This window comes from Mytilus trossulus, chromosome 1 (assembly GCF_036588685.1).
Source record: "Mytilus trossulus isolate FHL-02 chromosome 1, PNRI_Mtr1.1.1.hap1, whole genome shotgun sequence".
Lineage (NCBI taxonomy): Eukaryota > Metazoa > Mollusca > Bivalvia > Mytilida > Mytilidae > Mytilus > Mytilus trossulus.
The window spans coordinates 36,787,289-36,858,644 of NC_086373.1; the positions used below are offsets into that span (position 1 = coordinate 36,787,289).

Sequence of the window (71,356 nt, forward strand, 5' to 3'; positions counted from 1 at the left end):
CAGCCCAATCCATCAGAAGCAAGCGTTAAGCCGATAGAGTACAAATATAAGCCTAGTGTCAAAATGTCTAATTTTTGGTTGCTAAGGACTATAAACAATAAAATTGACACATATTGTCATTGTTAAACACTTAATTTACCTAAGAAGTTGATTTTGAATCTAAATATCAATAGATTTGTGCATGAAAAGTCTTAATTATACAATTCTGAGCTTGGTAAGTATGCCATAAGGTAGCAATAAACAGTTAGGAAAAAATACTAAAATTTGCCCTCATGAATTTTACCATTCCCTTTTCATTGCTTTCTTGCAATATCAAGCTTACTGTTTGTGTCATATATGGGCATATGTATGTAATCAGAATCTTCCATAGATTTTATTTTCAGTATATAAAATGGTTAAATATAATTTCTTTTTGGTGTATCCATGGCAACAATCTACATTTATTTGTTATAAAATATTGCAAAAAGGGGGGGGAAAGATGTCTCATATTTCCCAAAAATTTGGCTAAAAGTAGAATTTCAATCGCTTGAAGAAATACCTTTTCTGAAAACTGTGTACATATATCATTCAGCAAATCCAATGAAAATCATATGTCTTTCATCTCATTTTTTGGTAAAATTGCGTCAAAAACTTCATGTAGAAAAAGAGTGTTTTGTAAACAGTACATTAATTTCTGGCCCGATGGCCGGTCTAGCTATGAAAATACGGACTGTCAAACAGAAAACAGCCCATAAAACATGTAAAAAATAATCTTGATGCTCTTATAAACCATCTTTGAAGGCTAAATAAGCACTCATCTGTCTAAAAATGAATTTTATTACACAATAACTTTCCTATTTGAAAAATCCACAGGGGGCCATAATGCGAAACTAAACTCCTAACTGTGTATTGCTACCTTAATAGTAAAATATTTTTTTCAAATTCTCCCTTTTAACTTATTTTCTGAGTTCTGCTAGCTAAACCCGAGTAAAATGGCCTTTTGTTTTTGAAAATTGGTTGAGTAATGAATAGTTTATGAAGGTTAGCAGTTGACACTGAAACGCGACAAAAACTGATTTTAAGAAAGGTGCCAAGTCAAAGTGTAAAATCTTGTCTCTACCTCAATTTTTAGCCAAATCTTAAAAACTGTACCTCTTTTGTCAGTTTTTTAATGTTGAATATCATAATAAGATCTCTGATGATGCACCATTGTACAAAATTTAGCAAATTTAAGCATAAAAATGTTAATCTTCATGCTTATTGCATACCAAAGACTTGATTCAAAAACTTGGTGATAGGGAATCAATTTCTTACATCTGATTTAACTATACATTTAATATATGCCAAAATGTAACATGAAATCTTGATAAAAACAATATATTGATATATTCGCAAGAAAAAAACCAACGCGTTCGATACTTGGGCTACTACATGCAGCCCAATCCATCAGAAGCAAGCGTTAAGCCGATAGAGTACAAATATAAGCCTAGTGTCAAAATGTCTAATTTTGGTTGCTAAGGACTATAAACAATAAAATTGACACATATTGTCATTGTTAAACACTTAATTTACTAAGAAGTTGATTTTGAATCTAAATATCAATAGATTTGTGGCATGAAAAGTCTTAAATTATACAATTCTGAGCTTGGTAAGTATGCCATAAGGTAGCAATAAACAGTTAGGAAAAAATACTAAAATTTGCCCTCATGAATTTTACCATTCCCTTTTCATTGCTTTCTTGCAATATCAAGCTTACTGTTTGTGTCATATATGGGCATATGTATGTAATCAGAATCTTCCATAGATTTTATTTTCAGTATATAAAATGGTTAAATATAATTTCTTTTTGGTGTATCCATGGCAACAATCTACATTTATTTGTTATAAAATATTGCAAAAAGGGGGGGAAAGATGTCTCATATTTCCCAAAAATTTGGCTAAAAGTAGAATTTCAATCGCTTGAAGAAATACCTTTTCTGAAACTGTGTACATATATCATTCAGCAAATCCAATGAAAATCATATGTCTTTCATCTCATTTTTTGGTAAAATTGCGTCAAAAACTTCATGTAGAAAAAGAGTGTTTGTAAACAGTACATTAATTTCTGGCCCGATGGCCGGTCTAGCTATGAAAATACGGACTGTCAAACAGAAAACAGCCCATAAAACATGTAAAAAATAATCTTGATGCTCTTATAAACCATCTTTGAAGGCTAAATAAGCACTCATCTGTCTAAAAATGAATTTTATTACACAATAACTTTCCTATTTGAAAAATCCACAGGGGCCATAATGCGAAACTAAACTCCTAACTGTGTATTGCTACCTTAATAGTAAATATTTTTTTCAAATTCTCCCTTTTAACTTATTTTCTGAGTTCTGCTAGCTAAACCGAGTAAAATGGCCTTTTGTTTTTGAAAATTGGTTGAGTAATGAATAGTTTATGAAGGTTAGCAGTTGACACTGAAACGCGACAAAAACTGATTTTAAGAAAGGTGCCAAGTCAAAGTGTAAAATCTTGTCTCTACCTCAATTTTTAGCCAAATCTTAAAAACTGTACCTCTTTTGTCAGTTTTTTAATGTTGAATATCATAATAAGATCTCTGATGATGCACCATTGTACAAAATTTAGCAAATTTAAGCATAAAAATGTTAATCTTCATGCTTATTGCATACCAAAGACTTGATTCAAAAACTTGGTGATAGGGAATCAATTTCTTACATCTGATTTAACTATACATTTAATATATGCCAAAATGTAACATGAAATCTTGATAAAAACAATATATTGATATATTCGCAAGAAAAAAACCAACGCGTTCGATACTTGGGCTACTACATGCAGCCCAATCCATCAGAAGCAAGCGTTAAGCCGATAGAGTACAAATATAAGCCTAGTGTCAAAATGTCTAATTTTGGTTGCTAAGGACTATAAACAATAAAATTGACACATATTGTCATTGTTAAACACTTAATTTACTAAGAAGTTGATTTTGAATCTAAATATCAATAGATTTGTGGCATGAAAAGTCTTAAATTATACAATTCTGAGCTTGGTAAGTATGCCATAAGGTAGCAATAAACAGTTAGGAAAAAATACTAAAATTTGCCCTCATGAATTTTACCATTCCCTTTTCATTGCTTTCTTGCAATATCAAGCTTACTGTTTGTGTCATATATGGGCATATGTATGTAATCAGAATCTTCCATAGATTTTATTTTCAGTATATAAAATGGTTAAATATAATTTCTTTTTGGTGTATCCATGGCAACAATCTACATTTATTTGTTATAAAATATTGCAAAAAGGGGGGGAAAGATGTCTCATATTTCCCAAAAATTTGGCTAAAAGTAGAATTTCAATCGCTTGAAGAAATACCTTTTCTGAAACTGTGTACATATATCATTCAGCAAATCCAATGAAAATCATATGTCTTTCATCTCATTTTTTGGTAAAATTGCGTCAAAAACTTCATGTAGAAAAAGAGTGTTTGTAAACAGTACATTAATTTCTGGCCCGATGGCCGGTCTAGCTATGAAAATACGGACTGTCAAACAGAAAACAGCCCATAAAACATGTAAAAAATAATCTTGATGCTCTTATAAACCATCTTTGAAGGCTAAATAAGCACTCATCTGTCTAAAAATGAATTTTATTACACAATAACTTTCCTATTTGAAAAATCCACAGGGGCCATAATGCGAAACTAAACTCCTAACTGTGTATTGCTACCTTAATAGTAAATATTTTTTTCAAATTCTCCCTTTTAACTTATTTTCTGAGTTCTGCTAGCTAAACCGAGTAAAATGGCCTTTTGTTTTTGAAAATTGGTTGAGTAATGAATAGTTTATGAAGGTTAGCAGTTGACACTGAAACGCGACAAAAACTGATTTTAAGAAAGGTGCCAAGTCAAAGTGTAAAATCTTGTCTCTACCTCAATTTTTAGCCAAATCTTAAAAACTGTACCTCTTTTGTCAGTTTTTTAATGTTGAATATCATAATAAGATCTCTGATGATGCACCATTGTACAAAATTTAGCAAATTTAAGCATAAAAATGTTAATCTTCATGCTTATTGCATACCAAAGACTTGATTCAAAAACTTGGTGATAGGGAATCAATTTCTTACATCTGATTTAACTATACATTTAATATATGCCAAAATGTAACATGAAATCTTGATAAAAACAATATATTGATATATTCGCAAGAAAAAAACCAACGCGTTCGATACTTGGGCTACTACATGCAGCCCAATCCATCAGAAGCAAGCGTTAAGCCGATAGAGTACAAATATAAGCCTAGTGTCAAAATGTCTAATTTTGGTTGCTAAGGACTATAAACAATAAAATTGACACATATTGTCATTGTTAAACACTTAATTTACTAAGAAGTTGATTTTGAATCTAAATATCAATAGATTTGTGGCATGAAAAGTCTTAAATTATACAATTCTGAGCTTGGTAAGTATGCCATAAGGTAGCAATAAACAGTTAGGAAAAAATACTAAAATTTGCCCTCATGAATTTTACCATTCCCTTTTCATTGCTTTCTTGCAATATCAAGCTTACTGTTTGTGTCATATATGGGCATATGTATGTAATCAGAATCTTCCATAGATTTTATTTTCAGTATATAAAATGGTTAAATATAATTTCTTTTTGGTGTATCCATGGCAACAATCTACATTTATTTGTTATAAAATATTGCAAAAAGGGGGGGAAAGATGTCTCATATTTCCCAAAAATTTGGCTAAAAGTAGAATTTCAATCGCTTGAAGAAATACCTTTTCTGAAACTGTGTACATATATCATTCAGCAAATCCAATGAAAATCATATGTCTTTCATCTCATTTTTTGGTAAAATTGCGTCAAAAACTTCATGTAGAAAAAGAGTGTTTGTAAACAGTACATTAATTTCTGGCCCGATGGCCGGTCTAGCTATGAAAATACGGACTGTCAAACAGAAAACAGCCCATAAAACATGTAAAAAATAATCTTGATGCTCTTATAAACCATCTTTGAAGGCTAAATAAGCACTCATCTGTCTAAAAATGAATTTTATTACACAATAACTTTCCTATTTGAAAAATCCACAGGGGCCATAATGCGAAACTAAACTCCTAACTGTGTATTGCTACCTTAATAGTAAATATTTTTTTCAAATTCTCCCTTTTAACTTATTTTCTGAGTTCTGCTAGCTAAACCGAGTAAAATGGCCTTTTGTTTTTGAAAATTGGTTGAGTAATGAATAGTTTATGAAGGTTAGCAGTTGACACTGAAACGCGACAAAAACTGATTTTAAGAAAGGTGCCAAGTCAAAGTGTAAAATCTTGTCTCTACCTCAATTTTTAGCCAAATCTTAAAAACTGTACCTCTTTTGTCAGTTTTTTAATGTTGAATATCATAATAAGATCTCTGATGATGCACCATTGTACAAAATTTAGCAAATTTAAGCATAAAAATGTTAATCTTCATGCTTATTGCATACCAAAGACTTGATTCAAAAACTTGGTGATAGGGAATCAATTTCTTACATCTGATTTAACTATACATTTAATATATGCCAAAATGTAACATGAAATCTTGATAAAAACAATATATTGATATATTCGCAAGAAAAAAACCAACGCGTTCGATACTTGGGCTACTACATGCAGCCCAATCCATCAGAAGCAAGCGTTAAGCCGATAGAGTACAAATATAAGCCTAGTGTCAAAATGTCTAATTTTGGTTGCTAAGGACTATAAACAATAAAATTGACACATATTGTCATTGTTAAACACTTAATTTACTAAGAAGTTGATTTTGAATCTAAATATCAATAGATTTGTGGCATGAAAAGTCTTAAATTATACAATTCTGAGCTTGGTAAGTATGCCATAAGGTAGCAATAAACAGTTAGGAAAAAATACTAAAATTTGCCCTCATGAATTTTACCATTCCCTTTTCATTGCTTTCTTGCAATATCAAGCTTACTGTTTGTGTCATATATGGGCATATGTATGTAATCAGAATCTTCCATAGATTTTATTTTCAGTATATAAAATGGTTAAATATAATTTCTTTTTGGTGTATCCATGGCAACAATCTACATTTATTTGTTATAAAATATTGCAAAAAGGGGGGGAAAGATGTCTCATATTTCCCAAAAATTTGGCTAAAAGTAGAATTTCAATCGCTTGAAGAAATACCTTTTCTGAAACTGTGTACATATATCATTCAGCAAATCCAATGAAAATCATATGTCTTTCATCTCATTTTTTGGTAAAATTGCGTCAAAAACTTCATGTAGAAAAAGAGTGTTTGTAAACAGTACATTAATTTCTGGCCCGATGGCCGGTCTAGCTATGAAAATACGGACTGTCAAACAGAAAACAGCCCATAAAACATGTAAAAAATAATCTTGATGCTCTTATAAACCATCTTTGAAGGCTAAATAAGCACTCATCTGTCTAAAAATGAATTTTATTACACAATAACTTTCCTATTTGAAAAATCCACAGGGGCCATAATGCGAAACTAAACTCCTAACTGTGTATTGCTACCTTAATAGTAAATATTTTTTTCAAATTCTCCCTTTTAACTTATTTTCTGAGTTCTGCTAGCTAAACCGAGTAAAATGGCCTTTTGTTTTTGAAAATTGGTTGAGTAATGAATAGTTTATGAAGGTTAGCAGTTGACACTGAAACGCGACAAAAACTGATTTTAAGAAAGGTGCCAAGTCAAAGTGTAAAATCTTGTCTCTACCTCAATTTTTAGCCAAATCTTAAAAACTGTACCTCTTTTGTCAGTTTTTTAATGTTGAATATCATAATAAGATCTCTGATGATGCACCATTGTACAAAATTTAGCAAATTTAAGCATAAAAATGTTAATCTTCATGCTTATTGCATACCAAAGACTTGATTCAAAAACTTGGTGATAGGGAATCAATTTCTTACATCTGATTTAACTATACATTTAATATATGCCAAAATGTAACATGAAATCTTGATAAAAACAATATATTGATATATTCGCAAGAAAAAAACCAACGCGTTCGATACTTGGGCTACTACATGCAGCCCAATCCATCAGAAGCAAGCGTTAAGCCGATAGAGTACAAATATAAGCCTAGTGTCAAAATGTCTAATTTTGGTTGCTAAGGACTATAAACAATAAAATTGACACATATTGTCATTGTTAAACACTTAATTTACTAAGAAGTTGATTTTGAATCTAAATATCAATAGATTTGTGGCATGAAAAGTCTTAAATTATACAATTCTGAGCTTGGTAAGTATGCCATAAGGTAGCAATAAACAGTTAGGAAAAAATACTAAAATTTGCCCTCATGAATTTTACCATTCCCTTTTCATTGCTTTCTTGCAATATCAAGCTTACTGTTTGTGTCATATATGGGCATATGTATGTAATCAGAATCTTCCATAGATTTTATTTTCAGTATATAAAATGGTTAAATATAATTTCTTTTTGGTGTATCCATGGCAACAATCTACATTTATTTGTTATAAAATATTGCAAAAAGGGGGGGAAAGATGTCTCATATTTCCCAAAAATTTGGCTAAAAGTAGAATTTCAATCGCTTGAAGAAATACCTTTTCTGAAACTGTGTACATATATCATTCAGCAAATCCAATGAAAATCATATGTCTTTCATCTCATTTTTTGGTAAAATTGCGTCAAAAACTTCATGTAGAAAAAGAGTGTTTGTAAACAGTACATTAATTTCTGGCCCGATGGCCGGTCTAGCTATGAAAATACGGACTGTCAAACAGAAAACAGCCCATAAAACATGTAAAAAATAATCTTGATGCTCTTATAAACCATCTTTGAAGGCTAAATAAGCACTCATCTGTCTAAAAATGAATTTTATTACACAATAACTTTCCTATTTGAAAAATCCACAGGGGCCATAATGCGAAACTAAACTCCTAACTGTGTATTGCTACCTTAATAGTAAATATTTTTTTCAAATTCTCCCTTTTAACTTATTTTCTGAGTTCTGCTAGCTAAACCGAGTAAAATGGCCTTTTGTTTTTGAAAATTGGTTGAGTAATGAATAGTTTATGAAGGTTAGCAGTTGACACTGAAACGCGACAAAAACTGATTTTAAGAAAGGTGCCAAGTCAAAGTGTAAAATCTTGTCTCTACCTCAATTTTTAGCCAAATCTTAAAAACTGTACCTCTTTTGTCAGTTTTTTAATGTTGAATATCATAATAAGATCTCTGATGATGCACCATTGTACAAAATTTAGCAAATTTAAGCATAAAAATGTTAATCTTCATGCTTATTGCATACCAAAGACTTGATTCAAAAACTTGGTGATAGGGAATCAATTTCTTACATCTGATTTAACTATACATTTAATATATGCCAAAATGTAACATGAAATCTTGATAAAAACAATATATTGATATATTCGCAAGAAAAAAACCAACGCGTTCGATACTTGGGCTACTACATGCAGCCCAATCCATCAGAAGCAAGCGTTAAGCCGATAGAGTACAAATATAAGCCTAGTGTCAAAATGTCTAATTTTGGTTGCTAAGGACTATAAACAATAAAATTGACACATATTGTCATTGTTAAACACTTAATTTACTAAGAAGTTGATTTTGAATCTAAATATCAATAGATTTGTGGCATGAAAAGTCTTAAATTATACAATTCTGAGCTTGGTAAGTATGCCATAAGGTAGCAATAAACAGTTAGGAAAAAATACTAAAATTTGCCCTCATGAATTTTACCATTCCCTTTTCATTGCTTTCTTGCAATATCAAGCTTACTGTTTGTGTCATATATGGGCATATGTATGTAATCAGAATCTTCCATAGATTTTATTTTCAGTATATAAAATGGTTAAATATAATTTCTTTTTGGTGTATCCATGGCAACAATCTACATTTATTTGTTATAAAATATTGCAAAAAGGGGGGGAAAGATGTCTCATATTTCCCAAAAATTTGGCTAAAAGTAGAATTTCAATCGCTTGAAGAAATACCTTTTCTGAAACTGTGTACATATATCATTCAGCAAATCCAATGAAAATCATATGTCTTTCATCTCATTTTTTGGTAAAATTGCGTCAAAAACTTCATGTAGAAAAAGAGTGTTTGTAAACAGTACATTAATTTCTGGCCCGATGGCCGGTCTAGCTATGAAAATACGGACTGTCAAACAGAAAACAGCCCATAAAACATGTAAAAAATAATCTTGATGCTCTTATAAACCATCTTTGAAGGCTAAATAAGCACTCATCTGTCTAAAAATGAATTTTATTACACAATAACTTTCCTATTTGAAAAATCCACAGGGGCCATAATGCGAAACTAAACTCCTAACTGTGTATTGCTACCTTAATAGTAAATATTTTTTTCAAATTCTCCCTTTTAACTTATTTTCTGAGTTCTGCTAGCTAAACCGAGTAAAATGGCCTTTTGTTTTTGAAAATTGGTTGAGTAATGAATAGTTTATGAAGGTTAGCAGTTGACACTGAAACGCGACAAAAACTGATTTTAAGAAAGGTGCCAAGTCAAAGTGTAAAATCTTGTCTCTACCTCAATTTTTAGCCAAATCTTAAAAACTGTACCTCTTTTGTCAGTTTTTTAATGTTGAATATCATAATAAGATCTCTGATGATGCACCATTGTACAAAATTTAGCAAATTTAAGCATAAAAATGTTAATCTTCATGCTTATTGCATACCAAAGACTTGATTCAAAAACTTGGTGATAGGGAATCAATTTCTTACATCTGATTTAACTATACATTTAATATATGCCAAAATGTAACATGAAATCTTGATAAAAACAATATATTGATATATTCGCAAGAAAAAAACCAACGCGTTCGATACTTGGGCTACTACATGCAGCCCAATCCATCAGAAGCAAGCGTTAAGCCGATAGAGTACAAATATAAGCCTAGTGTCAAAATGTCTAATTTTGGTTGCTAAGGACTATAAACAATAAAATTGACACATATTGTCATTGTTAAACACTTAATTTACTAAGAAGTTGATTTTGAATCTAAATATCAATAGATTTGTGGCATGAAAAGTCTTAAATTATACAATTCTGAGCTTGGTAAGTATGCCATAAGGTAGCAATAAACAGTTAGGAAAAAATACTAAAATTTGCCCTCATGAATTTTACCATTCCCTTTTCATTGCTTTCTTGCAATATCAAGCTTACTGTTTGTGTCATATATGGGCATATGTATGTAATCAGAATCTTCCATAGATTTTATTTTCAGTATATAAAATGGTTAAATATAATTTCTTTTTGGTGTATCCATGGCAACAATCTACATTTATTTGTTATAAAATATTGCAAAAAGGGGGGGAAAGATGTCTCATATTTCCCAAAAATTTGGCTAAAAGTAGAATTTCAATCGCTTGAAGAAATACCTTTTCTGAAACTGTGTACATATATCATTCAGCAAATCCAATGAAAATCATATGTCTTTCATCTCATTTTTTGGTAAAATTGCGTCAAAAACTTCATGTAGAAAAAGAGTGTTTGTAAACAGTACATTAATTTCTGGCCCGATGGCCGGTCTAGCTATGAAAATACGGACTGTCAAACAGAAAACAGCCCATAAAACATGTAAAAAATAATCTTGATGCTCTTATAAACCATCTTTGAAGGCTAAATAAGCACTCATCTGTCTAAAAATGAATTTTATTACACAATAACTTTCCTATTTGAAAAATCCACAGGGGCCATAATGCGAAACTAAACTCCTAACTGTGTATTGCTACCTTATGTCGTGACGTCATATATTGAATGACGTCGTTGTTTGGCATGTTACGTCATAGACGTTGAGCTGTCGTATTTTCCGGCATATGAAATGCAACCTTGAAAAACGGTCGGCAGCAAGAGGGATAAGGGCGTTTGAAATTTCCTTATTTTTTGTCAACAGGGCACATATTCGCCGTTTTTACATATCTATTTAAAACCAAATAACTGCAGCTTTAAACAATATTTATCAAATAAATTTCATTATACGACGAATAGCAGACATTTGAAAGGTGTAAACAACTGAACTTTAGGGCAATCAGTTAAAGACTTACTAAGGAATGCTTCTTTGAAATTGTTTTTGTCATTCAGGAAATTGGCTGAAAATCGTTGTCCATTTTTCGGTCCTTTGCCGGGCCTATTTTTGGCCCAAGAAAATGAAACGGTTGATAACTAATTCAAATTGGCACATAATGTTTAGAAGTGCATAGGGTCAAGAAATATAAATGAAAAACATTTAGATTGTTATCTGATGACGTCACACTTACGTCATAATATGTACTGTTTTCACAAAAACCATGAAAAATACAGAATTTATACAGTTTTCTGACTTTATTTCCGTAGTGGAAACATCCTGCGCAGCCGAGAAACAACAACATAATTTAACCAAAGCTTTATTACAACTATTGGCATAATCTCACCAAAAATAAAGTTGTTTCTTGGGTGCGCACATACTTTTTCGGTCTAAAATATACTTAAAATTTGATGAAAAAACAAGGAAAATCACGAAATTTAACAAAATATGCAAATTAGGTTATGATTTGTTGCCATGGTAACTTGTTCGATGTCAATTTTTTTGTGTTTTTGTTTGTACCTTATACCTTAGACAAGTTTTCAGTAATTTAAGAATATGTATGATAACTTTAAAATTTGCAGTAATTTTTGGGCCAAATAAGGGCCTTATTGCCCCTACTTCTTTAGTCTCATTTTCAAAAATAATCATATTTGTAATGAAAATATAATTTAACGGCATATTTCTTCCATTTCAATCATCCTTTGAAGTTTTTACACCTCAAAATCATAAAACAGCGAAATTGTGTCCACGGCGAATATGAGCGCCCCACTCTACAAAAATATAAAGAAATATCATTTGAAAAAAAGAAAGCGGACCTTTACACATATACTGAAAATCGTAACTATCGATCGTGTAATGTTTGACTCTTTAATTGTGTTTACATAATTTTAGTTCATTTATTTTGCAATGAAGTTTTAATTTAACACGAAGAATAAAAAAAAAATTATGAATCGAACTGATAGCGCTATACCTTGTGCGTGTATTTAGTTTACAAATCTGATTTAAAGCCTAGAATTCTGTTGGAAAATTTGAGAAATAATTTTGATTGTATTACCCTCATTATAGCTCTGATTCAGGTTCTAAGTCCGAGTTTGGCCTCATTTCATGCCTTTTTCGCTTTTATTAGATCTTAAATGTTTTATTACTAGGTATATATGATTTTAAAATACTAGGTGGTCTCTGGCATCACTGTAAAGATATATTTAATGTCGAAATGAGCATCTGATGCAGTGACATTTTTACCATTAATGTTTTGGTAAAGACTTTTATTTACTTTCTAGGACCTTCTGATGATTTAAATGACGACCAGAAAAGATGGCTTACAGTTGGAATTTGTTTACACACTGTTATATCTCCTGTGCTTAGAGGTTATCTTTTACCCGTTCTTGTAAAGCTTTATTACCGATTGACAATTACTGACAAGGTAGATAAGCAAACATATTCATCCTATCTGAAGACACACTCGTCGAAGAAGTTAAACTATGAAAATATAAACAACAATAAAGATATATTTGGAAAACACATATATAATTATGATTACCGAGTAAAAAATCCAGTTGATTTATCCAAGTTATTTCTATTAACATCCATGACTAAATACCAAGATATAGACGATTCATGTGATATGTCCGCTCTTCTTGGGATAATAATAAACATTGACAAATTTCCTGTTTCCGTGCGTACCCATTCTGAAAAGGTAAGTATCACTAACCTTTTCAAAAAGTGTAATATCAAAGTAATATTAACTTCATCAAAGAATGGTCGCATATATCATGTGGATTCTGTTTCTCTACACCACCTTGAAGGTCACTCGATAGAAAAACGAGCACGTTTGCGGACTGCGAGTCGGCTAAATGACTTAGGACATCATTACTCGAAAAATAAAATTGATATTATGCATTTATTGTGATTTACAAGAAATATAAAATTGTCTTTTTGTTACACATTAAATCAGTAGAAAGGAAAATACATACCGGAAATAAGATCCTAAAAGATACCAGGATTGAAATTTGATATTTACGCCTTATATTTACGCCAGACACTCGTTTCGTCTACGAAAAAAACCATCAGTGACGCTCGAAATTTTTTTTTAAAAGGCCAAAAAACGAAGTTGAAAAGCATTGAGGAAATACAACTAATACCGTCATCACGCATCAGCGTATAGCTCCGGCGTGTTTAAAATCATTTACGCTGTCAATACGCTAGTAATTTTGGATGCATTTAAACTGCCAATCATATTTGTAACGTGTGCAAAACTAGCTTTAAGCGTGTATAAATTGGGCGTACTAGAAGCGTTCATCCGGCGTATGTTGTATGTTTTTTATGCTGCATAAAAGATTCCTCGGGTTGTAGCGTTCATCAAGCGTATATACTTTCCTTTAGTGGCTAGAGGTATAGGGGGAGGGTTGATATCTCATAAACATGTTTATCCCCTCCGCAATTTTGAGCCTGTCCCAAGTCCGGAGCCTCTGGCCTTTGTTAGTCTTATATGCTTTTTAATTTTAGTTTCTTGTTTATAATTCGGAGTTTATTATGACGTCCATTATCACTGAACTAGTATACATATTTTTAAGGGGTCAGCTAAAGGACGAGTATGGGTGCGGGAGTTTTCTCTACATTGAAGACCCATTGGTGGCCTTGTCTGTTGCATGGTCTATGGTCCAGTTGTTGTCGCTTAGACACATTCTCCATTTCCTTTCTCAAGTTTTACCTTTGTATTTCGACGTACTTCAAACTTATGCAACGCGCTTTGAACGATTGCTAAGTGTTACTATGGCGTGCAACTAACGTATACAGACTTTGTCAATTTCCTCTGTACGTTTGGTGCACGCCGGTCTATACGCCAATGTGTGACGCCGGCATACGGTAACCTATTCCTGAGGTAGAAAAACCTAAGTATTTCAAAGAAAACGAATGGAATTCAACCAGCTGCATTGCAACACATGACACATTCATAAATGTTACAGACTTTGAACAGACAAAAAAAATAAGGCTGATTGATAACTTGGCGTAAATAATAAATTCATGCGAATTTGAGCGGCCAATCAGTCTATATAACGCTATACTGAAGTGACACATCCTTTAAATGAAATGCAAAGAAAAAAAACCCATAAAAGTGCTCTTTCTATAAGGATACTGTTGCACCGTATTGTAGTTTTTTGGTCACAAGTACATCTCATTTTTTTCAGTGTGAAAATAAAAACTCAGGGTAGTAAGACCATTGTCTTGGCTAAATAACTCTTAACTGACACGATTTTTTTAAATTGTCCAACCCATTAAATAAACTCATCATAGATACCAGGACCAAATTTAGTATACGCCAGACGCGCGGTTCGTCTACAAAAGACTCATCAGTGACGCTCGAATCCAAAAAAGTTAAAAAGGCCAAATAAAGTACGAAGTTGAAGAGCATTGAGGACCAAAATTCCTAAAAGTTTTGCCAAATACAGCTTAGGTAATCTATACCTGAGGTAGACTGTATTCCCCAAATTTTCATTAAAATGTGGTATAACTCAACTTATATAACAATTATGAATTATTTATCAATGACAATTATTTTTTTAACACCGAAGTACTATTTTGTGTCCTTTAAATCATATCTAAAAACGTTTTTTAGCCTTTTATCCAAAATATTGATATGCGTACAAGTATAAAAATCACATACTTGCGCGACGCCTTTTCGTTTTACTAAAAATTGCGCAGGCTATGCATTTTTTTTACTAGTGGAAAATGTTCTATGATAGATATCATTTTGTCAGACACTTTTCTTTTTTTGGATGTGGTTCTCATAATATGCCAAAAATCTGTATATTTAAGAGAGTTTAACATTAAATTGTGAGTTTTACTCTTAACAGACGTATAACCAACCCGATTAACAGACTGACCGCCGATATAGCCGCATACTCAATATAGATTAACCGACCAATCTCTCGGTTAGCCGAGTGTCGGCCGTGAGTATGTTAGTCCATATTCAACAGTGATCATTTCAGCTAATATGTTCACTGTGACATAAATATATAAGTTTATCGGTGGATATTTAAACTTGAAATTATTTATTTTGTATTACTAGTATTTCATTTAGCCCCAACATTTCAGAAAAGTATAATAATAAGAAAAAAGGGAAAGCATTCAAGGAGTCAAACTCAAAGACTGTATGGATATAAAAAAATCTGGCTTCTCATGAAAACACACAAACATTAATTATTACAATCAATTATTAGTAAATAAAATGCTAGTATACATGTTTAATAAATACAACACATAAAAAGACATGATTTTTTTATTTATTAATATACTTATTAGAATCATATCTTCTTGACAACCTATTTGTACGATTTGCACCATTTGATGAAAATAGTATGGCCATTTTGAGCAAGAAAGACTGATCACTTCAAATGAAGGATTATTATCATCTAAAATGGTTATGTAACGGCTTAATTTTTTAGAAAGACTGAAGATGCACAATTTTGCATATATATACGTTGATAATCGCCAACGGTTTCATTGAAAACTATAAGAAAAAAATATATATTCAATGTAGTTAGGTTAGTATATACGAGACAATGTCCCCTCATGCAGTCATGATTCAGTGATATTAGTCTGTATTTGTAATGTGTTTACGATGAACAATTTATGCAAAGCCCATTGCATATTGCATGGCCTTTTAACATCTAGGCATTCCATTTTCAACTTTTGTATTCCTAACTTTACCTTCTTTAACTAGAAATGTAACAACGATTCATTTAGGATATACTTTCAGGTACGATCAAGCATTAGGAATCCTTGGGCACACTGTGATTTTTCCGAGTGGGATAATGGAAGATTTTCTACTACATTTAGAGAGTTGGAAAGTTTAATCAACAGTCTTACGATTAAAGTATCTAAAAAAGGAACAATTTTAGACGAGCTTAGGAAATGGGAAACCAATGGACCAGGTATATCCAAATAAGTTAATTATAAGTCTCTATCTTATATTCAGACTGACACCCTTTTTGTAACGTTATACTGTATCTTGAAAGTAATATGAAACATCAGTTTGAAAAACAATGATGTATATGTGTTTTAAAAAACTAAATGGCTACTTTTATTATAAAATTTAAGTACATACACTTTTTTGTCAAGAAATTCTTTAATTTGTCTAAATGAAGAAGAAATTTACTCTGTTGAATTATTGGTTTCCAAGAAAGTATGACAAAATCAAAAATCTTTATTTTATTAAGTTTGTTATTTCATTTGGGCAAGCATAACATATCTTAGCTTTCAATTTTCAAATACATTGGTATCGAGCATCACTGAAGAGACATTGATTGCCGAAATACGCATCTCAGTGGTGTAGAAAAATGTGTACCTTTTATGATAGCTTATATTATTTCTACCACTGAGTCGATCGATGTCTCTGATGATGGACTGATAGCATCACGAACTCAGGAGTCGGTACATAGGTATTTTTGTGTTATTTAAATTTGCTGTTACAAAATCTTGGAAAATGTATTAATTTCGAAAATATACCTCCCTCATTCAAAGCTCTATTTCTTGGTCAGTTTTTGCTATACTTCGATGTACTTTTTGGTTTATAGCTCTTAATCTTCAATTGTTAATCTTTTACCGTTTATGTTATTTCTATTTCCATAATTATCCATTTCGAAATGTCTTCAATTAATCGAAATTACAATTTATTTATGTGTTTAGATAAAACGTCGTAGTTTGATATACTATATTTTTAAGGGGCCTGCTGAAGGACGCCTCCGGGTGCGGGAGTTTCTCATTTCATTGAAGACTCATCGATGGCCTTCGGCTGTTGTCTGCTCTATGATCGGGTTGTTGTCGCTTTGACACATTCCTCATTTCCTTTCTCAATTTTATATTTCTTTACGTGGATTAGACAAACATGAAAATATTCAAAATCCAGTAAAGTATATGTATGGCAAAGTATGATTTTGCATACAGCATGAACATCTCGTATTCTTACTGATATTGCTAAATTTATTTGGATGAACATTCTCTTAAATGTTCTTTGTTGTCCAAGTAGGAAATTCGATAAAAAAAATAAACTCGAAAATCAACTTAACACTCTAGCGCTTCTCCATATATTTAAAAATCGAAACGTTCAAGAAAGATTTGCATATATATATTGATGATGAATTGTGAACTACGTTTAAATATGATAATTTTAAATTCATTCTAAGAACGCTCTTTAAATGTAAAAAAAACAACGTATAACTAACGCCTTGGGTTTTTCGATTGTATTTATTCAAAACTTGACATTTTTGTAATAAATCGAGTTTGATTGACAAACATTGATAATTTTTTTTCACTTCTTACGTCTCCAATTTTTTTTTAATCAAGTTTGTAATCCTTCAGTCGTTTTACAGTTTTACGTTATAACGTGTTTTTTCGGTCAATTCTGTATTTGTATTATATAAAATCGCAGTACATATCTTCTGTTTAAAATTTGAAAGTAATGTTATTTTTCGAACGAGTTTATTATATTGCACTTATTTACACAATAACAAGTTTGACAGACTAAAGCAAACGCACTGAAATTTTGTCATTGAAGGCTCGACCGCGGACGGCCGTCTGATCAACCTGTATTCCTTTCCCGCTCTAAGCATCAAATATTAATGATATTCCAATATTCGATTGCAGGGACTCTTATTTGTCAATGTACACCACTTGGTCTTGAATTGGTAAATGAAATTCACAAAGATACCAGTGTCTTGGCAAAATATGCGAAGGTTTTAAAATGCATCTTAGAAACTGATATGGAAAACAAAGCTGCTGTTGAGAAAGTTATACTAGATGATTTAGGCAATATAAAAGAAAAAATCAAAGACATCACCCAATACCAAGAGGAAATAATTCCAAAACGTATACGAGGTATTATCAATACGTATTCATATTGCTTTATCAGATTTTCGAAACATTGTTAAAATCGGAAGATTTTGAAACAACATTAATAGAGATTTTGAAAATATTTTACCACATAATGAAACTAGATCTTTCTTTGAGAATCAAGCTCCCTACCTCACATTTTGTTTGTTTGTATTGGAACAGAATTAAACCTTGTTCAAATTTATGATTGTACATGGTACATTTGTAACAATAGTTTTTCAGCGTCAAAATATTCATTTTCTTTCCTTACGAAAGATTCACGACAAACAAGATAATGATGTATTAATTAATCACTGCGTGAATCGATAGAGTTATTCCCTTTTGTTACAAAAAATACAGTACACACATTTGAGTTAAATTAAAAACACTCTTTGTGACTTACAATGAACGATTTAATGAGAATAACACACATTCACAAGCATACACTGACAATACAACCGATGCCCGAATTCAAAAGATTTGGAAGTCAATAACAAAATTATCTGAAAGAGTTACTAAACAGAAAAATCCAAATCATTTTGGTTTCATAATTATACAAAAATGGCCAATGTGCTAAATTAATATTTCATTTCGTTAGAAAAAAACCTGATTCTTTTGAATGATATAATCGTCAATATATCGAGGAAGTGTCTGACACTAAATTCAGTGTTTTAAATTGTTTTTCATTGTTGTTAATTTCTAGATGACCACATGGACGAAATTCGTTACTGGGAAAAAGATAATGAGACATTTATCGACACTAGAGCAACAGAAAAATTAATGTCATGGCTTTCAACCTGTAATATAGCTGTTGTTACAGGAAGCTCCGGGACCGGAAAGTCATTTCTTATTCACCATGTTGCTTTAGTGTTACATAGACAGAAAAAGTATGATATAATACCTTTATCATTCGTATCGGCACCATCGGATATTATGAAATATTATTGTAAAAATAGAAACCAGGTTTTTGTTATTGATGATATCTGTGGTAAAGAAACGATTAATGTGGAGTTGGTAAATACCTGGAACGATCTCACAGAAAAGATAAAAGATAGATTCATATCAAATCCCTCCAGCACAAAAGAAACCATAGATGCAAAACTATTAATTTCATGTAGGCTACATGTGTTTAATGACCCACAGTTCAAAAAATTAACGCTATTTACTGAAAATGCGTTTGATCTTTTATCTGAACCTCTTCGTCTTCTTCCAGAAGAGAGAATATTGATGATAAAGAAGTATTTGAAAACAGATAAAATAGATCATGTGATAGATGATCTCTGTCATTTTGACTTCTTTCCTTTATTATGCAAAATGTCTGAAAACATGTCTTTTGAGGAATTACCACTTTTCCTTACTTCCCCGATAGATACAATTAAACGACATATAGAATACATTATAGCTTCCAAAAATAAGTACCAAGTGTGTGCCTTAGTTTTATCTATTTTATTTAGTGATGGATTTAAGGAAGAGCTGCTTAATTGTAGGCCGAGAGAGAGTTCAGATGTATTAAATAAACTGAACGAAATAACGCGACAATGTGACATTGATTTAAGTAGTGGATTTGCAAGAAGATCTTTAAAGGATGGATTTTCGACATTAATGGGAACATATTTGAAGAAAATTGGACCAAGGTACAGCATAATTCATGACAAAATACACGATATTATATCTACTGTGTGCGGACAATATCTTGACGAATGTTTTATTATAAATGCTAATGGAAGGTTTATTGGTGATAGATTCATATTCAGATCGATTGAGACTAATTCCACCGAACATTTTATTATCCTATCGGAAGAAATGGAAGAATTATATTTTGAAAGACTAGTACGCGATTTGAGACAACGGTATATCTACAGTACCCTGCATAATAAACAATTAGTCCACGAACCATATAGAAAAAAGCTCATCAGATATCTGAACAATTCCGAAGAAGTGCAAGACTTATTTATACAAATCGACAAGTATGGGATAAAATTAGAACTTGACAAAGGCCATTGGTTGAATGACCCTGAAAACGACGAAGAAGTAAGAAACATCACGTTTCCGTTAATAGCAGCAGCTTTGGAGGGATTTGCAGATATTGTTGAATTACTCATCAAATTGAATTGCAATGTAAATAAAAAAGACAACTTGGGTAGGTCATCCTTATATAAAGCGTGTGAAGGTGGACATGAAGATATTGTAGAACTTTTATTGAACCACAGCGCTGATGCTTCATCGTGTGATAAAATGGCATTTTCGCCATTACATATGGCATGTAAAACAGGAAATAATAACATAGTGAAGATGCTTCTTGCTAAGAATGTTGAGGTCAGTAAACCTAGCAAAAGCCGTATTACACCGTTGTATTTAGCATGTGCGCAAGGAAACACAGATACTGTAGAACTACTATTACAAGAGAAAGCTGACGTTCACATATCCGACACTTGGTTACAGTATTGTCCTCTCCACGTTGCATGCAAGGCGGGACATGTAAATGCAGTGAAATTGTTGTTAAACAGAAATGCAGATGTAAACAGGAATTCAAACTTCGGTGAAACTCCTTTGAGCTTGGCATGCATGGGGGGTTATGATGATATTGTAAGAAATTTACTGGAAAAAAAAGCTGAGGTTAACGATACATCAACATGTGAATCGCCTCTATATTTGGCTTGTAAAACAGGCCATTTAGAAATTGTGAATATGTTACTTGCAATCCATGCAGATAAATATCCAGAAAAATATCAACGGGATGACGATATATATTCCCCATTGGCTGTTGCTTGCAAAAGGAACCGAATCGATATAATCCAATTGTTACAACAGAAATGTAGCAATAAAATTACCCTTTTCGACAAGTTTTATTCTCTGGGAAAGGCTTCGTTTTATGGCTGCACAGATATTGTAAAATATTTCATGAACAATTTTAGTTTGTGTGAAAAGCTTGATTTCTCAATAAACGAGGCTGTGTATTCTGCATGTAAAGGAGGAAATCTTGAGACAGTTCAATATTTTCTGACACAAGGTCTCGATATATTTCACTGCAGCAGTGCAGGCCGATCGTTGCTTCACGCAACATGTGAAGCTATCTGTGAAAACGGAGGACATATCAATGTTATAAACCTTTTGATTACAAATAAATTAGAAATCTCTAAACCAGACGAAAAGGGATTATCTCCTTTACATTTAGCGTGTGAAAATGATTTGAATCTTATATGTAAATTACTTATACGTAACAAAGCAGATGTAAATATGCAAGACGGTGAGGACAGGACACCTTTACATTTTGCATGTCATAGAGAGAATTTAGATACTGTTGAAGTTTTACTTGAACATAAAGCAAACACTAAGTTGTGTAATATTACCGGTAAAACCCCCCTTCACGTTATTTGTGAGAGATTAAATGATTCACAGTACTTACTAACCAATAAATCCTCTATGTTTATGATTGAAATGTCTACAAAACGCAAGTCTATTGTGAAATCACTCATTGATCGTAATGCAGAAGTGAATTCGCGTGACAGAGAAGGTGAAACTCCGTTACATAAAACTTGTATAAGTGGGGATTATGAACTGGCGAAAATACTTCTTTCCATAAAATGCGAAATCAATTTACAAAATTGCAAAGGTCAGACACCATTGTATCTAGCGTGCAAATACGGTGCCGAAAACGTCGTCACGCTGTTATTAGAGGAAAATGCTGATACCAACAAAGCAGACAACGAAGGAATAACTCCTCTGTGTGTTTTATATAATAAAATACTATTGATTAAAATACACTGGATGGCGTTCACATATCATAAAAACGACGTCGCTACGGAATGTTTAGCGTCTCATAATGAAAGCATTAAGCGTATGTTTATTCTTTTAAATAACTATATGCATGATGACTTGAAAAATAAGTCATGAAAGAAAGACATACTTTCATTCTTCACAAAAGTTTGTCGATAATTCTTGGATGAGAAACATTCAAAGTGATTGTTGTCTTTTGTATTGTTGTTGATTAAAATACTAGTGTACTAGACTAAGCACTTAATATACAACATGAATGAAAATTAACACTATTTTTGAACCCTTATCGTTAATATGACTAAATAAGCATTTGATTAATATGCAAAATACGCATAAGTGCACATCCTTTAATGATTGAAAGGGGAAGACATCTTAATTTTCCCAGAGAGAAAAGATACTGTCCTGTCTGTAAAAATGGGGAAAATGAGGATGAACAACATTTCTTATTAAAATGTAATAGATATGCCTCAAAGCGAGAAATATTAGAAAATAAAATAAATGTTATATTTCAAATACAGCGTAACATAACCGTTGATGAAAAAATATCTCTATTGGTCAATAATAACTCAGCATTATTACTAAGACTGTCTTCCTCTTTCATATCAGAGTGTCTAAATATAAGAAATAGTGAACTTATATGATACATTATTTTGTAACTTTTCATAATTTAGCATGATATGTTATCATGGAACCTTTCATTCTACCATGTCAATTATTATAGTTGTATGTATAGGTCTTAACCATTTATTGTTAATGAGTTTGTGCCAATAAACATATTTGTATATTTGTATTTGTTTGTATTAATCCAATATAAAGCTGTAATCAGATTAAACTGCATGTTTTCTATTCTTTTTACTTGTTTTGTACAGCCTGTAAAAAAGATTGCAAAGAGTTAGATCTAATTGTAAAAATTCTACATTGATGAACGGCTAGTCGATTTAATCTCATCGAAAGCCAATAATGGTGTTGTAATGATCGTGTTGCTCATGAAAAGTAAATATCTAATGAAAAAAAAAAGCCAACAGTAGTTTAACAATGTTCAGATCTCATGAGTTTAAGACAATTCAAGGTTCAAACAAAATTGAGGAATTTGCATGGACCCTAAAAGGATCAGGAACAGGTGCAAAGGCAAGATATGCGTCTCTACTATGCAAGCATCACACACCATTCGAATACACACGCAGTCATAATGTTTAATTCTAACACGATTTATTCTTTTCCTGACATGTTGATTATTTTTATCTAATCAACATGAAATTGTGGTTTGTCTGATCTCAATGTTTCATTGGTTAAAATTGGCTTATGACGTCGAATCAATTTCCTATTGTGACGACATGATAAACGTCATCCATGCCTGATGACCTCACATAGAAAGAACACATCTTTTTAAATATCGTTTGCAAGAAGACATAAGTTTGTCTGCATATACGTTTAAACATATTATTTTAGAGAAAAATACTCCAGTGTTCAATTCACAATTTTCTGCATAAGAAACTGCCTGTACCAAGTAAGGAATATGATAGTTGTTGTCCATTCGTTTGATGTGTTTTAGCTTTTGATTTTGCCATTTGAATAGTGACTTTCTGTTTTGAATTTTCCTCGGAGTTCAGTATTTCACTTATTTCCGCCACCAAATCTCGTGCAATACCGAATACTTATCCACTCTCGACATTTAAATTTTGAATATTTAAATCGCCCGGCGGGCCTCGCATTGAAAATTTAACTGTCTCGAATGGATAGATATCGTATCACACTCGATACAGTACGTAGTAGAATCTATATATGTTTATCGTATCGGTCGATCTATTTGTGACGGTAACCGTAAAACTTGAGCAATGTCGATCTTCCTCATAATTGTAAGGTCAATTTTCTGTAATGATCGAGTATACCTCTACTAATGAAATCCGTACATCATGAACATGCAGGACGGTTACGACCGTAACGTATCCATAAAGAATAAAGTTTGAGCTCCTGTAACGCTGTATAATGTTGATTGGACAAATTATCCTTTACATTAGTACTGCAACTGACCTCGAAAAAGACGCTTAGTTAGATTAATATATTTGAAATAACACGGCTGCAAAATATTTTTAAATGATAGTCACTTTAAAATCCAAAAACTTAATGTTTTTGTTAATTTTTCCGCTATTTTCGTTAATATTTTCCGTTAATATTTTCGATGCATATATCATCAATGATCATCGGAATGATGAATACATAAATATAATACCATCCCCGAGTAAAACTTTCAAACTTAAAGTAAAATTGGCTGTTTTTCAGTTGGAAATTTAACGTGTTTTTCTTAAAAAACGAAAAAAAATATAATTCAAAAACAGCATTTGACATTTGAGAGGACAACAGATATTACATGTATTATTGTGAAACTGTATGCAAATTTTGTTTGGCAAAAACCAAAAGATAAAACATCATTTGTAACTTTTTTAATTACGGAAATTTCCTAACAGTCAGTCAGCTCCACAGTTTATTTTTTCCTTCACAATGAATTGATAGTTTCGATGTGATTATGTACATTTTGTAGGATAATTCATTTTGAGAGATTTGAATATATATAGTATTTTTTCGTGTTTTTTCTGTAAATAAGTTATATTTTTGTTAATAAATTTTTGCTTTTTATAACAGTTAACCAAATCCTTCGGATAAGATGTTTTTCCGGATACTGACTATATATATAGTTGATTTTGTGTGAAAAAAATACAGTGAAAAACTATGTAAATGTTCAACCTTAGAGCAATTAATATGCACACAAGCGGTCGAGGAAAAGGTATTATTGAAGTTTCGTAGATATTTGGTGTGTGACAAGGTGATGCTACAACCAACATCTCTTGATATTCTGCTATCCTTGAGCGAAAGAGTTGTGAATCATCAGTGATGTAATAAGACTTTGTTTCGTCTTTAAATTTTCTTATTTCCAAGGCAGCTAAATTCAAGTGCAACATCTACATTGAGCTGCAAAACTTTCTTATAATCTACATCCGATCTCACCTGAATAGATGTTTGCTTGATAAAGCTAGTTGGTCTAGCGAAATATTGCGTTTGTTTTCATCATTTTGTAAATATTTTAAACATTCTTATGTATACATACTATTAAAATAGTGTGTTAAAATTACATTGTTAGGCAATCTATAATTTTTTTTGTGTAATTGAATTAATCTCTGTACTGATTATAAATCCACACTCCTATAGATTTGTATGTCATGTGCTGCTATTTTATAGGCACTTTTGCAGCTCAATGTTAATGTTACACTTAGCTGCCTTGAAAATAAGAAAATTTTGCAGCTCAATGTCTATGTTGCACTTGAATTTAGCTGCCTTGAAAATAAGAAAATTTTGAAGCTCAATGTATATGTTGCACTTGGATATAGCTGCCTTGAAAATACATAATTGGTACTTGAAGTTAACAACGTCCATTGGCTAATATTACGGGATAAAAAGGACGATGCTTTGTTTTAAATTATTCTTTATCTTTCCTGTATCTTTTCTCGTCTTTTTCGTTGAGACCATCATGTTCTAAAGTGTGGAGTTGGTGGATCCAAAAGTTTTTTTTTCTCCTTCTCGTCGTTGTGTCCCATTCGGTGTTGACTTCTATTATTTGGAAAGTAACATTATCAAAAGGATTTTTCGTTGAACGAAGAAGTCTTGTGAGAGGACAGTTTTTGTTGGTTATGTACGGTGAACGATGGTTATTGAGCCGAATTTCAAATTTGTCCATTGTTTCTCCCACATACTGAATGCCACAAGTGTCACATGTTAATATATAAATCGAGTTCTCCGTTTTACAGTTGGAATTAGAGTAGATGGTATAATTTTGTTAAGTAACGGACCTGATGAAAGAACTGCTTGTCTTTGCAGCTTAACAACACAAACAATTCCTTCGACCACATTGTTTGTAGCAACCGGGCGATTGAGTAGGCTAATACAGATGTCACTAATTTGTCATGGATGTTTTTAGGTCTTCTGCAGGCCATGACTGGTGGTATATATATATCTACACACGCTTAAAAACACGTGTCTCATGTCTATCTCTAGATTAGCCTTCCGTGACAAGGTAACACTACGACTATTGAAGCTATATTTTTATAGCGGATGTGGTCGAGTGGTCTAGAGCACTGGACATGAGGCTAAGCGATTGGTGCTGTAGTGTATCAAAGGTGTGAGTTCGAATCCTGCTGAGGGACGAACAATACATTGTCAGTAGAAAATCTAACTCTAACACTGTTTGGAGTAATTTTCAGACTTGTATATAATCCACGTAATCACCAGATCTTAAATTCTGCTAAAGGGTTTTTACCTATTCTTCACAAATCAGAGAAAATGAAAGATCTTGTCGACAAATCACAGCTTATTGGGAGCCGTCGACAAGCACCAAATCTGAAGAAACTTCTCACACGAGCACAATTCAGTACACAGAAGGTAGCAGAAATACAAAAATGCGGGGATCCCAGATGTGGAACGTGCGAAATGCTAGAAGTGGGACAAAGTAAAACTCTGAAATCCGGCACAGTAATCAAACCGAATAAAAGCATGAACTGCAAATCGGAAAATGTCATTTATTGTGCAACCTGTCCCACTTGTAATAAAAACTACATAGGTCAAACAAATAGACTAATTGATAGAGTGAGAGTTCATAAACAGCAGATAAAAGACCCGTCAATTCGAAATTCTCCCTGTTCTGGACACTTTGACCGATGTGGAAAGGGAAAATTTAAAATATCCCTTTTTTAAGATGTGGACCGAAGATAAAATTCCGCGTGAAGCCAAGGAACAATATTTTATTGAACTTTATAAGCCCACACTAAATAGGAAGTGAAATTCGGTCCGTTAATAAAATTCCGTAAGATATATACAATTACCGCATGACGTTACTATAACGTAACGTCACAAGTCGTTACTATAACGTAACGTCACAAGTCGTTACTATTAACGATAACAATTCTGTCTGATGAACCGCTGGAGATGCGGTGAAAGCGCTAACAGAAACAATGTTCGATTTATGATGTGATTTTTTGTGTTTTTTACTTTTAAATTATATTTTCTGTACCAAGGACTTTTTATTTATCAAAATATATATATATATATATATATACAACTCGTCTAAACATCAACCCAACAATGTTAGATCTGTAAATTTGCTTTCGCAAATATATATATATATAACTCGTCTAAACATCAACCCAACAATGTTAGATCTGTAAATTTTCTTTCGCAAATTTTTGGTTCTTCCCTCGCCGGGATTCGAACCCATGCTACTGTGATATCGTGACACCAAATCGCCTGCACTGCAGCCGTCCCGCTAGACCACACGACCACATGGGCTCTCAAAAAAGAGCTTTCGGTGGCCATATGTTACCTTTCCACGTCAGTTTTAATCTAGCGGCGTACTACAGTACATGATATATAAGGCATGAAGATGTTATTGTTACAGATCAGCTAAATTATCTATAGTAAAGGATCCTACAAATTAATGTAAGATACAGTCACAGAAAATAATTATATTCATAAGTACGTCTGAGTCAGTGACAACCCTACAACAGATGTATCCATCGGATCGCCATCATATATATATATAAAAATATATATAAAAATATATATATATATATATATACAACTCGTCTAAACATCAACCCAACAATGTTAGATCTGTAAATTTGCATTCTATATAAGTACGTCTGAATCAGTGACAACCCTACAACAGATGTATCCATCGGATCGCCATCAATGATGGTGATACATGGCTGTGTACATAATGTATATACAACTCGTCTAAACATCAACCCAACAATGTTAGATCTGTAAATTTGCTTTCGCAAATTTTTGCTTCTTCCCTCGCCGGGATTCGAACCCATGCTACTGTGTCACGATATCACAGTAGCATGGGTTCGAATCCCGGCGAGGGAAGAACCAAAAATTTGCAAAAGCAAATTTACAGATCTAACATTGTTAGGTTGATGTTTAGACGAGTTGTATATATAGAATCCCGCCGGGATTCGAACCAATGCTACTGTGATATCGTGACACCAAATCGCCTGCCCTGCAGCCATCCCGCTATATATATATATAACAAGTCAAAAAGGGTACAACATCACCATTAAATAACTATAAAATATACAAATATTAGATATTTCGGATAACAGATATCCTTATTCGGTAAATGCACGATGACAAATGAATCATGTCAATTCAAATTAAGACTCTATCAAAATCTTGATTTATACAATTTAAGCGAACGCTCGAACAATTTTAAAATTTCCAAACACACCGCAAAGACTACAGAAATATGCCGAAAATAAAAATAGTTATTTACGATGTGAAATGGCACAACTCTAGATTTCCAAAGGTTGTGACAGTTGAGATGTTATAACTGCATTGAGGGCAGTCCTCAAACAAAAAAATCAAAAATGTCCTAATTAAGCTTTTCCCATCACTTTGCGTCCGTCGTTCGTCGTCCGTCGTCAGTCGTCCGTCGTCGTCCGTCGTCTGTCATCGTCCGTCGTCCGTCGTCGTTAACTTTTACAAAAATCTTCTCCTCTGAAACTACAGAACCAATTCAAACCAAACTTCATCTGATTGAATCCTAGGGCGTCTAGAATAAAGTTTGTGTTTTAGTTCCCATTTCATAAAAAAAAACATGGCCGCCATGAAACTAAAGCATTTAGAGGAAATCTGACAGGTTTAAATGTGTTCAATATGTCAAGACCTATCATCCCTGAAATTTTCAGAAGAATCAAACAACCCATTGTTGGGTTGCTGGCACTTAATTGGTAATTTTAAGGACATTTTGCAGTTTTAGGTCATTATCTTGAATATTATTATAGAAAAGAGAAACTGTAAAGAGCAAAAATGTTCAGCAAAATAAGATCTACAAATAATTTCAATGACCAAAATTGTCAATTGACCCCTTAAGGAGTTATTGTCCTTTAATGACAATTTTACACAATTTGTTAATCATATTTGCTAACTTTAAAAAATCGTCTCCTCTGAAACTACTGAACCAATTTCCACCAAACTTAAGCTGAATTATCATTAAGGTGTCTTGAATAAAGTTTGTGTTTTATTTTCTGTTTTGTCAAAAAATATGGTTGCCATAGCTAAAAATAGAGCAAAGGGTAAAATGCAGTTTTGGGCTTATATCTCCAAAACTAAAGCTTTTATAGCAAATTTGACAGCTGTTACAATGTTTATTATGTCAAGATCCATCAGCTGACACAGAAATCAACAACTATTAGTTACTGTACAGCCTTCAACAATGAGCAAAGCATAATAACAAATTTGGCTTTTGACCCCTTAGAATATTGGCCTTTTAACTCAACTTTACACAATTAGTTCATCATGTTGTTTAACTTTTAAAATATTCTCCTCTGAAACTTATAAACCAATTTGAGCCAAACTAAGGCTAAGGGATCCATATTGTGTTTAGTATATCTCTAAAAAAAAAAACATGGCCGCCATGGCTAAGGAGAACATGGGGATAATATATACAGTGTTGGGCTTTAAAAATCTCAAAAACTAAAGGAGTTGAAGCAAAACAGATTAGGGTTGAAAATATTCAACAGATCAAGATTTATCTGTCAAGTAATTTTAAGACAAATCAGACCCATTGTATGGGCTTGTACTGCTTTTCATTGTGCTTATAATTTTTTTTTTTTTTTTTTTTTTTTTATTATCTTGATTCTGAATATAAAAAGGAGACTGCAAACTTTTATTCAAATTGATACCTTGAATTTGTTGGATCAAGGACTTATATAGGTCCCTGGTTGAATATATATAGAAAACTTTTCCCCCCTTGTTTTTAGTTAATTCAATCTGAGTTCGGGATCGTGGATTTTCTTTTATCATTTTCCTCATGCAATTCCTGTTTATCTGATTAATGAAGGTAAGATGACATGATCAAATCGAATCAATCAAATCAAATCAAATCAACAATTCAAATAGAAAATTATTTCTTATATTGGGCATTTATGATTTAATGATTATTTAAATTGACAGTCCCATTGAGAAATTGTGATGTCAAAAAACTTGAGTTAACAATAAAAATAAAAAAGTATGTTGATAATTTGTTTTTAATTATTTACTTGCCTTCAAATATCTGTAATATTATCTTGTAAAAACAGACTTTATCACAGTCCCAAGTTCTTATTAAGCATGACTTCCTCGATGAAATCTGAATAAGTTTGTTCCAGGGCCTTGGTTGTATCAATAGCACTTAGTTTTCAGACATAACAAGTTAAGTCTATGGACAAAAATTGTCAAAAAGGTTCCATAACAGGATTTAGGTGTTATAATCCTAACTAATTCAAACAGAGCTGACAAGTTTTCATGAAGCAAATGAGATTTGTCCAATGATTAGAGAAAAAACAATAAATTAAAGTAAAATGCAACCAAATTATCATGACAATGATTCTCGCATAAAATGTGTGACTGTAACTGTATTTGATAAACGTCATTATAGTTGTATTTTTAACAAGGTTTTAACAGAATATATATATCATTTTTATATGTGTTGCAGTGAATTGCATTGATTTCCTAGTGAAATAAAAAATGATTAAGTCACATCTGAAATAAATGAGGTTATTTCACTCTTCATATATTATATTATAACAATGGGTGTTGTTAAGACCACATCCATTAAGCAACATAAAAAGATTGCAATTGAGAATGCATAGTATAAACAAAGTCCCTTGATTTTTTTAGTCCCCTACCAACAAAGTTAAAGGGTACTTTAGATAATTGTTGTTGTATATCCTTTACCTGTTTACAAAGTAGTAATGCATAATGGACATTATACAAAATTTTCATGCCACTGTCTACACCTTAATAGCCCACAGTCACACACTTAATATTTGGCTCAAAGCTTTATTTTAAATTAGCCCAATGTTCAATACAGAGTGCCCTGCTCATCCACTTCCTGTTATCTAATTTAATATGTGATTTAAATACACAACAAAGAAAACAGATGTCTTCCATGGAAGACTTATAATCTATTTGAAATTAGATGTATAAAATTTTATTTCCATTAGCAAATAGAAAATAAAGGGATGTGGAGTATGTGACAAAATCACACTAAATAAATAGAAAAAATACAAATTATCATTGAACAGGGCCTTTATTTCTGTTCTTAATGAAAGTATGTTCATATATATAAATGAACAAATTATTATTATATTATATCCCCACTTGTAGATATTGCTATGACCTTGTTCGTCCATCTGTTCCTCCGTCAAATATTTCTGTCAAACACTTCTCCAATATGAATTCGTAGAATGACTTCATACTTTGCCACCAGCTTAACAGTAATGAGTTGTAAGGTGTGAACACTTTTCAGATACCAACTTCCTGTTTGCCGATACTTTGAAAAATATTCAATATGTAAAATGAACTTCAAAACTTTTCGTCAAACACTTCTCCAATATGAATGTGCAGAATACATGTGGGCACTTTTTAATTTTTTTAAATACCAACTTCATATTTCTCAATACTTTGAAAATTTTTCAATAATTATGTTCAGCCATTCTTCTGACTAAGTTACATGTGGGGGTATGCTTAGCATGAAATCCTATGCAACTTCAGATTTTCTTGTTTAACTTAACTTTTCATCTTTTCGAAGCTTCAAGCTTCACATATTGTGAAACTGTTCAATATTCTTGTCAATGGTAGATACAGCTTGAAATCTGTTTTAGTTTACATGTAGTTGTCTTGATACATCTTTAATTTCTGTCAATAAGAAAATTATAACAGTTCCACTTGTGTTCATGTTGGGGCCCCAATGCATTTCCAGGTCCACAGTCGTATGTTTACCAGGCATGCACAAGATGTCCCATTCTGTTGTCTGCATATTACATGTATAACAGGATTCAGTTCAATATAATTCTTATCTGAAAAGATTATTGACAAAAATGAAAAACCATCAAATTTCTTTATTGAATTTATGTTATTTGTGACCCATATCTTGCAATCATAAACTATATACCATATCATATGTTGTTGACTTTATACTAGTTATACAAGATAAATCATGTAGTTATATGTGGTCAATTTATTTTCTTTGACAGATAAAATGCCTAAAAGTAAAAATTGGAAAAAAGCTGTAGCGAAAAGAGGGAATGCCTTCTCCTGAAAGTATAAACTGACAGACAAGACTGAGGATACTGGCCTCGATAATCACAGTACTTAAGACATGGACTTGACTGAGGACACTGGCCTCTATAAAAACAGTACAAGAGACCTCACTGCTGACATGACTGAGGAAACTGGCCTCCTTAAAAACAGATCTGAAGACCTTGAAACTATGCTAGAAACAATGCTCGAAACACTACTTGAAACAATACTTGAAAATTGCTTGAAACAATGCTAGAAACTCAACAAAATATTGAAATAGATACTGAAATAACTGAACTTGATAAACTGCCTGAAGTTATAGATTCTCTGAATCCAGATACAACTGTTGGCACTCAACAGAATACTAAACTTCAAAGGGATTTAGAGCTTGAAGTGGACATAGAAGGCGAACATATCTTTTTAGTGATCATTTGCAGGCACATGATATAAACAACAGTAACTTGAAACTACTTGAAAAATCAGAATTGAATAAACTTGAATTATCTGAACTAAATATACTTGAAATATCTGAATTAGATAAATATGAACTATTTGAGTTGAATCAAAACAGTAACAATAACTGTGCAAAACAATTAAATAAAAACAGTAACAATAACTTTGCAAAAGAAACTTGTCATATACAAACAGTTTTTCTGTCACATGAATCAAACAATAGTTATGCAAAAACAGATTATCATAGTAATATCCAAACTGATCTGTTGCAAAACCGAAATGAACAATATAAAAATAATTCAGAAGAAGAGCTATCAAAATATATCAATTCTTTTAATGCAAACTTTATTAAATTTGGAACTTTTGACCAGTATGCCACAAAATTTGCTGCTCAAAGCAGGGGAAACCAATGTACATGTAATTGTTTAGTTTTCTTATCACTTTCTTCTTTGAATTTTGATTCAAACACACTGCACATGGATTACATTTTAAAAAAAGGAGATAAAATTTACAGGAAGCATATTCAAGAATTAACAACACGGGGATTATTCTAAAATATGCTTTTGAATTTTGATGAAATTCCTGTCAAAATTGATATTCCTGAAGGGATTTTTAAAATTAACAAACAAAATATTCTGTTTGGTATAGCTTTACAGTAGCAACAGTTGACTGGATTTCTCTCATTACAAGAAGCAATTCAAAATTGTATTACACAGTCAAACAAATTTTTTATTATGATTGGAGCCATATGTTCGGCAATTTATTATTATAATCATATATACTATTTTTTTTGACACTCATTCTCATTTGGAATGTACACTGAATAATCCATTAGATTCCTCAGGCAAAAGTATTTTGATTGGATTTGCAGACTTACATGACCTCCTCAGTTACTTGTATGCTTTTTACACAAGTTTACAAATTGATTTAGACTCTCAATTTGAAATTTTACCTTTATGTATCAGTAGTATAGATACTTACAAAGATGTGACCAACCAGATTAAGAATTATTTAGACGATCAGAAACTAAGGAACACAAAACAAACTTAATATTCTTACCAGTATACAAAGGTACCAAAATTTGTATATATGAAAAACTACATGCTAAATAGAAGAAAAAATCAAAAAATGAAGGAAAAAGAATTAAATGCAAAAAGATATTCAAGAAAGGATACAAATTACAGAATGACTGGAGGAAATAGAAAGAGAGCAGAGAGAAAATTTAGATGTAAGACAAATAGAGAGACAAAGAGACCTTGCTGCTAAAAGAGAAGTTAGAAAGGATGAAAATTATAGAAGGACTGAAGCAGAAAGTAAGAAGTCTCAAAGAGATAATTTTGATTTAAGACTGATAGAAAGACAAAGAGAACTTGTTGCTAAAAGAGAGGCGAGAAAGAATGAATATTTTAATAAAAGAGAACTTGCTGCCTAAAGAGAAGTAAGAAAGGATACAAATTATAGAAAGACTGAAGCAGATAGAAAGAAGTCTCAGAGAGAAAATTCAGATGTAAGAAAGATAAAAAAAACAAAGAGAACTTGCTGCTGAAAGAAAACTTAGAAAGGGAAAAAAATATAGAACGGCTGAAGCAGACATTAAGAAGTCTCAAAGAGATAATTCTGATAAAAGACAAATAGAGACAAAGAGAAATTGCTGCTAAAAGAGAAGCTAGAAAGAATGATGTTTTCAAAAGAAATGAAACAGAAAAGAAAAAAAAATTCAGACAAGATCAAGATTACAGAAAATAAGAGTCCGAACGGGACTACCACAGAAAACAAGAATATAGGTCACATCCAGAAAACTTAGAAAATGAGCGTTTGAAGAAACAAAGTTCTAGACTGAGCAAACTAGATATAGACAGATGTTATGGTAAAACAGTTAAAAGTACTAAAAGAAAAAAAAATGATTTCACAGATCATGAACAAAGCCTAAAAATTAAAGAGTTCAAGGTATAACCCTTGATGCTTGCATAAGAAATTTTAAAACAAAAATTAATCATGGTCCTACATATATATGTCCTTCATGTGAACAAACTTGGGTTTGTGATTCTGTAGTTAATTCTAAAACTGTCAAAATGACCACTCCTGCTAGCATGTCACATTGCTTTACTAATTTTAAATCTGTACAAGACATAGAATGGATATGTCATACATGTCCGAATGCAATTAAACAACAAAGAATTCCTCGATTTTCAAAAGCCAATAAAATGGGATTTCCCCAAAGACCAAAAGTATTAAATTTGTATCCTTTAGAAGAGAGACTGTTATCATTAAGAATTCATTTTATGCAGATTCGACAGTTGCCAAGAGGTGGACAGTAATCAGTTAAAGGCAATGTCGTAAATGTGCCTGTTGAAGTTCAACCTACAATAAATTCACTCCCACATACATTAGAGAAATTAGGTACAATATCAGTTAACTGAAGAAGAAGCTGGAATTCAAAAAATGTGATTTTAGTGAAAATGTGAGACCATTTGCGGTCATTTGTGCATTACATTATTTGATGAGAACAAGTGACTTGTACAAGTCTTCTGGAATAGAAATAAATGAGGATTGGATTACAGAAATTGCCAAAATAAATGAAGAAGAAACGCATGAAAATTAAAAAAATTGTACAGAACAAGAGGATAACCAAGATCAGAACGATTCAGATGATGACTCTGATCATTTCAGTGAAGTAGATGAAAGTGAAATGCATGTTGGAAACACAGATACACTGTTAGATCACATTCCAGACGACAATCCACTATGTGATACAGGTTTAACTTTTGCTCCTGGTGAAGGTCAACGACCAATTAGCCTCTATAGTGATCCTGATGCAGAGTACTTATCTTTTCCAACTATATTTTGTGGTCAAAGAAGGCCAGATAACAAAGACAGGTCTGTCTCTGTTCACTATACTGATATTGTCAAATGGGAACTAAGATCCATGGATAGGAGAGTAGCACAGTCTGTACCAAATAAATTTTTCAAGTTAAAGAAAATTCAGTTAAAATAACATAAGTGATAAGGTCAATCTTGCTCTAAGAAGGTGTCAATCAGAAGGAATAAAATGGACAGCAAAAGATGTACTGAATCCTAACACTGTAAACGATCTTGTAAGATTAGATGAAGGTTATCATATCTTTAGAAGTTTAAGAAATTTTCAAGTATACCTTGAAAAGAGGAAGAAAGATTTGTTTGCGATGATCAGACAGTTGGGACTTCCAACATGGTTTGGTTCTCTTTCATCTGCAGACACTAATTGGAAAGATTTGTTACGAATTCTTGGCAAATTAAATGATGGCAAAGAAAATACTGACAATGAATTGGAAGAAATCGATTGGCATCAGAAATCTAAACTTGTTCAGAAAGACCCTGTGACATGCTCTAGATATTTTGATTATCGTGTCCAACAGTTTTTTAACTTGGTGTTGAAAAGTGATCATGATCTTATTGGGAAATTGACAGATTTTTTTTCTAGAGTTGAATTTCAACAGAGAGGTTCACCACATATTCATATCTTGATTTGGATTGAAAATGTACCAGTATATGAAAGCGAGTCAAATGAAGATGTTGTAGCATTTATTGATAAATATGTCTCCTGTTCACTTTCAGATAATGATACTAGTTTAGTCAATTTGCAGGTTCATAAACATTCTAAAACATGCAGAAAAAAAGGCCACCCAAATTTTCGTTTTGGTTTCCTCCTTCTACCTATGAAAGCAACAGTAATTTTAGAGCCTTTGAAAGAAAATGATGACATAGAAAAATACAAAGCTATATATAAAGAAATACAAAACGAAATTAATACACTTCACAATTCTGAAGATATAGATCAGATGACATATGACATGTTTTTAGCTGATGTGTTACAAATGGATGATGAAAATTACATTAAGGCCATAAGAAGCAACTTGAGTGGTCCAAAAGTTTTTCTCAAACGAAAACCATCTGAAGTCCGTGTAAATGGTTACATGAAAAACTGTGTTGATAGCCTGGCAAGCAAATCATAATTTACAGTTTGTTTTAGATGCATTTGCATGTGCAGTGTATATTGTTTCATATATAAGCAAGTAACAAAAAAGGTATGAGTGCACTACTAGACCAAGCAGCAAAAGAAGTACGACAGGGAAATTTAGACTTGAAGCATCAAGTAAGGCACATTGGGAATTACTTTTCAAATACTGTTGAAACAAGTGCACAAGAAGCAACATACTTAACACTACAGATGCCTTTAACAAAAGACAAGTTGTCTTCATTAACACATCTCCACAACACAAAAGAACTTTCCTCCTCAAGCAATCATCAGCTCTAGAAAAACTAGGCCCGGACTCTACTGAAATAGAATCAGACAATGATGTTAAAAGACACTCGCGTAGACCAAAACAACTGGAGATCTGGTGTCTAGCAGAGTATGTATCTCAGTTTGAATTGCAGTATCCTAAAACTTCAGAGTCCTCAGATGATCATGAAACAGAACAGCAAGATCATGAATCTGAAAGTGAAAATGAAGAGGCAAATGCAGATGTTACAGAAGAAATCAATAACAAAATCGACATAACCCTGAAGAATGGTATTCGAGTATATCAAAGAAAAACACCCAAGGTTATAAGATATGTTAAATTCAATTACAAGACTGACTCTGAAAACTTCTATAGAGAACGCTTAATGTTATTTTATCCATGGAGAAATGAAATTTCAGATTTGCAATGTGGACATGAAACATTCGAAAAAATGTACTTGACTGTTGCAAGACTATTAGAAAAGAAAGCTAAGCAATATGAAGAAAAAGTAATAGATCTAGAGAAAGCTATAGAAAAGGCAGAAAATGATTTTAAGGATAATGATCAAATAGCACCTACCACAAAGCAAGTAGAAATGGAAGATGCTGAAATAGGCCCAACAGAATCTGAACAGTATGTTCATTACAATCCTGATAGACCAACAGAACATAGACTGTATGATATATCACGTGAAGTTGGAATAGAAGCAAGAATAGTAGAATTGACAGAGCATGCCAACAGAATAGGTGAGAGTGATTATTTTGCATTGATAAGATCATTGAATAAGAAACAGTGGGAATTTTTCAAACATGTTGTCATATGGGTTAAAACAAAACATGAACCATTTTATACATTTTTGACAGGTGGAGCAGGATGTGGAAAATCTGTAGTTGTCAGAACAATATTTCAAGATTTACACAGACACTAATGTTCTATTGAAGGTGAGGACCCTGGCGATATTATAATTCTTCTTTGTGCTCCTACTGGAAAAGGAGCTTACAATATAAATGGTCTGACCATTCACAATGCTTTCCAGATACAACCAAATAAAGGACTTGACCAGTCACTGTCATGTGATGTTCTCAATACACTCAGAATGAAATACAGAAATTTGTCTCTGATTTTAATTGATGAAATTTCAATGGTTGAGAACAAAATGTTCTCTTTACTGGAGAGAATGCTGAAAAAAATCAAGGGAAGCAACTGCTCATTTGGTGGCGTGAGCATCATAGCTATTGGTGACTTTTTTCAACTCCAACCTGTATTTGACAGCTGGATTTTCAATGATCTAAGCAAAGGATTAACAGCATTAGCTCCTAATTACTGGAAATTATTATTTTCTTTTCATGAACTTACTGAAATAATGAGACAAAAAGATGATTTGGAATTTGCTCAATTACTAAATAGGTTGAGACAAAATCAGCTGACTGAAAATGATTTTGCAGTTTTAAATACAAGAACTGTTTCACTCAGTGATCCAACATACAAAACTAATGCCACTCATTTGTTTTTTTGAAAATGCTTTAGTGGATAATTTTAATTTGCAATACATATCTAAATTAGGCTCACAAAAGGTTAAAGTTACAGCAGTTGACACAGTTTGTGGGGACTTACCAGCATCTGTAAAAACAAAATTACTTAGTTCTTTACCAAAAAAAAAAACAGTCTGATACAGCCAATCTTGCAAAGGAAGTAGTATTAGCAATTGGGATGAAATATGATCTTACAGCTAATATTGAAGTCACTGATGGTCTCACAAATGGTTCAACTTGTGAACTTAAATTGATAGAGTGCAAAACTAAATCTATAAGACCATGTATCATATGGGTTAAGTTTGAGGATGCCAGAATTGGTGCTAACAATAGAAGAAAATATTCAAACTTGTTTGGAAAAAATGTTGAAAAAACATGGACTCCAATGTTTGACATTAAAAGATCATTTACCTTTAAATATAAGACCTTTGAAAGAATTCAATTTCCTCTTCGTCGAGCAGCCGGGAAAACAATTCATAAATCGCAGGGAGATACATTACAAGAAGTTGTTGTTAGTCTGAAATCAAAACGTAAAGGGAAAATACCACATATTCACTATGTTGCGCTAAGCAGAGTAACATCTTTAACTGGATTACAGATATTAGATCTCAATCAAGAAGCAATAGCTGTAGCAGAATGTGTTCGACAATAATTACACAGACTAATGACAGATGCAACTCTACAGTTGTGCATTAAGCTATTGTATAATTAATCAAGTAACTATTTTAAAGTAGTTTTCAACAACTCAAGGTCATTGCATGCTCACTTTAATGATATAAAATCAGACCCTAACATCTTGGATGCTGATGTTATTGGTATTGCTGAATCAAGACTTATATCAACAGATGAAAAGGATGATTTTCATGTACCTGGTTTTGAACCACCAGTTCGAATAGACCAAAACCAAGCAAACTTTAATACAAGACCACCTCATGGATTGGTATTAATTTATCGAAATAATTGTATTCACAATACAGTCACTTTCTCAACTCCATCGTTAGAGTTTGTTATAGTAGACATAATATCACCCAGCAAAGGTCTTTTTCAGATTGTCTTTGTTTACAAAGCACCAAACTGCAAATTGCAACAACTAAAAGATACTTTCCTTGCAAACCTTCTTCCTGATGTGTATTTAAGACATCTAAAAATTATCATAATGGGAGACTTTAATATTGATTTAAACACTAGGAACACTTTAAAGTTCATGAGCGATTCATTTTGCTGTTCACAAATTGTGTCTAAACCTACTACATCTTATGGTACATTGTTGGACTTAATTTTCCTAAATTTTGATAGTAAGGTAAACTTTGAAACAGATGTTCTTGATTACTATTGGTCAGATCATAAAGTTATATATGTAGCCATTGAAACACAATGATTCAGTGTAATGATTATTTATATGCAAAAACCAGCTTTGTTTGAAACAATGAAAATTAAACCCGCTTAAAAACATGACACATTTGCGGTTGCTGAAAATGTAACCTCAAATGTGCAGGAGTGGTTTTAAAGGAAAATGGGTTTCCACTCCAACAGATTTGCCTTTTCATAAGTAGGAATAGAAATGAGTTGGCTTCAAGACTCCTGATATCCAGTTTTACCTGTATAGAAGAAAGCTTCTTTACTAAGCTTTCTTCTTTATAGGTACACTGGATTAACGGTAGCAGAGGTAAATAAATTTAAAACTGTGTTGCTTTGACTTCCATAAAGCAGAAAGGCCCTTGGTGATTGGTCAACAATTTTGCTATGGAAGAAAAGTAGAATTCTATTCATTTCAAGTCAGTAATGATTGGAGACATCAAATTTTAGAACCTCTACTACCTGAATGCTCATTGTATCAGTGGAGAGTTGTATGCACTTCGCATGTGAACACTCCTGATATGTACTTGTTATTAACTGATTAATGTATATGTATATAATTCTTGAAATATTTCTTTTTGAATATAATCAAAAGCCATTGCTTTAATGTAGATGTAAAAGGGAGTTTTGAAGACCACAAGTTCCATGCCACATTTCTTTTCCTAAAAATAATTAAATTTAACTGGCTGTTTGATGAACTATGATTAATGTTTCAAAATGTTTATGAATGTTGAAATCATTGCTGTTATTTCAATTATGTCTTATTCTAAGTACAGGTTTATCAAAATGTGTAAATCATTAATTCATGCAAAGGGTTAAATGTTGAGAAAAAAAAATCAAACATTACATTAATTTGTCATTCTACTCAACTATGTGGTTGCTTATATATTTGATAAATATGTAGAAGTCATTTATAAAGCAGAAACTAATGAACAATTCATGTAAACAGTTGCTTCATAGAGAAGAAATTTGTGAACATTTGATTAATAGAGAAGAAATTTGTGACATTTGCTTATCAGAGAAGAATTTGTGAACATTTGCTTAATACAGCAGACATTTGTGACGTTTGCCTATTAGAGAAGAATGTGTGAACATTTGCTTAATAGAGCAGAAATTTATGACAATTGCCTATTAGAGAAGAATTTGTGAACATTTGCATGGTAGAGCAGAAATTTGTGAGCAATTGCCTATTAGAGAAGAATTTGTAAACACTTGCATAATAGAGCAGAAATTTGTGAACATTTGGTTAATAGAGCAGAAATTTGTGAACATTTGGTTAATAGAGCAGAAATTTGTGAACATTTGCTTAAAAGAGCAGAAATTTGTGAACATTTGCTTAATAGAGCAGAAATTTGTGAACATTTGCTTAATAGAGAAGAAATGTGTGAACATTTGCTTAATAGAGCAGAAATTTGTGAACATTTGCTTAATAGAGAAGAAATTTGAGATCATTTAATGATTGTTTTATAATAAGCCATTATAAAGAAATTCAGTAAACTAACTGCTGAAGAAAATAAAAATTATATAGATTCTTTCAGTTGTTGTTATATTAACATCATACAACAATTAATAAACATATGGATTAAATCTAGAATCTTGCATTAAAGCAAATCCACCAGAACTGATCTTAATAAAGTTTAAAACAGAAATACTATGGACTATAACTCAGTATACCATGAATAGAAAGGAAACATAAATGACAACTACTTTGAAAGATAGTTGTTAAATGCTCAAGAGGAAATAAATTATATATAGAATCTAGACTCTTAAATTGAAAAAAAAACTGTTGAATATCTTTCTTGACAAGTCTTTTACAAATTAACTTCAAGTCATTTTGAAGGTCAAGCTATGGAAACAATAATCTTGTCATAATATAATCGCTGTGTTGCTTTTAATATATACTGTTTTACTGTCATATTTTGACTTTGAAAATGTGTTGTTATAGAATGTAAATATTGTTCTATAAGTGAACTGTTTTAATGCACATACATATATACAAAAAAATGTAAAGACAATGAATATTATAATGCATTATTTGAAGTATTTGATGTGTTCAAATTTTTCATAATAAACAATTAAATTTGATGTCTTTCAATATTTTTCACACCCCATTCATTTTTAAAATTGATAAGAACAAAACCTTCAGTCAAAAAGAGAAAAAAAATAGTTTGAGATAAACAAGGTCACAACCCAAAAATGACAAAACAAATAGCAGCTTCACACATGTTAGAACTACTATAAAGGTCGACTCTATTTAAGCTAGCAAAAACTTAGTTCTCTGTGTCTACCTTCTTGTTCAATTCAAGTAATACCTTTTCATTTTGGATCTTAATTTAAAGGTCAGGTCACCACTCATAAAAGATTATAATCTTGGGTCCAGTAAAAAGATTGATCTGTTGTCATTCTCCATAATGATCAGTAACTTTGCTGTCGTACTTATATATGATGAACATGACGAAATCAATTAAAGTTTCCTTGATGATCCTTGACCAGTAATGATAGCGTCTGGCGTATATACAAAATGTAGTCCTGGTATCGATGATGAGTTTATAGAGAACAAATATATAGATATGTATGTCAATGAGCATGATGAGAAAACAACACAATAGTTGAAAAGTATGTTTTAGACTTCAAAACTGAAAATAATAAACTAACGTAGTTGAAAGTAGTTCAATCACAAGAAAGATTAGATTTTGGTTCACAAAGTGTCCTTTAACAAAAATTATTGTTGTTATTTCATGCAACAATTGTCAACAAAAATTTTTAGGTGAGCGACACAGGGTCCCTCTAGTTTTGGTACACCAGATCTATATTTCGACAATATATGTCTTTCAGCGATGTTAGGAATCGAAACGGTATTTGGAAGGCCATATAATTTACCCTCAATTTCAGATAGACTCTTGAATTTTAAGAGTCAATATAGTATGAACGGATCATATACAACCAAATAAAGGACTTGACCAGTCACTGTCATGTGATGTTCTCAATACACTCAGAATGAAATACAGAAATTTGTCTCTGATTTTAATTGATGAAATTTCAATGGTTGAGAACAAAATGTTCTCTTTACTGGAGAGAATGCTGAAAAAAATCAAGGGAAGCAACTGCTCATTTGGTGGCGTGAGCATCATAGCTATTGGTGACTTTTTTCAACTCCAACCTGTATTTGACAGCTGGATTTTCAATGATCTAAGCAAAGGATTAACAGCATTAGCTCCTAATTACTGGAAATTATTATTTTCTTTTCATGAACTTACTGAAATAATGAGACAAAAAGATGATTTGGAATTTGCTCAATTACTAAATAGGTTGAGACAAAATCAGCTGACTGAAAATGATTTTGCAGTTTTAAATACAAGAACTGTTTCACTCAGTGATCCAACATACAAAACTAATGCCACTCATTTGTTTTTTTGAAAATGCTTTAGTGGATAATTTTAATTTGCAATACATATCTAAATTAGGCTCACAAAAGGTTAAAGTTACAGCAGTTGACACAGTTTGTGGGGACTTACCAGCATCTGTAAAAACAAAATTACTTAGTTCTTTACCAAAAAAAAAAACAGTCTGATACAGCCAATCTTGCAAAGGAAGTAGTATTAGCAATTGGGATGAAATATGATCTTACAGCTAATATTGAAGTCACTGATGGTCTCACAAATGGTTCAACTTGTGAACTTAAATTGATAGAGTGCAAAACTAAATCTATAAGACCATGTATCATATGGGTTAAGTTTGAGGATGCCAGAATTGGTGCTAACAATAGAAGAAAATATTCAAACTTGTTTGGAAAAAATGTTGAAAAAACATGGACTCCAATGTTTGACATTAAAAGATCATTTACCTTTAAATATAAGACCTTTGAAAGAATTCAATTTCCTCTTCGTCGAGCAGCCGGGAAAACAATTCATAAATCGCAGGGAGATACATTACAAGAAGTTGTTGTTAGTCTGAAATCAAAACGTAAAGGGAAAATACCACATATTCACTATGTTGCGCTAAGCAGAGTAACATCTTTAACTGGATTACAGATATTAGATCTCAATCAAGAAGCAATAGCTGTAGCAGAATGTGTTCGACAATAATTACACAGACTAATGACAGATGCAACTCTACAGTTGTGCATTAAGCTATTGTATAATTAATCAAGTAACTATTTTAAAGTAGTTTTCAACAACTCAAGGTCATTGCATGCTCACTTTAATGATATAAAATCAGACCCTAACATCTTGGATGCTGATGTTATTGGTATTGCTGAATCAAGACTTATATCAACAGATGAAAAGGATGATTTTCATGTACCTGGTTTTGAACCACCAGTTCGAATAGACCAAAACCAAGCAAACTTTAATACAAGACCACCTCATGGATTGGTATTAATTTATCGAAATAATTGTATTCACAATACAGTCACTTTCTCAACTCCATCGTTAGAGTTTGTTATAGTAGACATAATATCACCCAGCAAAGGTCTTTTTCAGATTGTCTTTGTTTACAAAGCACCAAACTGCAAATTGCAACAACTAAAAGATACTTTCCTTGCAAACCTTCTTCCTGATGTGTATTTAAGACATCTAAAAATTATCATAATGGGAGACTTTAATATTGATTTAAACACTAGGAACACTTTAAAGTTCATGAGCGATTCATTTTGCTGTTCACAAATTGTGTCTAAACCTACTACATCTTATGGTACATTGTTGGACTTAATTTTCCTAAATTTTGATAGTAAGGTAAACTTTGAAACAGATGTTCTTGATTACTATTGGTCAGATCATAAAGTTATATATGTAGCCATTGAAACACAATGATTCAGTGTAATGATTATTTATATGCAAAAACCAGCTTTGTTTGAAACAATGAAAATTAAACCCGCTTAAAAACATGACACATTTGCGGTTGCTGAAAATGTAACCTCAAATGTGCAGGAGTGGTTTTAAAGGAAAATGGGTTTCCACTCCAACAGATTTGCCTTTTCATAAGTAGGAATAGAAATGAGTTGGCTTCAAGACTCCTGATATCCAGTTTTACCTGTATAGAAGAAAGCTTCTTTACTAAGCTTTCTTCTTTATAGGTACACTGGATTAACGGTAGCAGAGGTAAATAAATTTAAAACTGTGTTGCTTTGACTTCCATAAAGCAGAAAGGCCCTTGGTGATTGGTCAACAATTTTGCTATGGAAGAAAAGTAGAATTCTATTCATTTCAAGTCAGTAATGATTGGAGACATCAAATTTTAGAACCTCTACTACCTGAATGCTCATTGTATCAGTGGAGAGTTGTATGCACTTCGCATGTGAACACTCCTGATATGTACTTGTTATTAACTGATTAATGTATATGTATATAATTCTTGAAATATTTCTTTTTGAATATAATCAAAAGCCATTGCTTTAATGTAGATGTAAAAGGGAGTTTTGAAGACCACAAGTTCCATGCCACATTTCTTTTCCTAAAAATAATTAAATTTAACTGGCTGTTTGATGAACTATGATTAATGTTTCAAAATGTTTATGAATGTTGAAATCATTGCTGTTATTTCAATTATGTCTTATTCTAAGTACAGGTTTATCAAAATGTGTAAATCATTAATTCATGCAAAGGGTTAAATGTTGAGAAAAAAAAATCAAACATTACATTAATTTGTCATTCTACTCAACTATGTGGTTGCTTATATATTTGATAAATATGTAGAAGTCATTTATAAAGCAGAAACTAATGAACAATTCATGTAAACAGTTGCTTCATAGAGAAGAAATTTGTGAACATTTGATTAATAGAGAAGAAATTTGTGACATTTGCTTATCAGAGAAGAATTTGTGAACATTTGCTTAATACAGCAGACATTTGTGACGTTTGCCTATTAGAGAAGAATGTGTGAACATTTGCTTAATAGAGCAGAAATTTATGACAATTGCCTATTAGAGAAGAATTTGTGAACATTTGCATGGTAGAGCAGAAATTTGTGAGCAATTGCCTATTAGAGAAGAATTTGTAAACACTTGCATAATAGAGCAGAAATTTGTGAACATTTGGTTAATAGAGCAGAAATTTGTGAACATTTGGTTAATAGAGCAGAAATTTGTGAACATTTGCTTAAAAGAGCAGAAATTTGTGAACATTTGCTTAATAGAGCAGAAATTTGTGAACATTTGCTTAATAGAGAAGAAATGTGTGAACATTTGCTTAATAGAGCAGAAATTTGTGAACATTTGCTTAATAGAGAAGAAATTTGAGATCATTTAATGATTGTTTTATAATAAGCCATTATAAAGAAATTCAGTAAACTAACTGCTGAAGAAAATAAAAATTATATAGATTCTTTCAGTTGTTGTTATATTAACATCATACAACAATTAATAAACATATGGATTAAATCTAGAATCTTGCATTAAAGCAAATCCACCAGAACTGATCTTAATAAAGTTTAAAACAGAAATACTATGGACTATAACTCAGTATACCATGAATAGAAAGGAAACATAAATGACAACTACTTTGAAAGATAGTTGTTAAATGCTCAAGAGGAAATAAATTATATATAGAATCTAGACTCTTAAATTGAAAAAAAAACTGTTGAATATCTTTCTTGACAAGTCTTTTACAAATTAACTTCAAGTCATTTTGAAGGTCAAGCTATGGAAACAATAATCTTGTCATAATATAATCGCTGTGTTGCTTTTAATATATACTGTTTTACTGTCATATTTTGACTTTGAAAATGTGTTGTTATAGAATGTAAATATTGTTCTATAAGTGAACTGTTTTAATGCACATACATATATACAAAAAAATGTAAAGACAATGAATATTATAATGCATTATTTGAAGTATTTGATGTGTTCAAATTTTTCATAATAAACAATTAAATTTGATGTCTTTCAATATTTTTCACACCCCATTCATTTTTAAAATTGATAAGAACAAAACCTTCAGTCAAAAAGAGAAAAAAAATAGTTTGAGATAAACAAGGTCACAACCCAAAAATGACAAAACAAATAGCAGCTTCACACATGTTAGAACTACTATAAAGGTCGACTCTATTTAAGCTAGCAAAAACTTAGTTCTCTGTGTCTACCTTCTTGTTCAATTCAAGTAATACCTTTTCATTTTGGATCTTAATTTAAAGGTCAGGTCACCACTCATAAAAGATTATAATCTTGGGTCCAGTAAAAAGATTGATCTGTTGTCATTCTCCATAATGATCAGTAACTTTGCTGTCGTACTTATATATGATGAACATGACGAAATCAATTAAAGTTTCCTTGATGATCCTTGACCAGTAATGATAGCGTCTGGCGTATATACAAAATGTAGTCCTGGTATCGATGATGAGTTTATAGAGAACAAATATATAGATATGTATGTCAATGAGCATGATGAGAAAACAACACAATAGTTGAAAAGTATGTTTTAGACTTCAAAACTGAAAATAATAAACTAACGTAGTTGAAAGTAGTTCAATCACAAGAAAGATTAGATTTTGGTTCACAAAGTGTCCTTTAACAAAAATTATTGTTGTTATTTCATGCAACAATTGTCAACAAAAATTTTTAGGTGAGCGACACAGGGTCCTTGGACCCTCTAGTTTTGGTACACCAGATCTATATTTCGACAATATATGTCTTTCAGCGATGTTAGGAATCGAAACGGTATTTGGAAGGCCATATAATTTACCCTCAATTTCAGATAGACTCTTGAATTTTAAGAGTCAATATAGTATGAACGGATCATATTTACCGGAGACAAAATATTATACAAACGAAATATATGTTGGGCATCTCGTACTTGGTTTATTGTAGTGATCATCCCAGTATCATTAGTGCATAATTTCATTTAGATATACGAAATTGTTTCTTAAAAGATGTCTTATAGTTCAAAGTGACTATATTGCCTAGAATGCACATGGGGATATTTAGATGAAAAAGAAAGTACACTTTTGTTTTTGTTTTACACATGTTTTTTTTTAATTCTATGAAAATCTCAAATTCACCAAGGCTTGGTTGAATTTATATAAAAATGATGAAAGACAAAATTATATATATATAATTATGTACACGTATTAATTTTCACACTGTACAACATCATGAAATCACTTCTGTTGAACACCATAAAACAATATGTTTCTTTTGATGAGCACGGCAAAGACTTTTATTTGTATAGCATCAAAATATTGATTTTAACAAAATAATGGTTTCTTTATATGAAAAACTGGCGGTTAGTCTTTGATATTTAGAAGGAAGAAAGACAATATGTACTAATCATGCAAGTCCCATATCCGATAAATTGCCATTACATAAATAAAATACTGTAAACTATTTTCATGGAAATTATTAAGTATTTGAATAATATACGCGGAAATAGATCAGCAATATACGATCAATAAATAAGCTAAAATAACTTTATTGGAAATTAGCTCCCAGTTGTCCTAAATTAATGATTTTTTCTCTCTTTTTGCGTATTTTGGTTTGTTTATTAATGTGTGGACATATATAAATGTGGATAATATGCTGGGATGTTTGACAGTGGTTTCCAGCAAAAAAGATACTTTTTTCCCCAGTGGGTTCTTAGGTAAAGTGTTAGACTAGTGTACAGTGACAACCAACCTGTAGCATATACTAAACATAAGCAGTGTCTTTTATTTGATATAACAAAGTACTCTGATACAATATGTTCCACAACTTTGACACATTAGGCCATGTCTGCATGATGCGATTTTAATATGCGAGATGGAATACAAGAACCCGAATTCATATACTATTCGTATTGAACTATTTATGTTCCTTTGCGGTGTTTAATTGATAGTTAGATTTGTCAACAGAAAACTGTAAATAAATTAACGATTTTTCCGTGATCATTAGTCAAAGATTTCGTTTAAAGCTGAAATTGTTTCTTAGAAGATGTTTAATGTATTTTTGTTTTATATTGAATGGTTTGAAGCAATGACAATACTTAGCATGAGGCTTTATGCTAGATAATCCAGAAAGTAAACTTCTATTGTATTTTATTTCTTTCTTCGAAAATGTCTTCTCCAAGGCCATGTTAAGGTTAAAGAATAGCAGTATGATATATTCATGATACATTATCAATCATAATTTTCTATCAAGGATTTCAATCTTATTATCAAAATATTTGTTCTTAAGCATATTATATTTTTTTTAGATAGTAACGTCTTGATAGATTTTGTTGTTAATAGACACAATTGTATCATCAGTAAATAAAAAGTTTTACGATCTCAGGATGGTGAGTTTGTTCCAATAATGTCGGTTAAAATGTCAATCCCATAATTTGAAAGAACAATATTTCAACATTAGATACGAGATCAAAACGGCCTGTTTTCAGGCACATGGACAATTCTCTTAAAACCAACTACTAGTATTTCTCTGTAACCTTTTTCTATTTGAAGAAATTGTAGGCATTGTTTTTTTTTGTTTTTGTTTTTGTTTTGTCTTTTTGTGTATTTGCAAGCATTCATATCAATTTATCAAACTTCATCGGCTGTTTTACTACTACTGTGCATTATTCAGTAACAATTATAAGGCAGAAAAAGTAATAAGATATGATAATATAACCTTCCAATTTGATTTATTTTAAAAATTTATTGAAAGATCTTGGTTTTGTTCCACAGAAAGCTGTCTTTTTATCTCTCACAACATTTTTCGGGGCCACAGCTTGTGCCTGTTGTGTTCGTAATTTTATTTTGTCCTTTGGAGTTAGGCTATAACGGTTATCCACGAATTTCAAAGGTGTTGTTTGGTTTGATCTTATTGTTGGAAGTATTGGTTCTTTTTGTTCGGATGGTAGTCTCGTAGGTATTCGACGACTCTGACTTAATTTATTCTCTAACACATTCATCATAAGCTTCCATTTATCATTTAAATTCACGTTCATTTCATCTAGCTTCACCTTCAAATCATAACGTTCTTTCCTTGCAACTCCAAGGTCATCTCGCAGTGCTTTCATCTGTTCGCTTAAAGCTACAAGCTGGTCGGTCTTTTCTGCTAATTCCAATCTAAGTTTGTTGCAATCGTCTTGAAGTTGTTGTACTTCATTCTCTTTTTCTTGTATTTCCGTCTCTAAAAGTCCATGTTCTGTGTCCTTTTCTCTTACTTCTAATTCAATGTTACTTAATCTGTCCTTTAGTTTATCACTATTACAAAGCAGTTTAAGTCTCTCATTCAGTTGTTTATTCTGTGCTTTAAAATCGTTTACTTCTTTGTTTAGTTCTTGCATCTTCTTTTGTTTCGACTCCAGTTCATTTCTAACACTTCTTTGTTGATCTCTCAAGTGTTCGTTCTCACTTTGCATATTTTTAAGCTGCTTCTGAAGTTTATAACTTTGCTCAGTTTTGGTGTGGTTCCTATTATCTTCATGTCCATCGCTCTGAAATATATATAAGTAAGACTAAAACTTTCCATTACATCTTTATTATTACCATCTTTATCATTGTTATCCTATAGGATAATGATATAAATTTTTTGGTCTGATTCATGTTTTATCCTTTGAATTGCAATCTAATTAAAATTAAATCTCTCACTCGCTCATTTTTTAATGACCAAGCATTAAAAAATGAGCGAGTGAGAGATTTAATTTTAATTAGATTGTTTGAATTGTTTTCAACATTTTGATTTCTTTTTTTAGGAACATGTTAAATTATTATTCCGTAAATTCAAATGCTTATTTGTACTCTTTGATTTTGTTATTTTTTTGTGTTTTTTTTAATGATTTTTCTTTAAAATTTGTGTTTTCCCCAACAAAACATGATGAAATGCTTCACTAGTAGCTCACGTGGTATAACGCATTTGATGACAGATAAGAGACACCATTAGTTTACCGATTTAAGAATATTGTTAATACATTAAAAACTACAAATCAAGATAAACGAACGAAATCACGAAGGAATCACATGCACTACTAACAGAGCGAGACGGGATGAGTTCCACCGAAAGTGTTACCGTTACCTGCTATGCCTCACCCGGCAAGTAAATCTATGCTTACTCGATATATACAGACATGTTACAATAGGGCATAGGAAACAGTAGGTAAAGATGCAAATCCAAAGATATTTCTGGGGATTTGTCCATTTGGCTGAGAGAATTGTTAACTTGTTGATATCGAAAAAATAACTCGGAGATTTTTTTGGGGAGTATTTTAACATGAAAAACCAGACCAGAACAATTTCTTTCAAAGACAGCAATGTTGTTATGTCAAGAAACTTATCATATATACCAGGATTGAACTTTGGTATTTACGCCAGACGCGCGCTTCGTATACAAAAGACCTATCAGTGACACTCAATAAAAATAGGATTAAAAAGGCCAAATAAATTACGAAGTTGAAGAGCACTGCGGAATTTTTTGACAAATACAGCTACTACGGTAATCTATTCCTGATGTAGAAAGCATTAGTATTTCAAACGATCTATAAGTATTTCAATGCTCTATGAGTGAACTCTTATGAAATTAAAAATGATTACCTGGTCAAGCTCTTCTTGTTTATCTTCTTTTGACAAGTCTGTCTTTTCTAAAAATGAGTGAGAAGAATTAATATAAATGCAAATTTTCAAAGAGTGAATCATAAATTTATAAGAATATTCTATTATAGAGATGGAATTTCATTGATTTCAAATAGAACAAAATTAAAAAAAGGGTACATTTTCAAATAATAGCGTTGTAATATAATTTTAAATACCATATTTTATTAAATACATACATACATACCGCAGTTATAATCTATATTTTCTAAACGTTCTATGATGTGGCTATTTCCAGAGGTCTCTAATGCTCTAATAAAGTTGTCATAGGCTCCTTTCTTCACAACAATCTCCAATACCGCATGAATTTGAAGACGTGGATTTCTATTTGCCAGAATTCTAGACCTGTCTTCAAGTCTCAGTATGTCATCTTCAATCAGTTTGTCCATTACACCATCCATATCTGTTATGTTGTCCTTGATAAAGGACAAGTTTCTTGTAAGAACTTTGTCGTCGTCTGACATCTTGCCTCCAAACTGTGATTTCTAAATCTAACAGGCCCCTTTAAAATTGTAAAATTTTTCATTGTGAATCATTATTATTTATATGCATTGGCATAATTCCTGTAAGAAGATATTATGATCTTATCATTTTTGACAAGCATTACAACATGACTTTTCAACATAATGTGCATTCTTCTTGTCCATGACCAAAAACAATGAACTAGAAAATGAGAGCCATAACTAGTAGCTAAATTTCCCTTTAATTTTCTCAAAATAAACATGAAACAGAATACTAGTAATCACTTTCTAAGTTTAGAAATTACGAATATATCAAAACTGCAAAATGACTAACGAGTTTGAATATCCATTTGGCATCTTTCACTTTCCAATACATGATACTGATATACTAGTATATATAAACCGGTAGTATATAAGTGTGTTTATAATTGAAAGACCGTTCACTTTTTTTTCAATATCAGTTATCGTCAAACTATATATGATTTGACAAAGACATACAAAGAAAATGTATCTTTCTAATGCTTATAATATAAAATAAGTAGGGGGATGAGGTATGATAGCCAATTATACATCTATATACCAGTTAAGACACATATTTGATATGTTCGATTTGATGCAAAAAATGTATGCATACATTATTGTTGCCATATAACCGCGCACGATGTATGTCGCATAGTTGTTATCCTTATGCTATCAGAACATAGTATGGCCCTTTTTTTAATAAGAGTTCGTATTGCTTAGATTTGTGTTGATTGCTTTTAATGTTAAGCCACATTTTAATTGAATATTTATTCGAACAAATTTGTAATGTTTTGAGGACGTGCTTTTCAACAAACCATTTGCATTTCCATGGGAACAAACTGTGCCGACTTTTTGCCGACTTGTTCCTACATTCACATGATATTATACGTGGCCGACTTCATACAGGAACGTCTTCGGGAGAAAAAAAAAGAAGTTAGCAGTATCCTTTAACTTTACTTTCCACTCTATAGACGATGTTGAATATCTGTTTCACAGATGATAGCAACTATGTTCTTAATATTGCAACTACATTCCCGTCCCCTTTTCCCGAATGTGATCTACCGAATTAGACTAATAACCGGAATCAGTGAACGTACATGAGCAATATGACGATCGCCATATGTGGAGCAGGGTCATCCCCAGTATTCGGTGGGGTACGTGTCACCCAGTCTTTTGTTATTAATGTTGTGTTATGTGTTCTATTGTTTGTCTGTTTGTCTTTTTTTTTCGTTTTGAACCGTTGAGTTGTCAGTTTATTTGACTTGTGAGGTTCAATGTCGCACTTGTAACTTTCGACTCTCTTTCGAGGTTTTGTAAATTCAGAAAATATAATCTCTAACCAAGTTTAACCCCACCCCATTTTGTATGTATGTGTCTGTCCCAAGCCAGGAGCATATAATGCAGTGTTTGTCGTTTGTTGACATGTGTTACATATTTGATCATATTTGTTTTTCGTTCATTCTTTTTAAAATAAATTAGGACGTTGTTTTCTCGTTTACATTTGTCATTTTGTGGTCTTTTATAGAGCTTTGTTATGAGCTTTGCACATTGTTGAAGGCCGTGCGGTGGCCTATGGTTGTTAATTTCTGTGTCATTTGGTCTCTTGTAGATAGTTGTCTCATTGGTATTTTACTTCATCTTCTTGTATATATATCTTATTTAAACTGGATCGATACCACTGAAAAGTGGGACAAACAATCTGAAGGAATAAACAGTTACAAGTAGTCAGTGCTTAGACATTGGCGTGAATTATAGAAAGAAAGAAAAATTGCCCTTGAAAAATAGAATAATTATTCAGAAACTAAGGTGTAAAATCCTAAAGGCAAAATTTTACTTAGATAGATGTGATTAATATCTTCATATGTAGTTTTGTATTTAATATAATTGTCGTTACATCCTTGGCTTTCTACTTTGGCGGTAGGTTTGGGTGTTCCTAATGAAGTTAAATCCAGAAATTTGACATTTCTTGTCCATTCGTTTTTGATGCGTTTAGTTATTTGATTTTGCCATGTGATTATGGACTTTCCGAATTGATTTTCCTCTAAGTTCAGTATTTTTGTGATTTTACTTTTTTCCAGAAAGCGCTTTAGACGCACAAATGTTGTAATATAATGTTATGTTAATCAGTGTTATTTTCATAATCATTATAAAGGATCAAGTATACAGTTGGTTTTATAATGGTATTCAATATTTCAGAGTTCTTCAACTAACAGTTTAAAACAAACCGAATAAATCAACAAAATCATTTCATAACATATAATCACTTATGCAACAACAACAACATAATTATTAAATGCATGTAAACGTTTGAAAATAAGTCAATTTAATTCATTATTTCCATTGTGCTGTGGGTTTAGCTGAAAACACGAATTGAGGTGAGATAAATTGATGTTGGCGTGTTACTCTCGCTCTAGGACTGATAGGAGAATTTCTAGTTGAGTTATGTGTACTGCTTGACCTCGGTGTACCCGATGTTTTTCCTTGAAGCGTTGGCAAAATGGAACTTTCTCTATTTTGACCCCTTTCTTTGATTTGATTCCTTGAATGCGCTGCTATGCGTGTAAAGGTAGATTGTCTTGGAGTTCTGATATTATTTTCTGATATAACAGTCATCATATTTTGCATTTTGTCATCAAAGTTTTTGTTGATGTTTTCAACTTTAAGTTTGAGTTCCCTTCTTTCAGCTCTCGCTGAAGTATGTTCCTCACGTAAATATTTCATTTCCCTGCTGAGCATTGCTATTTGGTCGGTCTTTTCGTCGACATCTGTTCTCAGTTCATCTAACTGATTTCTCAAAAGTGTTACTTCGTCATTCTTCAAATCAAGTTCTTTTTTTATTTTTGTGTTTCTGCTCTCTTTCCTTTTCAACTCATCCTCAAGATCATTAAAAACAGAGTTAACCAAGTCACCCCTTCTAAGATTGGAAAGTCGCTGACTCAATTCTAAATTCTCTTTCTGATATTTACAAGCTTCTCGGTTAAGATCGAGCAATCTCTGTTGATTACAATTAAGATCTTTTCGAATTTGCGCTTGTTGTTGCTTTAAATTATTATTTTCTTTTGTTAAAACGTCAAGTTCATTCTGTAGTATGGAAGCCTTGCGTTGTTTATATTCACTATCTGTTATCTTATTGTCCTATAAAAATACAAAAGGTTTTTTTAAATTTCATATATATATAGATTCTTACATTGATACCAGTGGATTATCGGATTTATCCAATCGAGATAGTTAAATTATCAATTTTAAAGTCCGAGCCGCCTCGGCGAGGACTTTAAAATTTATAATTTAACTATCGAGATTGGATAAATCCGATAATCCACGAGTAACTATGTAAGAATCTGTTTCTCTAATGATTAAAAATATATTTCCTTTTTTTGTTAACCGAAACTCCCCTTGGAGTGCCTTTCACATTGCACGAAGTTGTCAATTTCATTAACACCTGTTAGCATGTTTTGATTCATTCAATAAGCGTAAAAGGTCATGACCCTTAAAATCATCCAATGATCTTTTGAGATCACCAGCAACCACACGTTGATTAAATTTTTTTTATACAATGGGTTCAAAAAGGGATAAATTTCCATAGAATTAGAGAAACATTGTATATCACTTTTAAATAAATAGTTATCGAAAGTACCAGGGTTATAATTTTAAATTTAAAATCTGTTTAGAGGAACATTTGAATTGCATTTCTTTTTAATTCCTTCAATTGATAAACAAGTATACTGTAGATTAACACGTTGTAAGTAATGTTACTATTTAAAGATTTTCATTTCATAAATATTCGTATTTCAAAACGACAAAGGACAAAGGATGTACAATTTTATTTGTCTTAAACTGCACAAGTGTTACATTGATCGGTTTGGCTTTATGGTTTTCTTGTTTTTATTACTTTTTTGAGTATTGGTCTTCGACGATACATTTTTGAGCACTACTGGTGAGACACAAATTTCGAATTTCTCAAATTGTGTTTAAAGAGTAAAATTACAAAAAATACTGAACTACAAGGAAAATCCTATACGGAAATTCCATTATCAAATGGCAAAAAAAAAGCTCACATACTCAATGACAAACGAATGGAAAACAACTGTCATATTCAATTTTATATTCACTTCCATGAAACTTTCTTCAATATTACCCAGAGGTTTAAACTTGACAACATAACTGTGAACTAACCTGGTCTGTACTTGATATACTCGATTCTTTTTCTGAAATAGATTTGATAAACTTATACTTTCATTGGAAAAAGAGGCAGCATATATCAAAAGTCATATTCAAACTCATAAGTCGACGACATACAGACATTGTGTTATGTTGAAAATGAAAAACAAACAAACATTATACAAAACACGACATAGAAAACTGAGACTGATAAAAAATGAACCTCATTAAAATATTGGATTGATCTAAGGTGCTCCGGAAGGTTATACAGATCTTGCTCCACAAATTGCGTCCAACGTGTTGTACGTACATGTATTTGCTAACTTGGTGATTATTTTGGTTTGGGTATTCGAGGAAAAGCACACGGGATCAAGATTATAACGATTTGTTTTTCGGTAATAATAATTATAAAATAGTGTAAGCTCTATGCACGTAAAAATTAATACTGCGATTGTTTTGTTTAGTCTGATAAAACTATTACTCGACCCTGACACACGTTTTTAAGGTTTAAAAAAAAGAAAAAGAAAAAAAAAGGAAGTTCACGAGCCATGTCGGTCGCGTAGATAATGATGAAGGGTTCTGAAAAGATGTATGAAAAATGAATACATAAATGATTTGTAAGTATGCAAAAACTATTTTTCTCGAAAAGATAGTAACGCCACATGTCATCAGTATTATATTTACCTAATCGTAAGTCCGTCGATTCCAGTTTTGCTACTATTCTTTCATTTCCAGTACTCTGTAATGCCTTTGTAAACTTCTTATATGCCTGTTTCTTTATAACTATTTCTAGGACTGAATGGATAGGATCCTCGTCCAGCAATATCAGATTTCTTTCTCCCATTCCAAGAATGTCCTCTTCTAATAACATGTCTATAACACTATCAATGTCAGTTACAGTTTTCTTGATAAATGACAGATTCCGCGTAATTCTTCTTGCCTCGTCCATACTTTTGAATGTTGATGAATTATCTAAAACTGACAAAAATATATTCCTCAAACGTGTAACGAATTTCCGCGAATCTGAAAAATTGCTGACGAGATCTATATGAACTACTCTCAATGAGTGATCCCAATATTGGCTTGTTTATTGTTAAAAAGGTTATTTTTTTGCAACAAATAAAACGAAAATAGTAAATGTAACAATGATTATTAGTCACGATCATTGACCTGTTAATTCACAACCCAATTATCCTAACTGTTACTTACAATATATCTTATGATCCATGAGTATTACAATAATATATAGTTACTAGTACATGGCCCCTATTAGATTATCAAATTTCGCCTGCACTAATACAAAGAAGGTACACTGTCTTAAATCATTTCATATTTAATTTGACAATTAAACTGTTTTGATTCGAGCGCCACTGATGAAACGCGCGTCTGGCTTAACCAATCATAGACTGATTTTTTTCTATAATGGCTTTGCTCTGCAAGGACAGAAAGTTGCAAGTCAAGTGCACGGCCACAGATTCAAATTATATGCAAAACTTCCGGCTTTTATTGAGTACTGTCTGAAAAAATAGGTAAATGGTCACTGATTTAAATTAAGGCAACAGTTATTTACCAATGTTCAAATTTCATTAATCTATACACCTCGCCATAATTAAGTTATGCAACAGCTCATTATTTTTCAGAATCGTTTTTTACTGATCTTATAACTAATCGATATATCGATAAAATGAACTGAATTTTAATTTTAATAAGATAACATACATAGTTTGAATTGAGCAGTGCAAATTTTTGACGGTTTTCATGTGAAAATGTTTGACTTTTTCATTTTGGGAAATGGTTGTAAAATGGGTGAGACACAAGATAAAGTTTCAACTTATACTAAAGTTTTTGACAAATTTGCTCTACACTATACACAATATACTTTTCAAAACTCGAGGTTGACAATTTGTGAATACATAAGAATACAACTAACGAACGAGTATATCCTCCGCGCTTCCGACAAAGTCCATCTACACGGGGTCTAATGCTTTGAACTAAGTGTCTCAATGTTCTAGCAGAATTTTTTTTACCATTCTTCAATTAAAGCTGCTCGATATTCTTGTAAATTATGACAAGCTGGAACCCTGTTGTTGATTTTTCTACCAATATCATCCAAGACATGCTGGATGGGTTTCATATTTAGTGACATGGCTGGTCAAGGAATAGTGTCAAATGTCTCCTGACGTAAATAATCTGCAACAATGCATGCTCTGTGTGGCCTAGCATTATATCTTATAAGTCTTGTTGATAGATGATGATTTTCAAAATGTGGCACAACGATATCCCGAATGATCTTATCGCGATATGTTTGACCCGTCATAGTCCCATCCAGAACATAGAGGTCCATGTTACAACCAAATGAAAAGCATCCCCAAACTGTCAAACCCTCACCACCGAACGCTATTGTTCCAAGAATGTGCTGTTCCCTATTCCTGTATTCCTAGGACGTCATAGACGCATGCGCTCATAAATATGATGTAGGAGGAATATTCTCTCGTCAGACCAATGGACCAATGTCCAATTGCGGTGATCACGTGACCACTGGTGTTGACCTTGACGATGCCTGAGAGTCAGTAATTGTCTTTTGATTTGCCTACGTGTAAATTGGTACAAATTAGTCTTCGGTTGACAGTTCATAGACTCACGCGACCATGTTTTCCACAGTTCTCGCGTAAGCGGCGAGTTGTAGTGAATATATGTCGTCGAGCTGACTGTGAAAGAGCCCTGTCATCTCTTGCAAATGTTTTACATGGGCTACCAGAACGTTCGCGGTCATCACCGGCATCACTTTCTCTATGGCGCTTTAATAATCTCGAAATTACACTGTATGGATACACCAAAGTGGACAGCTATTTTTCGTAGACTCAAACCAGTAGTGCGCATACTACTGACTTGTCATTTCTGTGCATTTGTTAACTTGCGTCTGGGCATATTCCTCAACGGAAAATGTATCGTATACACTGACAAAACAGCACTTGAAACACATTACTTTTTTTGCGAAAAATTTGCAAGGGAAAAACTTGTATGTAGCTTTCGAAAACAGTTTTTTTAAGATACCTAGGCATAAAATATATTCCTGAGTTCTTACCTGTCGATTAACAACAAATTAACGAAATACAGGAAACAAAGAGTATCAAATTTAATTTTAAAACAAAAAATAAAAGCAAAAACATTAAGGTGCTGCTTAACTTTAAGCGAGGTGTATATTATGGTCAGATAAATAAAAATAAAAACGAAAGCAGGATCATATCATCCGGGTTTAATAAATGTAACACTCGAAATTCTATTGAAAATTTTTTCCAACACTTTTGGATGGAGAGTTGTCTCATTGGCACTCACATCACATCTTCCTATATATCTACTAACGTTTATGTATATTCGTACATTCATGGCATTTCATATCTTTAGGTTTGATTGCTCCCGAAGTAGGTAAACACACAAAAAGCTTTGAAGACGCACACTATTTAAGAATAGTTATTTTCAACTGTACCAAGTCAGGAATATGACAGATGTTGCCCATTCGTTTGATGATATTTTACAATTTGATTAGTGTCACTTTCCGTTTTGAATTTTCCTCGGAGTTCAGTCTTTTCCTGATGTTACTTGTTTTGTACAAATTCATAAATATACAAACAATTCAAGTGGGATGCCATCCTTTTAAAATTGATTCTTTAAACCCTTCAAATACACAGCCCAGTAGTCAGTACTTCTGTTTTGACTTGAGTTATCTTCTTCTTCTTCTTCTTCTTCAGGAAGTCCACCCTATCTGCAGGGTCACCGCATTTAAAAATTTTGTTTATTTTTAAAATTGCGTTATTTAAAATCTTATCTACTAGTTAAAATTTAAAATAATAGTAACAGAGTTAGAATAGGATATAACTAAAAATTAGTTAAAAACAGGAACTTGTATGTACACTATACATCTTAAAATTTTAAAATGGATAAAAATAATATCTTATCAGTTGTTTAACTTCCCCTTAACAAAGGAAATTGAAAGGAACTACTAATCCGTACTAGTAATGGGTTGAATTTTATGGGCTAGCATATGGTTTCATAATTAAATTATATATATATGTATTTAAAATCTAAAATGGTAAAGGATACGAATAAAAAGAAACTTGTAAAATTAGTTTTATGTAAAGCAGTAAAATTTGTCAATACAATTTGGATCTATAAGATTATTTACAGGGGTAATTAACATTCATATTCTCTAGTTATGGTTTAACTATGTAGTACTCAGCTATATCACCTAGAATTTAATTAAGTATATAGAGATAGTAGTTTACTACTTCTTATATGTTACATTCCCACGACTGACAGCCACTTGCAAGTTAAACCCAGAACTCAACTGATTGTTCATTTGCTTTCCAAAAGTTGGGTTCTTTTAGCATGCAATGCATAGATCCAGTCTTTGCAGATTCGTTCTAAGTCTCTCTGCTGAGACACAGTTATAAGTTCGTTCCTAGAAACGTCAATCAAGAATTCGAGAAGATCCTCATCAGAATCAATTATACTGCAATAGGGTATTTGATTATCCTCTAGTAGGCATTTCAGTCTATTGTGATGAATTTTTCTCACAGAACTCAGACTTTCACACTTGATTAGAAAATGTTTATAATCTTCAGGTCCTACCATGCATAATTTGCATTCTGCAGATTTTGTAACGTCAAAACGGTTGGTAATACTTTGGGTTTTGTAAGTTCCTGTAAGTATCCTGGATTTTATTATCCCTTTGCTAACATCTCTTTTATGATCTCTGACACTGCTCCAACAGAAGTTTGGTTTTTTAAAGTTCCAATTGTTAACTTCCATATATTTGAGCGTTGATTTACTTCTAGCAGTTTCGGTCCATCTATTTTTCCAGGTTTGGTCTATGACATCATGAGTCAATCTTTTCCAATTTTTCTCCGGATTTAGTATAATCTCATGTGCGGATGGAAGATCATAAGATTTGAGAGTTTTGTCCACATTTATGTACCAACTATTTGATTTATCATCTTTTGTAGCTAGCTGTCTAATTCCAATTTTTCACTCGATTGAGTTGGGATCTTTCGATATTCTAAGAAATAAGGAAATGACGGCTTTATGTACAAGTTGCTCAATGGATTCAGCTCCGAGCAAGATATAGATAGCAGCATCTGCAGTTCTTTGTGGTAAAGATAGAATTTGCTTAAATGATTTTTTCTGAAAAGCTTCTAATTTTTGGATATCAGTTTTAGTTATGTTGAGAATTTCAATTCCATAGAGCATTCTTGGTATAACGTAAGTCCGCCATAGCTTATAAGATAATAGAGGATTTATACCATTTATTCCATGTAATCCAGCACCTAATAGTGAATACATTGTAGCTCTTGCAGCAGAGATTCTTTTCTCTACATTTGGATTATTTTTCTCTTGCCTTTCAATTCCTAAATGTTTGATGTTTTGCTTTTCGTCTATTTTTTCATTAAAAAGTTGAAGATTTATATCTTTATTCTTCTTGTTAATCATTAGAATTTCAGTTTTTTTGCTGTTTATCTTTACCCGATCGTTTTTGGTACAGTTTTCAATGATGCGGAGTTGGGTTGAGGCATCATGTTCTGAGCTAGCACATAGCATTATGTCAACTGCGCACGTTTGGCAACCCACATAATTCGTTCCAATTTTAATTCCTATGTTTGTGGATTCAAGAGTATCAAGGATATTTTTATTATAGGCCTTGTAAAAATTGGCAGAGAGAATTCCTCCTTGTTTGACTCCCTGCTCATTTACAAATGTTTCTGAGATGTATCCTTGTGATTTAACTTGTGTAGTTGTCTTGTTATATAGTTCCTTAATTAGTAACCATGAAGCTCCATTAATTCCTTGATGATATAATTTCCAAAATAGGTGTATATGGTCTACCACGTCAAAAGCTTTTTCTGCATCCAGAGTTATTAGAATAAGACACTCATTTTTATCTTTGGCTTCATTAATTGCTTCAGATATGAGAAGAGCAATATTAATAGAGGATGCACCTTTAGTGAAGCCTTTCTGAAGCTTGTTTTGATGTTTATTTAGTGTACCCTCAATTCTGGCTCTAATACAAAGCTCCAAAATCTTACAAATGATGGAAATGACTGTGATGCCTCTATAATTGGATGGAATAGTAGGGTCTTTGTCTTTTTTGTGGACAGGGGTCAGAAGACCTTTTTTGATGACTTCAGGTACATGCTTTGTATAGAATATATTGTTAATTAAGGTTACCAGGAATTCAGTCAACTCTGTTCCACCATAAATTAGATGTTCTGCAGTTAAGCCTTCTACATCCCCAGCCTTTTTTCTTTTTAATATCGAAATACGCTTGGTGATTTCTGTTGAAGTAACAGGTTGAATTGTTTCTTGGTTTTCACAGATGTTGACAATGGTTTCCATGTCTAGCTTGACAAGATTATCATGACCAGTGTTGAAAAAAGGATTTGAATTGGTTTTGGCTAATTTTTCAAAGTGTTCTTTAAAAACATTATTTATCTCATTTGGAGTTGATGCTTCTTTTTCTTCAGTTCTAAGGGTGTGTGTGAAATGAGAAGATAAATAAGGCAGTTTGAATTGTTTTATATTTGTCTTTCGATGCCTTTCTTTATATCATTGATTTATTCATGATTATAAGTTAACTGTTAACAAAACTTTGAGTTTTTGAAATACTTAGGATTTTCTACCTCATGAATAGAATACCTTAGACGTAATTGGCAAAACTTTTCGGAATTTTTGGTCCTCAGTGCTCTTCAACTTCGTACTTTACTAGGCCTTTTTTAACTTTTTTTTTCGAGCGTCATGCATTGATTCTGAAGTCTTTTGTAGACGAAACGCACGTCTGGCGTAAATATAAAATTTCAGTCCTGATATCTCGGAGGTGTTTATTTCCTATCCATTTTGATAAGGTCGTTAACTTCTATGTTTACAAGGGGCCTTGGTGACCGACTGGTCGAAGTACTAGTAGTTACTTTCACTAATGTAATCCCTAGCAAGTGAACACTGAGGTTATGATTTCGAACTCTGCTCGGGTGGGCGTACTCGCCTCTTACCTTAATTGACTACGATTGACAGTTTCACTATCGAAGGTCGGTGGTTTTCTCCATGCACTCCGGCTTCCTAAACAAACAAAACCAGATGCTCCGCAGGGCGCAGCTTTATACGACCGCATAGGTTGAACCCTGAACGGTTGGGGCAAGTATGGACACAACCTTCAAGCTGGATTCAGCTCTAAATTTGGATTGTGATTAAATAGTTGACACAGCATAGGTTTCTGACACAGAATGAATGTGGTCTAATGAACTTAAAATTTTTGGTTTGCCTTTGAGCAATTCACTATGCTGTTGAATATTAATCCTCTCAAAAAAATGTTTGAAAAATTTTCTTTTTATTTATGAAATTTCAAATGAGAAAAATTGAAGATTTCTTGTTTTTGCTGAGTACTGTGCAATTGAAAATTTCTTGCTATTGCACAATACTTAATATAATAATTTTAGATCCTGATTTGGACCAACTTGAAAACTGGGCCCATAATCGAAAATCTAAGTACATGTTTGGATTCAGCATATCAAAGAACCCCAAGAATTCAATTTTTGTTAAAATCAAACTAAGTTTAATTTTGGACCCTTTGGACTTTAATGTAGACCAATTTGAAAACAGGACCAAAAATGAAGAATCTACATGCACAGTTAGATTTGGCATATCAAAGAACCCCATTTATTCAATTTTAGATGAAATCAAACAAAGTTTTATTTTGGACCCCGATTTGGACCAACTTGAAAACTGAGCCAATAATCAAAAATCTAAGTACATTTTAGATTCAGCATATCAAAGAACCCAACCGATTCAATTTTTGTCAAAATCAAACTAATTCTTATTTTGGACCCTTTGGACCTTAATGTAGACCAAATTGAAAACGGGACCAAAAATTAAGAATCTACATATACAGTTAGATTCGGCATATCAAAGAACCCCAATTATTTAATTTTTGATGAAATCAAACAAAGTTTAATTTTGGATCCTTTGGGCCCCTTATTCCTAAACTGTTGGGACCAAAACTCCCAAAATCAATACCAACCTTCATATATGGTCATAAACCTTGTGTTTAAATTTCATAGATTTCTATTTACTCATACTAAAGTTATGGTGCGAAAACCAAGAAAAATGCTTATTTGGTTCCCTTTTTGGCCCCTAATTCCTAAACTGTTGGGACCTAGACTCCCAAAATCAATACCAACCTTCCTTTTGTGGTCATAAACATTGTGTCTAAATTTCATTGATTTCTATTTACTTAAACTAAAGTTATTGTGCGAAAACTAAGAATAATGCTTATTTGGGCCTTTTTTTGGCCCCTAATTCCTAAACTGTTGGGACCAAAACTCCCAAAATCAATCCCAACCTTTCTTTTGTGGTCATAAACCTTGTGTCAAAATTTCACAGATTTCAATTAAATTAAACTAAAGTTATAGTGCGAAAACCAAGAAAATGCTTATTTTGGCCCTTTTTGGCCCCTAATTCCTAAACTGTTGGGACCAAAACTCCCAAAATCAATCCCAACCTTTCTTTTGTGGTCATAAACCTTGTGTCAAAATTTCACAGATTTCAATTAAATTAAACTAAAGTTATAGTGCGAAAACCAAGAAAATGCTTATTTTGGCCCTTTTTGGCCCCTAATTCCTAAAATGTTGGGACCAAAACTCCAAAAAATCAATCCCAACCTTTCTTTTGTGGTCATAAACCTTGTGTTCAAATTTCATAGATGTCTATTCACTTTTACTAAAGTTAGAGTGCGAAAACTAAAAGTATTCGGACGACGACGACGACGACACAGACGACGACGACGACAGATGTGATAGCAATATACGACGAATTTTTTTTCAAATTTTGCGGTCGTATAAAAATGGTCTCCAAAAATAGCCCAAATGTTACGCTTAATTCACTAAAACACCACCAATCAATCAATCTATTTTGACATGCATTATTATTGATGTGGTTATGTCTAGAAAGGAGTAAGTCCAGTAAGACCCCTTTTTGCCCCCAAAATATAGCAGTTTTACAAAGTTGTTAAAATGTAAACTTTTAGTTATTTATTACACAGTAGAATGCTTCTGTTACATAAATATGGGCTGTTTTTTGACATAACAATGCACATTTATAGGGTACTAGCACCATAAAAGCATGCTAAATTACTGAAATCTTCACAATTCTAGCATTTAAGTTAAATTTCATCCTTAATATTAAAATGTAAGTTGTATTCTATAATAATACATAACATATATAAATGATGAGGATGAACACGGATTCGGTCACTCTCATTTTTGACAAAAAACATCTGAAAAGTGACATTTTTCGGCATATTTGGTAGATTTTTAAAATTTGAGCTTGAATCGGATCGTTTTTAATGACTAAATCCGTTTAAATCTTTCACATAAACTAATTGATTTAAATGAAATAGACACTTAACTGTTTAAAAATTGGTCAAAATCTTTCGTCAGATAAACATGAAATTTGAGGCCAAAATTGGTCCTTACCGGACCTACTTCTTTTGTAATTGTAATTCTAATGTTTCTTGTATTTTTATTTTATTAAACAGGAAAATGACCATATAATTGATATTCATGTCAACACCGTGAGTGCTGACTAATGGGCTGGTAATACACTCGGGGACGATACGTCCACCAGCAATGGCATCGACCCAGTGGTGTAACATAAAACAGTTATCAAAGGTACCAGGATTATAATTTAATACGCCGAGTTTCCTCTACAATTTATGGTGACGCTAATATAAAAATAGTTATAAATCTAAACAAGTACAAAGTACCAATGGTTTTTCATTTTAATTAATTTAAGATCCAAGGGCCAATTTTTGAAAACTGATTTGAAAGCCAAATATGAAGGATATGTACAGTGCTTAAATTTGATCTTTGCATGTTATCGCATATCCTCTAAAGGTACAGATAAAAAGAATGAGGACTGTTGCAAATGTTTTGATAATCGAGAGGAAGTTATAGAAGATTTAGTCTTAAGAAATCCTGGGATTAATATATAAATTACCTCATTTCATTAAAAGAACTTTAAAATCACAGATAAAAAGAATGAGGACTGTTGCAAATGTTTTGATAATCGAGAGGAAGTTATAGAAGATTTAGTCTTAAGAAATCCTGGGATTAATATATAAATTACCTCATTTCATTAAAAGAACTTTAAAATCACATATACATGTATATCAAAAGAAAATGAATAATACTCCACAGTTTGAATATTTTTTGTTGGAAAAGGTAAAAAGAAAATAACGAAACAACAGAAACAATGACGGAACATCAAAAAGAAACATCAAGGCAACATCCATAGAAACGCACTTTTAGATAATAACTGCCATATTCTTTGTTTGTTACAGGACATTTTAAGAAAAAAATGGTTGGTACAATCTGGAATGATGGCTAACCAAACCTCCCGCTTAACATTCAAACACAGGTTGGACGATCGTTTGCTTCACAATTTGTCAAGCATCAATATCTAGCATTTTTAAACAACAGTGTAAAATGTACGTAAAAGATATTTTTATGTTGTTTTTTGTTTCTGCAGAAAAAAACTTTGGGAAAGACAACAGTTCAACACATGGATTGATTTAAATTTTTGAAAATTAACACATTGAATATTTTTTTGTACTCAAACAAACTTCCTTCATAACACCTCAACAGAGGATTAATTACGAGAGTCGAAGATAAATGGACTTTGTACAAGTTAATTTTACTGATTCTAACAGAAATTTAACATATAAACTTGCATTTAGTTTGTTTTGTGTCAATAACTTTTTCAGTAATTCAAGATTTGTATTTAAAGTTCACGATGACAATAATATAAACATTATTTATTCAACGTTTTTGGCAGAAGTAAAACAAAAACAAGTTATTCTTTAAATACTAAGGCTTTCCTACTTCAGGCATAGATTACCTTAGCTGTATTTGGCAAAACTTTTAGGAATTTTGGTCCTCAATGCTCTTCAACTTCGTACTTTATTTGGCATTTTCAATTTTTTTTTATTCGAGCGTCACTGATGAGTCTTTTTTAGACGAACGCGCGTCTGGCGTATATACTAAATTTAGTTCTGGTATCTATGATGAGCTTATTTACCGTTGTTAGGAATGCTGTTAACATATTTAAACATCACTTTACGACACAGAACAAAATATGATACATCTATATTGGAGTCAAAAAATTTTCTTCCATACTGTAAAGGGGAAAATCCCTCCACAAAGGCCATCGAATTCATATCAATTAATTATAAAATAAAAAAAAGCTTGATATGGTTAGAAGATGTGAATGGCAGTGGATTTCTACAAAGGATTTCAAATAATGAAATGCACCAGCCAAGATGGTATGATTTGGCATTACAAACAATAATGAGGAACTTTATATTTATCATTCTGCGTGTTACTGATACACATAAAAGTCCTTATAAACGTTACTAGTATATAATTACATTAGATGCATGTCTCATTATAACACGTTATTCTGATTGGCTAACTTCACATCACATGTTATTCTGTAAGCAATTGCATCATTCAATAAAACTTATCATTCATGATGACACGAGGTCCCACAATAAAGTGCACAGGTGAATTAAACAAAAACTTGATAGAAATCGGGTTTTAAAGATCATAGCTAAAAAATGTAATTATAAGTATTGAATGCTTCTTTTTGTAACTTTATAGGGTTGTAAAAGCGTTGACCGTGCGTACATTTTTAAAATGTACTTCGGTCAACGCTTTTACACCCCAATAAATTTACAAAGAGAAGCATTCAATTCTTAAATAACCGGTTATGCCGAATGCTTGACAAAACCTATTTACGTGTTATTACATGTAACACCTTTTTCATTAGCAATAAAAATGCTTCCTGTGTTCTTATAAGGAAGACTTCATTATTAAGCCTCTAAAGAAACAAGAGGCTCTCAAGAGCCTGAATCGCTCACCTTAATTTTTTTGGTTAAATCTCTCATCTATTCAATGATTATTTTGGCTTTTCAATTTATTTAAATGTTCTTTGAATCGTCCTATTTTCTTCAAAAGCAAAAAAAAAAATCATTTTCTCCCATGTTCTATTTTAGCCATAGGAGCTATGTTTCTTGACATACAAGGAAATGAAATATAAAATGTATACTAGATACTCTGAAACTCATTTAGCCTAAGTTTGGCTGAAATTGATACAGCAGTTTCAAAGGAGAAGATTTTTTAAAGTAAGTCAACATGATGAACAAATTGTGAAAAAAAGTCTTTAAAGGGCAATAACTCCTTAAGGGGTCAATTGACAATTTTGATCAAATTGACTTATTTGTAGATCTTACTTTGCTTAACATTTTTGCCATTAATAGTTTATCTGTATCTATAATAATATTCAAGATAATAACCAAAAACTGCAAAATTTCTTTAAAATCATCAATTCAGGGACATTATACCTGAAAAACCAGTTATCCAGTTCGGCTGAAAATTTCAGGACAGGTAGACCTTGACCTTATAAATACTTTGACTTCTTGTCTTATTTGCTCTAAATGCTGGAGTTTTTGAGATATAAGCCAAAAACTGCATTTTACCCTGTGTTCTATTTTTAGCCATGACGGCCATGTTTTTTGACGAAATAAAAAATAAAGCACAAACTTTATTTTAAACACCCTACTGATCATTCAGTTGAAGTTTGGTTGAATTTGGTTGAGTAGTTTTAGAGGAGAAGATTTTTTAAAGTTAGCAAATATGATGAACAAATTGTGAAAAATTGTCATTAAAGGACAATAACCCCTTAAGGGATCAATTGACAATTTTGGTCATATTAACTTATTTGTAGATCTTACTTTGCTGATCATTTTTGCTGTTTACAGTTTATCTTTATCTATAATAATAAAAATCGAAGCTCACACTTTGTGCAGGATAATCTAAGGAACAATCCTGCTAAGTTTCATCCAAATCCATTCAGTAGTTTCAGAGGAGAAGATTTTTTAAAGTTAGCAAATATGATGAACAAATTGTGAAAAATTGTCATTAAGGGGTCAATTGACAATTTTGGTCACATTAACTTATTTGTAGATCTTACTTTGCTGATCATTTTTGCTGTTTACAGTTTATCTTTATCTATAATAATATTCAAGATAATGACCAAAAACTGCAAAATTTCCTTAAAATTACCAATTAAGTGGCAGCAACCCAACAATGGGTTGTTTGATTCATCTGAAAATTTCAGGGCTGATAGATCTTGACCTTATGAACATTTTTGCTCTAAATGCTTTCGATTTTGAGATATAAGCCAAAAACTGCATTTGACCACTATGTTCTATTTTAAGTAATGGCGGCCATGTTTTTTGACGGATCAAAAATCGAAGCTCACACTTTGTGCAGGATAATCTAAGGAACAATCGTGCTAAGTTTCATCCAAATCCATTCAGTAGTTTCAGAGGAGAAGATTTTTTAAAGTTAGCAAATATGATGAACAAATTGTGAAAAATTTTCATTAAAGGACAATAACACCTTAAGGGGTCAATTGACAATTTTGGTCATATTAACTTATTTGTAGATCTTACTTTGCTGATCATTTTTGCTGTTTACAGTTTATCTTTATCTATAATAATATTCAAGATAATGACCAAAAACTGCAAAATTTCCTTAAAATTACCAATTAAGTGGCAGGAACCCAACAATGGTTTGTTTGATTCATCTGAAAATTTCAGGGCTGATAGATCGTGACCTAATGAACATTCTTACCGCATGTCAGATTTGCTCCTAATGCTTTCGTTTTTGAGATATAAGCCAAAAACTGCATTTGACCCCTATGTTCTATTTTAAGTAACGGCGGCCATGTTTTTTGACGGATCAAAAATCAAAGCACACACTTTGTGCAGGATAATCTAAGGAACAATCATGCGAAGTTTCATTTAAATCCATTCAGTAGTTTTAGAGGAGAATATGTTTGAAAAATTGTTAACGAAGACAGACGACGACGACGACGACGGACGCCAAGTGATGAGAAAAGCTCACATGGCCTTTTTGGCCAGGTGAGCTAAAAAGGAAAAGAATCTGGCCTTATCCTAATGGTAAACGGACAGAAAGTCACAGGACAAAAAGTCACAAATAATCTGTTGATAATTGTTTGAACATATAAGAGAAATATCTTGAAATATTTACTAAAGTTTAGGAAATGTGTAATTATTTTTGAAAAATGAAGATTTATTTAATTTTGATAACACAAAAGAAAGATTTCGAGGCACCATGGAGCCCATTAAGTGCCAAGTCACTTTGACTTTTTGTTTTTTTAACAATTTTTCCACCATCTTCAATATTTTTTTGATAAATTTTGTTCACAAAGTTTATATACAATTGTTCAAGAAAAGTTCAAACTGAATATTTTTGTAGAAATAAGCCTTTTTTATTCAAAGAAAATAATCAGAAAAAATGAATTGTCACTTTTTGTCCTGTGACTTTTTGTTTGTGACTTTTTGTCCTGTGACTTTCTGTACTACATTCATCCTTAATTCCCTTTCATCTGTTTAGATGTTGTCTTTTCACTGAACAACTAAAAGATTGGTGACGATGTTGGCTGCACCGATCTCAATGAACTTTAAAATAAGGGATTCCAAATTTACAATTCAGTCATAACTGGATTAACATATAGAAGTTGAAAATGAAATGAGGGTTGGTTTAGAACTAAATTTTATTACAAAAGATGTCAATATTCTCACTGTTAACTTTCCATATCTTTTCGCAACATTACAGCTGCAAATTCATATACTAGTTCTATATGGAGTATACATCTCCCAAGTTGATACAATATTCGAGAGTTTGTGTTGTGTATCATTATTTTCTTGATAGAGTGTTACTGTTTCAAGGCAGCTATTGCATGGTTATGTTGAAGTCATCCCTTACAAACTTTAACAGATGCTATAATGCTTTGATGTTAAAGATGACCCCCTGATATTTTCAATTTGTTATATCACAGTTTTTTCACCTTTTCCTTCATTGTCCAATAAATCACCTGCAAAACCAGGTTCAACCCACCATTTTTTACTTAAAATGTCCTGTACCAAGTCAGGAAAATGGCTATTGTTATATCATAGTTTGTTTCTGTGTGTTATATTTTAGTGCTGTGTTTCTGTTGTGTCATAGTTCTCCTCTTATATTTGATGTGTTTCCCTCTGTTTTAGTTTGTAACCCCGATTTATTTTTTCTCAATCAATTTATGAATTTCGAACAGAGGTATACTACTGTTTATTTTTCCAGGCTCATTTTTTCAATTGTTACTTTCATATCTTCTCTGTCTTCTTATGAGTAAGTATGATGCTATTTTGTATAGAAAACAATGATTTTTTTTTATAAAAACCATTCCAACATAATGGAATTATAACAGACAAGAATGTGTCCAAAGTACATGGATGTCCTACTTGCACTTTCATTTTCCATGTTCAATGAACTGTGAAATTGAGGGGGAAAATCTAATTTGGAATCATACCATAGGGAACATTTGTACTAAGTTTCATGTTGATCGAACATTAACTACATCAAAAACTACCTTGACCAAAAACTTTAACCTGAAACCCACACTTTCATTTTCTATGTTCAGTGGGCCGTGAAATTGGGATCAAAGGTCTTATTTGGCTTTTGAATAAGAAAGATCATATCATAAGAACCATGTGTACTAAGTTTCAAGTTGATTGGACTGCAGCTTCATCAAAAACTACCTTGACCAAAAACTTTAACCTGAAGCGGGACAGA

At 32.1% G+C, this 71,356-nt stretch overlaps 3 protein-coding genes across 3 annotated transcripts; 1 reads left to right on the forward strand and 2 right to left on the reverse strand.

Annotated features, from left to right (window-relative positions):
* The first annotated feature begins 12,666 nt into the window (after positions 1-12,666).
* LOC134714990 (ankyrin repeat and KH domain-containing protein 1-like) lies at positions 12,667-33,723 on the forward strand. Its single transcript, XM_063576839.1, has 7 exons — positions 12,667-12,774; positions 15,838-16,012; positions 17,724-17,954; positions 18,652-18,835; positions 19,067-21,673; positions 25,979-26,156; positions 33,487-33,723. Exons 1-7 carry the CDS (start codon positions 12,667-12,669, stop codon positions 33,721-33,723), a joined length of 3,720 nt encoding a protein of 1,239 aa, XP_063432909.1.
* Positions 33,724-49,008: 15,285 nt separating this feature from the next.
* Positions 49,009-51,506, reverse strand: LOC134707688 (chromosome partition protein Smc-like). Its single transcript, XM_063567679.1, has 3 exons — positions 51,161-51,506; positions 50,917-50,963; positions 49,009-49,823 (listed from the first exon to the last, which is right to left on the reverse strand). Exons 1-3 carry the CDS (start codon positions 51,435-51,437, stop codon positions 49,026-49,028), a joined length of 1,122 nt encoding a protein of 373 aa, XP_063423749.1. The 5' UTR covers positions 51,438-51,506; the 3' UTR covers positions 49,009-49,025.
* Positions 51,507-53,786: 2,280 nt separating this feature from the next.
* LOC134715059 (uncharacterized) lies at positions 53,787-56,812 on the reverse strand. The gene is made up of 3 exons (XM_063576967.1): positions 56,298-56,812; positions 55,629-55,660; positions 53,787-54,590 (listed from the first exon to the last, which is right to left on the reverse strand). The coding sequence occupies exons 1-3, from the start codon at positions 56,560-56,562 to the stop codon at positions 53,787-53,789; spliced, it is 1,101 nt and encodes a 366-aa protein (XP_063433037.1). The 5' UTR covers positions 56,563-56,812.
* Between the last annotated feature and the right edge of the window lie 14,544 nt (positions 56,813-71,356).

Bases quoted from the DNA above. Each gene is read 5' to 3' on its own strand.
- LOC134714990 (XM_063576839.1), top strand. From the start codon at position 12,667: ATGACTAAATACCAAGATATAGACGATTCATGTGATATGTCCGCTCTT. The intron at 18,836-19,066 runs GTATGATATAAT...AATTTCATGTAG, and splicing joins GTGTTACATAGACAGAAAAA to GCTACATGTGTTTAATGACC. The intron at 26,157-33,486 runs GTAGCAGAAATA...GAATGACTGGAG, and splicing joins CACAATTCAGTACACAGAAG to GAAATAGAAAGAGAGCAGAG.
- LOC134707688 (XM_063567679.1), bottom strand. From the start codon at position 51,437: ATGTCAGACGACGACAAAGTTCTTACAAGAAACTTGTCCTTTATCAAG. The intron at 50,964-51,160 runs GTATGTATGTAT...ACTCATTTTTAG, and splicing joins AAATATAGATTATAACTGCG to AAAAGACAGACTTGTCAAAA. The intron at 49,824-50,916 runs GTAATCATTTTT...TATATATTTCAG, and splicing joins AACAAGAAGAGCTTGACCAG to AGCGATGGACATGAAGATAA.
- LOC134715059 (XM_063576967.1), bottom strand. From the start codon at position 56,562: ATGGACGAGGCAAGAAGAATTACGCGGAATCTGTCATTTATCAAGAAA. The intron at 55,661-56,297 runs GTAAATATAATA...AATCTATTTCAG, and splicing joins ATCGACGGACTTACGATTAG to AAAAAGAATCGAGTATATCA. The intron at 54,591-55,628 runs GTTAGTTCACAG...GTATTTTTATAG, and splicing joins GTATATCAAGTACAGACCAG to GACAATAAGATAACAGATAG.